Raw genomic sequence first — 72,089 nt, 5'->3', positions numbered from 1 at the left:
TTCTCTTTTTGAGACATTTCAAATACTTTTCTCAGTATTATGAGGTAGATTACATGTACGAATGACTCAACATTTCTAAGGCTGCTTAAGAGTGTTTTCTGGTAAGCCTAGCCACTACATCATAGGTGCATGGTAAATGACAACATGGTTTGTATAGAGGTTAAAAAGGGCCATTCATCTCACTGCCCTCATTGGAAGGCCTAAAATAGTCCAAGATATTTTATTCTGTGGTTTTCACCTATGCCCTTTTCCCTTGTCCCAGGAAGACTTAAGTGGATTTGCTGTAATAACTGTGTTATGCTATGATAGTTGACGTCTGTTTATAAAAAGTAACTTTTACAATTTATAATGGAGGTTATATTACTTAAAGTAGTTTTATTTGAAGAAATAAAAATTCATCACTCAATTTTCAATACTAGGGCTTGAGATTACTGTTGTATTTTTAAATTCAAACCATTAGATGAATATAATTATAGGAATATGATAACATTGTAGGAATTTGGGGAAGTTTTAAACATTACCCATAATTTCATCTAACCATTATGATCATTTGTACATATTTCCTGTCAGTCATTTCCTAAATGCATGCTGCTTATTCCTATAACTGAAACTAATACCAGTATCACTGGATGGTAAGTTCTTTGAGAATGGGGCCCCTTTCTGATGATTCTGTGTATACCCATAGTTTAACACAGAGCCCAGTAGAGGCAGGTGCTAGAAAAATTATTGCTAAAAGAATGGATTAATAAGCAGATCTGCTGAGGATCTAAAACTTAATTAAGTACAACCAATGCTGGATTGATTATTTTGTTGATTCACAAGAAGAGGCCAAAGTCCCAACCCTCAGCAAAGATCAGCCATTCTATGACCTCCTCTTCTGCTCAGATCTCTAGGGGCAGCACGGGAGAGGAAGGGGACAGTCAAATGGTGATGTGTTACTCTCCTGCTTTGCTCAAAAACAATAGCAGTAATTTCTCTTACTTCTCCATTCCTTGTCTGCAGATCACCTGGCCCTAGAATGGCCTTATATCTCTGAGATACAGACTGACACTAATGAGTTGCTGATCCTAAAATAAAAGTGGAAATCAGGTTTGGAGTTTGATGTAAAAGCCGGAGAGGCACAGGTTTGTTGCTCATTTAGATTACAAATGTCATCGAAAATAGAAACCAAAAAGGTTAGGTAATTTCTAAATTAATCACTCTTAGAATAATTACCATGTCACAGCATCTGTGTGCTTTGGTAGAATTTGAATAACACTTTTTTGCTCAGAATAATGTTCTATTCTTGTCACCAAATAATACTTGACGTCTGTGCTCTTGTACTCCCTAACTGCAGGAAGGGTGTTGCCCTGAACAGCTGACACACCCTCGGCAATGAGGCTTAGTTTTGCTGGAACTTTTCAGGTACTAAAAAAAATCCCTTTCTCTACTCCCCATTCATTCACAGGCATGAGACTGGAGCTTTATTATTTTTTCTAAATCTAAATTGACTGAGTCAGGCTTGTAGTAGTCACCACTAAGAACAGACCACAGTAGCATGGAGAATATTACTTGAATCTTCTTTCCATCGGAAACTGGCTGTGAAAAGAGTAGGCCCATTAATCATAATTTGAAAAAGCAAGTTACAAAGGCTTGCTTTGTAACTTGTAAAGCCTCCTTTGATGAAGGCTTTACAAGCTGTCATTGCAGTAAGCAGAACTGAAACACTTTTTTTTTTCGTTGAGCAAATACACCTGGTCATTTTGGACATTTCCATTTTGATAGCTTAATGGGTGGGAGAAAATTCTTGGGCTTAAAAAATAACTTTTCAGCATTTCATGTTTCTAAGACTCAGACTGAATTTAAGGAATGTTAATCTGTCTCCTTTTATACCACAAACCTACAGAATTTACACAGAGTTTTGTCAAAAGTGACATGAACTGGTTGTCACTGTCTGGCAGATAGCTCCTCACTATGACACAAAATTGCCTTTATTTGAAGGCCACACATGACATAAGTAAACAATGGCAGTGTTTTGTATATTTTTTCTGTTACTTTAATGTATTTCAATTTCAATTATGTGGGTACAAAACATGAGTTGTATTTTTAAACTCTGTTACTTGATGATGACTACTCTTTTTCTTTCTGTATTAAAAAGAAACTCTTTTAACTGTGGTCACCATTCAGTGCAATGTATTGTATATTTCAAAATTGCTAAAAGAATAGCTTTCTAACATCCTCACCACAAAAAAATTGATAAGTTGATGAGGTGATGGATATGTTAATTAGCTTGATTGACTCTTTCTACAATGTATTCATAGATCAAACAATCACATTGTACCCCATAAATATACACAATTTTTGTCAATTAAAAATAAATAAGAAACTATTCTAGCTTAAGAGCCTTATGTATTCTAAAAATGAACAATCAAAATGCAGAGACTGCTATTGGTCCCCTAATATGTGTTCTCTTCTTCCACAGTGATAGAACCCCTGATTTTTTTTTTTTTTTTTTTGTCGAGACAGAGTCTCGCTCTGTCGCCCAGGCTGGAGTGCAGTGGCGCTGTCTCGGTTCACTGCAAGCTCCACCTCCTGGGTTCACGCCATTCTCCTGCCTCAGCCTCATGAGTAGCTGGGACTACAGGTGCCCGCCACCAGGCCCGGCTAATTTTTTGTATTTTTGGTAGGGATGGGGTTTCACCGTGTTAGCCAGGATGGTCTCGATCTCCTGACCTCGTGATCTGCCCGCCTCGGCCTCCCAAAGTGCTGGGATTACAGGCGTGAGCCACTGTGCCCGGCCGAACCCCTGAGTTTTAAGCTAGGCATGTAGCTGTTCAGAAAAAAAAAAAAAAGCAGCTGTTTTCCAATTTCCCTTGCAAAGTACTAATGGAAGTATATGGCAACTTCTCTGTCCTGTTGCCTCCAATATGGACATGCAAGCAGGAGCTCTGGCTGCCATCTCGGACCATGAAGACAAGGGTAACAGTGCAGATGAGTGGACAGAAATGTAATAAGCTTGTCTACCTCTGCAGCTTTGTATGAAAGATAAACTGTCTTGTTTAAATGACTGTTCTTTTGTGTCTATGTTTCTCAAAATGAAAAATAATCTTAATGTATACAATCACGAATAATGGAAAAGATAGATTTTATCTGACATGAAGAAACCAACATACTGTAGCAGACACCTATTGGCTTATCTGCCAACACTCTTTTTCAGAATTAACTGACTCTGTACTAGTGTCTAGGTGGTTATAGTGGGAGTTTCCAAACTCAAGAACATGACCCCATTTTTGGTTAAAGGATAATCTTGACCCTGGCTGGGCCAGTCAAAATCTTTCCCCAGGTACTTGAAAATAAGATGGAGAAAAAGAGAGCTTAGTTTTTTTGAGCCGTAAGACTGTAATAGTAAATATCTGAGCTATTGGTAGCTGTATTTTCCACCATATGTTGGGAGAAGTAGCAGAAACCAGGTTGTGATATAAAAAAAAAAAATGAATCAGAGTCGAAGAGAGAAGCAAAGATTTAGAGACAGAAGAGAGAAACAATTCCTAGTTTCCTCCATAGTCCTCCAGTGCCTGGTTGTGTGGGAACTGTTGCTCACTTAACTTAACAATCACTCTTCATTTCTTTTTTGAGGCAGAGTCTCGCTCTGTCACCCAGGCTGGAGTGCAATGGCATGATCTCGGCTCACTGCAACCTCTGCCTCCCAGGTTCAAGCCACTCTCCTTCCTCAGCCTCCCAAGTAGCTAAGATTACAAGTGTGTACCACCATACCCAGCTAATTTTTGTATTTTTAGTAGAGACAGGGTTTCACCATGTTGGCCAGGCTGGTCTCAAACTCCTGGCCTCAAGTGATCTGCCTGTCTCAGCCTCCCAAAGTGCTGGGATTCCAGGTGTGAGCCACCATGCCCGGCCCACTCTTCATTTCTTAATGTTGATGTTTTTCTGGATCCATCCATCCTTAGAGAGGGTTGCAGACTGGTCCAAGACACTATGTGCATGGCAATGCCCTGGCAACTGTATTGATCCAGTGATGGACATGTGACCTAAATTGGCCCAATCATCTGATTGAAGATTTGTATTCCATTCCTAAGGGAGAAATTAGTCTTCTGCTGGACCTGAACAAGGAAGTACATAGTTCTGATTGCCATTGTCAGCTCTCTTGCCATCATGAGCGTGACCATGCTTGTTTGAGGGCAACACTGAAGATGGCAGCAAGAATTCTAAAAAGCCTGGACCTCTGATGGCAGTTTTGAGTCCACCTTGGCACTCAAGCCAATATATTAGATAGTAAATGACCCACTATAGAAGCCAGGGGTCGCCAAACTTTATCTGTAAGGGCCAGAGAGTAAATATTTTAAGATTGCTGGCCGTAAGGTCTTTGTCACAACTAGTCAAGTCCTCTGTTTTGCTCTAAAGCAGTACTAGACAATACATATATGAATGGATGTGAATGTGTCCCAGTAAAACAAGTAGCTAATCTACAGGCTATCATTTGCCAACCTGTGTTATAAGCCAGTTTAAGTCTGAGTTTTCATGACTTGTTGCCAAAACTAGCAGATACGATACACTGGTTCTTGCTCATTTTCGGGGTCCGGCTGCATCTAGCTCTTAGAGTATATGAGAAACTCCAGTGTTCACGGCTGCTGGGCAAGATATTTAACAAAGAGTAGAGCATAAACACCAACCAACCATAAACATGCAGGATAACCATGCTGGGGTGAATCAGCTAAATATCACTCTGCTGTTATCCCTCCAACAAGTCCTCTTTGTTAGTTAAACTAGTCAGAGTTTATTTCTGTTATTTTTAAACAAAGGCATCCTTCCCTGTTCTTTTTAGATTTTCTTTTTGGGTACTACTTTAATCATTTCAATTATTTTTTTGGTTAAAATGCTGATCAGTTTTATATCTTTCTTCTTTTGGGTTCTCCATTTCTTTAGTTCAGTAATTTCAGGGCCAGGATGGCATTACTGATTCTTTTTAAAAACGGGTATCTGGGCCAGGTGTGGTGGCTCACACCTATGATCCCAGAACTCTGGGAGGCTGAGGTGGGAAGATGACTTAAGGCCAGGAGTTTGAGACCAGCCTGAACAACACAGTGAAACCCCATCTCTACAAAAAAAAAATTTTTTTAATTACCTAGGCATGATGGTACACACCTGTAGTCCCAGCTTTTCAGGAGGCTGACACAGGAGGATCACTTGAGCACAGGAGTTGGAGGCTACAGTGAGCCATGATTGTGTCACTGCACTCCAGCCTGGGCAACAGAGTGAGACCCTGTCTCAACAACAACAATAACAAAATGGGTATGTGAAAACTTTTCCTGATAATGAATCTCTGCAGACCTTATGATCAAAAACACAAGCTACCACTTGACAGGATGAGGTGTGACCATAACATACCAGAAAGATTTTAGCACACATGCCACAGTTCAGACATCCAATGTGTTTTGTGAAATGAAGTCACAACTGGGACTCATATCCCAGTAATGCTGCCATTTCTCAAAATATCTTTAGAATTCCTCCAATCTCCTCACTTTATTTTAACATCTGATATTGATAAAGATATATCACATCGTCATCAGGCTTGGCTCTGGATAGAGTCCTACCATTTCAAAAAAAAAAAAAAAAATCTCTCTCTTTTTTTTTTTTTTGCGACGGAGTTTCATTCTTGTTGCCCAGGCTGCAGTGCAATGGTGCGATCTCGGCTCACTGCAACCTTCGCCTCCTGAGTTCAAGCGAGTCTCCTGCCTCAGCCTCCTGAGTAGCTGGGATTACAGGCATGTGCCACCACACCCAGCTAATTTTGTATTTTTAGTAGAGATGGGTTTCTCCATGTTTGTCAGGCTGGTCTCGAACTCCCTACCTCAGGTGATCCACCCACCTCGGCCTCCCAAAGTGCTGGAATTATAGGCGTGAGCCACCGCACCCAGCCTAAAAAATAGATCTATCTTAATATTTATAAATCATTGAATATTTTCCCTTCCTTCCTTTCTCACATAATTCCTAGGCACCTAGCTATGCCAGTCACCCTTCAAGATGCTGGCAAGATAAAGTCCTTATCATCAATGTGTTCATATTTTAATACGGGAGAAAATAACAAAATAAGTTATAATATAACCTAAATTTGTCCAGGCTTCACCAGTCTATGAGTGCAAATATGGTCCTCATAAGAAAAATAACCCAGATTTCACAGGCTTTGGCCCACTTACGTATATAGGAACTTAGCTTCCTGCCAGCCTTTTCACAGAGACTCCCACACTGACCCCTGAGCCTTCTCCGGTTCAGCTCTCCCATGTTCATAGCTGCTGCTTTCAAGCCTCAAGGATTCCAGGTATCTGGTACTTCTTCCTCATCTTTTTTTTTTTTTACTTTTAAAACTTTTATTAAACGATGGAAGAAAAACTACTACTTATTATACTAGTTTAAAGCTTTTCAAAAAATTCTAGAAAACATTTTACAGGGGAGAAATCTCTGCAGTAGGCAGCCTGACCGGCAGCCAGTGTCTCTCGAATAGCTTATCGTAGAGAATGCTTACTGTTTTCTAAACTGATCTGCTGTAAAAAGGAAGAGGCTAGTTTAACCCAGTGAGCAAATGTGGAGCCAAAAGACAGGAAGAAAATAGGCACAGCAGAGTAACTGAGACATTTTCTTCTGAAGCTCAGCCAGCTGCCCCCTCTTTTGGAGTGAGGGGTTAAAAGAACATAAATACTCTGCTACAGATGGTGGCCCCTGGTCATCACACAGCAGCAACACACCCCATGAGGGCAGAAGTTTTGTCCATTTTCTTCATGTCTTCATCACACCTAGAAGAGTGCCCGACACTTACTAGCTGCTCAATACATATGTGAACGTTGAATGAACAAATGTCAAAATAGGGTTAGTCCTTCAATCCACATTTCACTGTGACCCAGTTATCTTCTACGCAGAAATGGGGAGAATGACTCTCCCCTTGCTCATTGCAACATTTTGTTTTCTGCGTCCCAATGCAAAGTATCTGGGCCCCTCTTCTTCCAAAATCCTTGATGATCATAGCCCTTTTCAAATTCTGCCTCAACTCCTTTTTGTAAGAACAGTTTTGGTCTTTGAGTAACTGCTGGGAAACAGACATACTTGAACCCCAAGTATGGCCTAGGCTCAAACTTAATCTCCTGACTTAATTACCAGTTAGCATGATAAGAGCTATACTAGATGCACATACAGGGACATGGGAAAGGAATAAAGAAACTGCAGACAGCAGGAAATCAGAGGGAGGAGGACAGATGGTGTAGAAAGATGATGGATGAAACTCTGCCTGCTTCGTGTTTTTGCTTTGTACTTGCTCCCACCCCCCAATTTTTACTTCATAATCTGATTGGAACTTCCTCTTCCTCATTTTATAATTTCCTCTTTCCAAGTACATGATAGGTGCTAATTTTGTTTGTTGACTGGCTAACAAAGAGAATTAAGACCTTAGTGGAGTCCCATTGCCTTTCCCCTAATATTTGCTTTTCCATATTGATTGCTCTTTGGTTGAACTGGGATATGAAATACTGGATAATGAGAACACAATAAATCCTCAGTTGTTCAAATCAATCACTACTAATGGACGGCACACAATATCCCAAGCATTGTGCTAGATGGAAAGTCACACAGATTAATAAGGGTGCAGCTCTAAAGAAGCAAACAGTGTAGCAAAAGTGATGAAGCATGCCAAGCAGCTAGACTGTAAGGTAGAAAGAGTCCTGTGGTGTACTAGAAGATCACATAACTTGCTATAAGAACACAGAGAACACAGAGGAAGCAAAGAGAAGTCTAGTTTGTAGGCTCTGGGAAGGTTCCATAGACAGCTAGGAAGAATAAACAAGATTTTAACCAGTGGAGATGTGTGAGGGAAGCATGCAGACAGTGGAAGCCCCATGAACAAATTCCATCTACAAAGGGACATATAGATGCTTCCAGTGGTTTCTCTCATCCTTTATCAGTTATGTGGCAGTCTCTTATGACATAACCAGTAGAATAGTTATGGCATGTTTTTTAGAGTTTGCATTGAAGGACAGGGTTTCATTGAACAATGCTGCTGGCAGTATTTTAAAAGAAAGATTAAAGTGTCACACTGCATGTGACTCTGTCTGTCTAATTCTGCATACAAAGCAGATGGCTGTTAAATGTTTGTTCCATCCCTGGTATTGTTTGCCTTGTAAATGCTAAAGAGAGCTGAAATCGAGAATTCTACCACAGTAAAGGAATTTTTTTGCCTATAATTTGTTTATAACATATTCTGGGCTAACAGGCAAGCTCTCTGCTCCCTGGGGCTATGCTGTAAGTGCACACACATTCCGGAATGATTAGCCTTTTCCTCGCTGATGCTAAGAGCCCCAAAATCAATACATACAATCATTTATCACTGACAGATTAGCAATTTCTATTGATTTCTTCTGAAATGGGAATTTGCACCCTCCACGGAGCTTTATTCTTTTAATAAGCAACTAGGCAATCAGTTGTAATTTCAGGTTTTGAAATGCTTTGGCAACAGTTTTTATGAAACACACAGAAGAAAAACAAGAAGGGGCCCTGGATAGTTTCAAAGTCTTGCGAAGATGTACAGAAGCGAATTTCGATTGCCTGCCTGTGCCAACAGTGTACCTCTGTCCCCTGAAGCAGATGCTCTGTCCTTTGCCATGAATCTAAGGACTACTGTTAATTTGCAAACTTCCAAAGTCTGGTGGGCTTCTTGTCTTTCTTCCCTTTCTAAAAACCATTGTCAACCTGGGATACAATCTTAGGCTGTACATCTTCAGAGACCAGCAGGCAGTAGTGTTTGGAGGATCCACTTTTAAGCAGGCTTAAACTAGTGCTTTTCAAACTCTCCTGGGGAGCCCCTTAAAATGTGGATTCTGATTCTGGGGTGGGGTCTCAGATTTTACATTTTCAACAGGCTCCCAGGTGCTACCTGTGGCAGGACTTTAAACTCTTTTCCCTGACAGAATTCCTCTTCAAGGTAGAAAGGACAGGTGTGAGACAAGGGCAGAGTGCTAGGCACTCAAAGGCCACTTGATGACACAGAGCCCTGAACAAATGTCCCACAAACACCAGCAATAGAACCAAAAAGGAGAGTCTGAGCTCTTCACTGATAAAGCTTGTTCATTTTTATGTGTATCTCTGAGGCAGTACGTGAATGGGATAATAGAAGAAGGGAAAGAAAATCAATCATTCATTCCTCTGTTCTGTACATTTGAATCCCCTACTCCATACCAGGCATTTTAGGTGCAGGAAATGTAAAATATAGTAAAACTGGTATAGAAAAGTCTATTTTGGAAATGCAGATACTGGAAGCATTCCCCTTAACCTTTCTCTTTTGGTCAGGAAACTTACTCCAAGACACCCTACACACAAGGAATCCAGCCGTTCAGCATTCCCAGCAGAACAACATTATCTATCATTGTTCTTTGTGTTCAGAGATATTCTGGCAAAGATGTTACTATTCCTGTGTGTGAGTTTGGCAGAAAGCCCTAAGATGTGACCTAATTTCCAAATAGCTTGTCCTTCTGGTTAGCTGTTATTAGTAAAACCTGCTGTAGTTTATGACTCTACCTTATAGACTTCGGGAAAATCATCAGGAAGGCAATGGAGATTTCCCACCTGAATTAGCTTGTGTTAACTAGATAATCTTTTTAGAATAGTAGCTTCTGCCCATAATTTAAAGAAACGATGTAGAAACCAATGCATTATCTTTTCTTTCTGGGAGAAGGGCTCTTAAAAGCCTGGAAGTGGAAGATCATTAGGTAATGTGTTGTTAGCTCAAGAAGAGCACATTGTGGTATACTTATAGTCATACTGTCCAGTGGGGAGAATGTTTATGTATGGACCTGTCTTATCATCCCTTCTACCCTGAGTGGATCTTGAAAGTTAAATTATAACATTGCATTATGCATAAAGGAGAAGGATGCTTTACAGAAAAGACATTTACCAAGCTCTTGAGGGACTATTGTGTGCTGATCAATGACAGATGGTGTTCAGCTTTCACAATGTAGGAGTGCTAAAGGATGTGGGGTCACAGAAAAGCCGTGGAAAATCCTAGAGTAAAATATGGTGCAAGTTGTTGTCAGTCTGGCACAAGAAGAGGAGGTACCGAGAAAATTGTACCAAACACCAAGAGAGGAAAGGAAACTGAAATGAAAAATGATAGTACTTCAATTTCTGAAAAACAGGCCTGCCCCTAATTTAGCTATGAGATGTTGGGTAAGTTACCAATGTCTCTGGGCCTTGCTCTACTAGTACAACAGAGGAGAGAGAAATTCTAGATGATTTTCAACTCCCCTCCTGCTCTGTAACTCTGGTTCGCTATGTGCTAAATGCACCTTGAAATAAACACTTCCTTTGTGTGTGTGTGTTGGGCGGTGGAATCCTCATTTTACAGAAGAGGAAACTAAGGTTCAGAGGGCTTAGGAACCCAGGCCAAGCTTACACAGCTATTAGGAGGCAGAGCTAGAACTTGAGCCCAGACAACCTGACACCATAGATAATGCTTTTAAGCTTTATGTTGCCTTTATATGTCTAAGACTTTTATGGGTAAAGAAGGAAGGAATATTTTGTAACTTTCTTAGAAAATCAATTGTCAGGGGATCTCTTAAAAAATTTGTTACATACCTTCTTTTAGAATTCTTGACATTGGGCCGGGTGCGGTGGCTCACACCTGTAATCCTAGCACTTTGGAGGCCAAGGCAGGTGGATCACTTGAGGTTGGGAGTCCGAGACCAGCCTGGCCAACATGGTGAAACCCTGTCTCTACAAAAAATACAAAAATTAGTTGGGCGTGGTGGCGAGCACCTGCAATCCCAGCTACTCGGGAGGCTGAGGCAGGAGAACTGCTTGAACCAAGGAGGCAGAGGTAGTAGTGAGTTCAGATCACACCACTGCACTCCCAGCCTGGGTGACAGAGTGAGACTCGGTCTCAAAAAAAAAAAAAAAAAAAAGAATTCTTGACATATTGGAGAGTGGAGTTTGATTTGAATAAAGAAAGATGTTGTAACTGACATCATAATTTAAGGTCCAAGAATTTAAGACATGAGATGAGAAGCACATACTTTTCTCCTGCCTTACTCAGCTCAATTAGTTGCAGGTGCTGATACATTTACTTTTCAGGTTTTTGTCTGGCCAGTTGAGCCCACTATGTTCAGGCCGGGCTGCCGAAAAGTAGCTGCACAAGTGATGGCTAGTGACAACTAGAATTCATGTTCCTGTCTCCTAAACTTGAGATCCCTGGAGTCTAGGGAAACACTGGGCTGCAAATGGCAGCTTCTCCACATCCTCATCCAACAGTCTCCCATGCCCATATGATGAGGTTCTGGCAGAGTTTCCTGGTTTGACAGACATTCCTCCTGAAACTGAATTCTTTATTAAACACCATCCTGCCTGGCTGGGGCTATGATACCTCTCAGCCCTCGGAGGCAGTGTGTTAAAGGGCAGTTGGGGAGCGCCAACTTCATCATTTTTGCATATCTGTATACCACTTGTATATACTGTTATTTACTTATATTTGTCTTTAAACGGACTCACTTTTGAAATTAAATACCTTAATTTTTTAAAGAAAATGTCAAGTTTTATAGTTAGTAAGTTTTGTATCTAGGTCTGTGATTCATGTTAATTTTCTAAATGGTGAGAAGGATTCAATTTTGTTTTTGCATACTGATATCCAATTATTCCTACACTATTTATCGAAAAGACTATCTTTTCTTCACTGAATTGTCTTTGCACCTTCTTCCCTCTCTTTGGGAGTTAAATTGGAATTTTTGTTCTTCTTAATTGTTAGCTAGGGAGCCAAAATATGAGCTGCCATCCACCTGTCTTCAACCAGGACTCCTTCCAGGAGTACCTCCTGCTGCCCACCCATTAGTTCGAAATCTAAGTTTGCTAATACCTTTGAACATTGTAATTTAGTCTCTTATTGGCTTCTCTTTGGCCACTCTGCTTACTAATGAAAATCCTCCCTTTTCTTGAGAGTTTATAAGTACTCTGGCACTATCTCTGCCAATTCCTCACATTCTCTCCTTTTCTACCAACCTGCCTGTGATGCCCCAAAAGTTAAAACTTACAAAATAAGTTTGAAATTTTATAAGGGGTGGAATAGGGTAGCAAAAGGTTTGAATTTTTGTGGAGGAGAAAGCAACGTCATTAATTATTGGCATGTCACAAATGAGATTCACTATTTAAGGGCTCCTGTGGCCAATATGTTATTTCCGCCATAAGATTCCTGTTTTGGAGTAGCCATGTATATACTGTCACACATATATGTACATATACAGACATAAACACACAAACATACACAGATACCTGGAAATATTTTGTGCTTAACGATGACTTTCCTTCTAGTTAATTTACAGATGTATTTTGTAGACCTGCTATAGGGGGCAAAATTTTAAGTTATAGGATCTTAGAGACACTAAGGGATCATCTGGGTTGGATAGGTTGTCAACTCTGATAAATTGGTGGGGATGGCTTGGAGCATTGTATTGAAAAGGATTGCTAGGCTGAGTTTAGCTCAGCAGGGAAGACAGCTGTCATTGATTAGTCATAGACTCCCATTGCTGGGGGTGGTGGCATGTATATGGTGTATGACTAACTCTAAGACTAGGCCACTCTTTTCCAATGCCATAATCTCTTCTACACTTTTCTTGACAGCTGAATTCTACTCATTGTAGGAATTCTTTCAGTAATTGTGAGCTTACTATTTTTCAGGAATGCTCATTGCTACGTTGAACAGCTCTTCTACATGTTCGAGTCTAAAATCTATCTCACAGCAACGTCTGATCATGTCTCCTAATTCTACCATTTAGAGCCATACAAACCCATTTTATACCTATTCTACATCATAGCTCTTCAAATATCAGAAGACAGCCATTTTGTAACCTCTTCTAGATAAAAACCACCATTTCTTTCAATTATTTCTCAGATATTGTGGTTCCTGGGTCTTACATCATCCTGGATGTTATTTAATTTTTCCTTGCTCCCTTTCAGGTGTGCTACCCAAAAGGGGGCAGAGAATTTCAGATAGGATCTGACCAAGTAAAATTAATTGGGACTCTTTACTATTGGCTTCCATGTACTAATATTAATAAGCTTCAGTCTGCACCTGACACATGTTACTTTGTTATTTCATATTGAGCTTTTCATAAATTAAAAAATTCTTTCTATATGAACTATTTGATTCAGCTCTTCTCTTTCCTGAGTTTATGTTTGTATTTGTACCTTTTGAACTGTATCTTAATAATGATTGCCCTTTCTTGAGTACCTATGAGTACCTATGTATTTTCTTTAATATCTATGAAGTAAATATTCTATTCTCATTTTGCAGTTGTGACAACTGAGATTCAGAGATGTCCAATCTACTCACATAAATAGTAAGTTGCAGAGCCTGGAATCAAACCCAGTTCCTTCTGGCTCTAAAGTCTATTCTCTTTTGGCTACTGATATGGTTTAGGATCTGTGTCTCCACCCAAATCTCATGTTGAATTGTAATCCCTAATGTTGGACGTGGAGCCTCATGGGAGGTGGTTGGATCATGGAGGTGGATTTCTCATGAATGATTTAGCACCATCCCCTTCGTGCTATTCTCCTGATAGAGTTCTCATGAGGTCTGGGTGTTTAAAAGTGTGTAGCACCTCCCTCTCGCCTTCCTCTTGCTCTGGTTATGTAAGATGTTGGCTCCCCCTTTGCCTTCCACTATGATTGTAAACTTTCCAAGGCCTCCTCAGGAGCAGATGCCACTATGGACAGCTTGCGGAACCATGAGCCAATTAAACCTCTTTTCTTATAAATTACCCAGTCTCAGGTATTTCTTTACAGCAATGCAAGAATGGACTAATATAGCAACCAGATACTCAATTTAGCAATTCTGAATACTGAGTCCATTATAGAAAAAAAGAAAAGGTTGGGGGACATAGGTCATCCTTTTGTCAATATGTTCGTTGTTTTTGGGATTGTGATGAAGTCAAGCATTTTGTTTTTTAAAAATAAATAAAAAGGAAATACAGTTTGGCTTGACTAGTTCTGGTGAACTCTTACTGGTTCTTAGGAGTCACCTTTCTAAAGTGCTCACTAGCTGCTTGCTTAACTATTCAATCTAGAACTTTGCTGGGGATTGATGGCAAATGTGTCTGTCTATAATTGCTAGAATCCAAGTTTATGGGGACACTTGTTTATGTCCTTTGTCTGATCCTCGTCCTATTTCCCATAAGATCCCGTGGGCTGTTCGCAGTGGTTCTACCCTCATATCTGCATGTTTGTTCAGTTCTCCATTATGGAAGTGGGGTGGGGGAGGGGTTTGCCTTCATTTAAGGTAGCTAAATGCTTTCACAATATATTCCTGTTTATTCTTTGGTTTCCTCCCAATGTTATTTCTTCCATTTCCAATTTGTAGGTAAAAAGCATTAAGCCTCTCTCTTAATGGAGGGATTAATGGAATAGAGGCACTCAATAAAGCTCCAGTAATTTCTGTTAAGTGGATTCTAAAGTAAACACTTTTATGGCCCCAACAACAACAAAAGACAGTGAATCCACTTACTCAAAAGCCCACCTAGTATTATATATAAGTCAGTGAAATGCATTTGGGAACTATCTACTCTTTCAGATGATCTGTGCTGGGAAATCTCTCCATTAATAAAAATAATAGCCAAACTTGAGTGCTAATAAATAGGGTTAATACTTAGTGTCTCAACTAGACCTAAGAGTATATCCATTTTAAAAGTTTTTTTTTTTTAAGTTTCTAGCCCATGACAGACTGACGTATCTAAAAATCATAGATTAGGTAAAGAATGTGTGCAAATTAAAATCCATGCACAGAAACCTACGTGAGAAGAAGGAGCGTTGTCATCGCAGACGTTTAACCGGGTAAGAGTTATGAAGTAAGCACTTAAAACCCAGCTAAAAGCCTACTCTCGGTTGTTTTCATGCTCCCCAGTGCTAGAAAGAGAGCCTGGCTGCGAAACACCAGTAATTGCACGTTGTCTGTGTGAAAGGACATTGAAAGACTCGATAAATTACAAGGAGGGAGGGAGCTAGCTCTCATTGCAAACTTGACCTAGCCTAGATTAGCAACTCGGGATTTGACTTTCCATGTGACCCTTCCTCATTGTAGTCTTCAAAAGCAAGCCCGTACAAAGCCCGGCTCCTTCCTTCCTTCTAACTCCCTATCAGGAAGCTCCCTCGCCCCTCAAATCCCTTCAGGGGCTTTGAAATCCTGGGCTCCCGAGCCCAAGCTGGGCATGAATATTCATCGGGGGCGTGGCCCCGCCAGCCGCGCAGGGCTCCAAGCAGCTGCGACTAGCGGAAAGCGCGCGCCAGCTGCACGCAGGAAAACAGTTCTCATTTTGTGTGCTCGGCTGACTGCACGTCCAGCCTCGGGCCAGCTCGAGACGGCCACATTGTGAGTCTGTGGGAGGGGCTCTACCGAGACGAATGGACTTTTCTGAGGCAGGGCCCAGGAGCTGTAATTCGAGGGGCCTCAGATCTCCCTGCCACCCACCTGCCAGGGCAAGTGAAATTCCACTGAGAAAAAATCAGGCGTATCTATTCTCTTCCAGGAGTTTGTCTCCCTTTTAAGAAACAAATGTCCCTTGTGTGAATGATTGGAGGCTTTTTATCCTCTGGTGGCGCCTCCTTCTTTGCAATTATCTACAATGGAGACTGTTTCTTCTCCCTTCTTAGTGATTACAACTGCTACTTGCATTCTTTTTTTACTTTCAAGATCATGAAGGCATGTTGTCTCTATCTTTCCTCTCCTTCATCCTTTACTTAGTAGTGCCGATAGCACTTTTAACTTATGTCTAGTTAAAAGCCAGACATCCTGGATTCAGATTCTAGCTTGACCACTTATAAGCGCCATGAATGTGGCAAGTTAGCCTTTTTTGCATCTGTTTCTTTATCTGCATAAAGCAATAACAATACCACCTACCTCATGGTTTTTTTCCTGAGAATAAATAATTATATACAGTCATGTGACAGTCATGCATTGCTTAAGATCAGAGAAATGTGTCACTGGGCGATCATGAGTTTGTGTGAACATCATAGTGTGTACTTACACAGACTCAGATGGTGTAGCCTTCTACACACCTAGGATATATGGTATAGCCTATTCCTGCTAGGCTACAAACTCGTGCAGCATGTTATGGTACTGAATACTGCAGGCAATTGTAGCACACTGGTAAGTATTTATGTATCTAAACACATCTAAACATAGAAAAAGTACACAGTAAAAATACAGTATTATACTCTTATGGGACCACAATAGTATATTGACTGAAATATTGTTATACAGCACATGACCTTATAAAACATGTTTGAATAGCGCCTGGCATATAGTAACCATTTAGTACATACTAGTTATTAATGTTATTATTTTGATTGGATAGGCCTGGTTGAAGATGGCTGAGCGTAAAACAGAATGCAAGTCAGCTGGAGCACGTACTACTGGAGGCAGAGCCCCATAAGAAGGGGCCAAGAACCCGCACCCACCAAAATCAAGAAGAAAGGCTGAACCCGGAGAGAAAAGGGAGGTGAGCCTGCGGAGGGAGAAGGGATGCAGCGGAGGGAATTGGGATGCAGCGGAGGGAATTAGGTTGCAGCGGAGGGAATTGGGATGCAGCGGAGGGAATTGGGATGCAGCGGAGGGAATTGGGATGCAGCGGAGGGAATTGGGATGCAGCGGAGGGAATTGGGATGCAGCTGAGAGGGGAGTGCCAGTGGGGAGGTTTTGGGAGCCAAGCCATTAGAGGAAGGATCACACAATGTCCAGAGGTAATGAACACAGAACTTTTTAGTTTGTTTTTAGGTCAGAGTCTCATATCCTGGTCTGCACTCGATGGATTCTTAAAGCAATTGGAACCTCAGGCTGGTCCTGGAGCAAGAGCTGGTCCTTTACTTGGGGCTCTCAGGTTGAGAAGTTTGAGCTCTAGGATTCTCCACTGACCACCTCTCCCTGTCTTTTCTCACTTCCCATCTTTAAACTCCCATTGAACTGGCATGCTATTCTTAGCATGGCACTCAGGCTCTTGACTCCACCCAGTCCTTCTAGTTATATTGGCCATGGTACCTACGTTCTTGTGTCTCCTAGCACTGTCTACCTACCCTCTCTCCACAACACATATTACACCCCCAACCCAACCCATAATTCCCATTGGTTTCCAGGTATGCCAGTCTTCTTAACGGTTTCCTAAACATGTCATAGTAGGGAAAATGCTACATGTTCACTACCTCATTTCACCTTCCTAGGCAGATGAGAAGACATCTCCCAGTTTTTTTTTGCAGCTAGGTTGGGACACTGACCAAATTTTTGACAACAAAAAAGTGAGTGGAGGGATATGGCATTCTGGTTCAGGAAGACTAAGAGGGGGTCTGAGTTCTTCATGCTTATTCTCTTTTGTCCATATGCTAGGATGTGCGAAACTCTAACTCAGTGGGTTGTAAAATGGAAGCAGGCTGGGTCCTGAATTTCTGTTGCAGGAAAGCTGACCAATTGGCATAAGACATATATATATATTTTTTTAAATGAGAAAAAGCCACTGAGATTATGAGGTTTTATTTGTTACCTCAGCCTGTCCTATTCTATCCTAACAGCACACATACCATGCTTTTTCTTATTTTGGCATCTCTATAGTTACATTATGTCACTTGGAATGCCTCCCTGCATTCCTACCCTGCAGCAAATTGCTACTATCCTTGGATTCTCCTCTGTGATCTTATAGCACCACGCTCAGGTTTCTGGCCTGAGTGATTAGATGAATCTTGGCACCAGTAAGGAAAATGAAAGGGAGGAAGAGGTGTACATTTGGCAGAGAGAAAGAACTCTGTGTGTGCACTATGTGTTTGAGAATGGGACATCCAGGGATATGTGGATCTGAAGCTCAAGAGAGAGGTCTGAGCTAGAGATAGGTAGAGGGTTGAGAGTCATGAGCATAGGGGAAGAAGTGGGCAAGATTACCCAGTGAAAGTATGTAAATTAAGATAAGAGAGTGGAAGATGGAAAGGTGAATCTTAGTGGAACACCATCCTTTAAAGGAAGGCAGAAGAAGCAGAGCCCTTATAAATTTCACAGTGTCCCCCTAAGGACATTCAGAATTGAGCGTGAAACCTGGGAAAGCAGAACTAGTTTATTGATCAACATTTACAAATGTGAAACTTAATTTTGAGGAAAACAGGGTATACTGCAATTGAAGCTGTTGAGTAGACCCAAAAATGCCTTTGAAGGTGGAATTGCTCACCTTTGTTACTGAGAAAACTCCTGGGCAAAAGTTTAGTTTTGATCATGTTAAAGGTAAATTAAAAGCTGACCTTGGCTTTTATATTCCTGGCTTTCCTCAACCTGAAGTCTTCTGACTTCTCTGAACCTAAAGGAATGAGAAAGTTGCAAGGATTTGTAACTGGCTATTGGAATTAATTGTGCTCACTAGCCTATATTTTGTTTTGCTTTTTTCTCCATGTGTTTGCTTTTTGGATGTAATTCTTAAATTGTCTAAATGGTCACCTTTTGTTGTTGTTATTCTTTAAATGGTACCTGGACAGCTATGATGGGTCAAGAGAGAGAATTGCTTTATACTACAAGGCTATCAGAAGATCACTGAGGTTGTAGTGAGCCGATATCGCTCCACTGCACTCCAGCCTGGGCGACAGTGAGACTGTTGTGAGGAAGGGAATGTGATAATCCAAGAGAGAGATGACAATGGATTGGAACACAGTGGCAGCAGTGGAGGTAGTGAGAAGTGGTTGGATGCAGGATATATTTTGAAGAGAAAGCCAACAAGATTCGGATGTGAGAAAAGAAAAAAAAGTAAGAGGAGTCCAGAAGGACTCTAAAGGTTTTGAATAGAGTCACCATCGACTGAGAGAGTGCAGACTGGGAGTGGAGCTGGCTTCAAAGGGAAGAACAGAAGTCCAAGTTTGGACTTGTTAAGTTTGATACATGAAGCAGGCAGCTGGATAAAGGTCTGGAGTTCAAACGGGCGTGGTGGCTCACGCTTGTAATCCTAGCACTTTGGGAGGCCGAGGCAGGCAGATCACTTGAGGCCAGGAGTTCGAGACCAGCTGGCTAACATGGCGAAACCCCGTCTCTACTAAAAATACAAAAATTAGCTGGGCGTGGTGGCAGGTGCCTGTAATTCCAGCTACTTGGGAGGCTGAGGCAGGAGAATCACTTGAACATTGGAGGCAGAGGTTGCAGTGAGCCGAGATCGTGCCACTGCACTCCAGCCTGGGTGACAGTGTGGGACTCCATCTCAAAAAAAAAAAAAAAAAAAAAAAAAAAAGAAGTCTGGAGTTCAGGAGAGAAGTCTGAGCTGGAGGTGCACATTTGGCAGCATCTGGTGATATTTAATGCTATGAAACCAGGTGAGATCACCAAGAGGGTGAATAAGGAAGAAAAGGTGCCCGAGGGCTGAGCCCTGGGGCCCTCCAAGATTATGAGGTCAGAGAGAAAAGGCTGGACCAGGGAAGCAGTCTAAGAAGGAATGCCTAGTGAGTAGGAGGAAAATGAAGAAAGGGTTTGTGCTGGAAGCCAAGTAAAGAAACAAATTCAGAGGAAAGGGAGTCATCACTGTGTCGGATGCTACTGACACACACCTCAGATGTGACCTGAGAACTGAGAAATGGACTTAGAAAAGTGTAGGTCAAGCCGGGCAAGGTGGCTCACACCTGGAATCCCAGCCCTTTGGGAGGCCAAGGTGGGCAGAGTGCTTGAGGCCAGGAGTTCAAGACCAGCCTGGCCAACATGGCAAAACCCCATCTCTACAAAAGCATACAAAAATTAGCTGGACGTCTTGGCGTGACAAAAATTAGCTGGACTTCTTGGTGTGCGCCTGTAATCTCAGCTTCTTGGGAGGCTGAGGCAAGAGAATCGCTTGAACCTGGGAAGTGGAGGTGGAAGTGAGCTGAGATTGTACCACTGCACTCCAGCCTGGGCGACAGATTGAGACTCCATCTCAATAATAATAATAATAACAATAACAATAACTGAGGTTCTTATAACACTAATATTATTCAACATCTACAGTCTCAGGGATTCTAGGTCCAGATCGTTGGACTGTCTCTCATTCAGAAGTATAACTCCTTTGAAATAAGTTCCTTGTGAAAAAGGGATGGTTTCTCTTTGATATGGAGATACGGATGTTGTCAACTATTACAGTCTCATATAAAATTCCAATGCACTGTGCTGGTTTAATGTAGTTTTTAGTTGGAAAGTGAGAATCCCCAAATGCATTTTTGGTAGCCAGCTCTGTTGCAAATGATGCCACTGGATGTAGCATTAAGTAACTTAACTCTTAAACTTTGGGCATATTCAAGTGCATAGTACATCTGCCCTTAATCCTGGGAGTCTGTCGTAAAATGCAGTCACAGGGTATATGATATACCACTCTCCAGTATGTGGTGTATTTGCTGAATACTATGTATCAGAAGCTCAGAGAGAGAGAGAAAGAGAGAGAGAGCAGACAAGTTAGAAAGCCCAGCCTCCTCTGTGTCAAGGGCACTGCTCCAGAGTGAAATCTGCTTGTGAGCTACCAAACAGCATTTTTCTCATACTGAAAAAAACTATCCTTGTAATCTGCAGTTTGAATGACCTGTTCCTGTGTTTATTCATTACTTTAGATCATCAAGTCAGTGGAAACTTTACACGACCTCTGACTGATGCTCTGCTGTTCCTAGTGGAATCATTGTCATAACTAGCATTTTGTTTGTGGCTTTGTACCTGAGTGCCCATTTTGGGCCACTCATGATGTTAGGGGCTTATATCACATCTTTACTTTGCACATCAACTCTATGAGACAATCATTATCATTTTCATTTTAGAGGCGAGGAAACTGAGTCTTGAAGAGGTTAAGTTGCTTCAGGTCATGGCTGGTGAGTAATAGAGCTAGATTCAAAGCCAGGACTGCCTGCTTCCAGAGCTCATGCCCTTCCTTGTGCCATCTTAGAGTTCTTCCTATACAACTTCTCACTTGAACTTGGAGTCTCCTATTTCTTGAGCCACCCTGTGAGAGAGTTTGATGAGTTCATTTTAAATGTTCTCATTTGTGATTCGAGAGAACTGAAAATTCTCTGAATTTAGACTTCAAATTCCATTTATCTTAGCATTCCTGCCTCCTCAGCTCCTGGCCTCGTCGTTGGTGGGCCAGTTCATTGGTGGCTGGTGGATGCTTGTGCCTCGACTCCTGTCTTGGCTGTGCTTCTAACACAGAGGGTAACCTGAGGAGGTCACTCAACCAGTTCATGTCTCTCATTCTCCAAATATAGTATTAAGAGGGCTTGCCTGGACTAGCCAATTAGGCACTGTACTGCATGTTGGAACTATGAAGCCTATTAATTCAGTCAATTAACATTTACTGAGTGCCTGCAGTGTGCAGAACCCTGGGGCAAGTGGAGGCATGGTATTCCTGACCTGTGGATGTACTATTCTATATATTTCGTTTATTTTTGCACCTCTGTGTGACTCCACCTAACCCCTAAGAATACTCTTATCCCCACCAACATGTTTCTTTTCTTTTCTTTTCTTTTCTTTTCTTTTTGAGACAGAGTTTCACCTTGTTGCCCAGGCTGGATTGTAATGGCGTGATCTCGGCTCACTGCAACCTCCACCTCCCCGGTTCAAGTGATTCTCCTGCCTCAGCCTCCCAAGTAGCTGGGATTACAGGCATGCAACACCACGCCTGGCTAATTTTGTATTTTTAGTAGAGACAGGGTTTCTTCATGTTGGTCAGGCTGGTCTCGAACTCCCGACCTCAGGTGATCCGCCCGCCTCAGCCTCCCAAAGTGCTGGGATTCCAGGGGTGAACCACAGTGTCCAGCCACATGTTTCTTTAATTTCTCTGTGTGCCAGGATTCACTCCTGAGTACTTTATTATCCTGGCCCACTCTGCTTTGCTTGCAGTGAAACAGCATGGTTTCCTCTTGGCCTTCAGGAAATCCTGTTATAATTCAACCAGTTTTGAAAATGACCTCTTTCTGCTCTACTGAGCTGGTAATGTTTCACTGGGTTAGAGTAGGCCAAGGTCATGTACAGTTCTATACGATTAGCTTAGAGGAGCATACTTTTAAATTTTGATTTCAAACATGTAACCTGACTTAACAGTGGGTCTTCCCACAGTGGGACCATGATAGTGGCAATAGAACTTTCACGTGTTTGGGGCTCTCAGCCAATGCATCCATGAGCCTGAGATAGAGCATTCCTGTGATTCCCAGGTCTGCTCTTCCTTGGTCCTCTGTGCCAACCCATGAAAAAACTGCATGCTATGACCAAATTCAGGATCAAGTTTATCCTGTCTAGAGCCAGCTCTCCGAAGGTGAAATTTTACCTTATTCCTTTGAATCTGTTTTCTTGTATTTTTATTTTGGGATCTTTTAGTAACAAGGCAGCTTCCCGAGATCCTGTTGTGAGCAGTTCTGGAGTCGATGGGTATTTTTACATAGGTGTACATTTGCTTCTATTTGTGTGTGTGTTTGTGACCTACCAGAGGAAAGAGCCTCCATTTGCCTGGAAGCCTGGGATGATTTAATCTCTACTATTTGGGTTGCATTAATTAAGTGGAGTGGATGTTTCAAATACTTAGCTATCTTAGAGATACAAAGGGAAGGTCTTTGAAGAATCTGTACCATAGTGAAAGATACATAAATAGTGTGTGCTGAGAAGAACGAACAGCCCTGGGGGCCAGGAGCAAAACTACTGAAAAGAATTGGTGAAGGATTCATCAGCTTTCTAGGAAAAGGGCAGCATGGGTCTTTATGCTTCATTTTGTCAAGTTTGAGTCATGCCCATTTCATAAAGTATTTGGCCTGTGCTAAGTGTGGTTCAAAATGTGATATCCTTGTTTGATATCACAAGGTGACATGAAGCGGTGGATTAAAGGGAAGAAAACTACCATTTTAGAAAAACAACAGCAATTGAACACCTGAACGTACAAAAAAAAATGAGATTACTATTCATCTCTGGAAACCAAGTTTCATCAGAAATAAGAAAACCGAATACAATTTGAGACAAGTTCTTGGCTGTTGGGCTACTTTCAAGATTCCTTGACTATCAGAGCTCTATAGGGGATCCAAATGTAGCCTTAAGGGTTTTGTCTTGTCTGTTAAATTAATTCACCTGACGGCCGGGCCAGTGGCTCAGGCCTATAATCCCAGCACTTTGGGAGGCCAAGGCGGGCGGATCACCTGAGTCAGGAGTTTGAGACCAGCCTGGCCAACATGGTGAGACCCTGTCTCTACTAAAAATACAAAATTAGCTGGGCGTGGTGGCACGCTTGTAATCCCAGCTACTCGGGAGGCTGGGGCAGGAGAATTGTTTGAATCCGGGAGGTGGAGGTTGCAGTGAGCCGAGATCATGCCTCTACACTCTAGCCTGGGCGACAGAGCAAGACCCTGTCTAAAAAAAAAAGCATGGTGGCTCATGCCTGTAATCCCAGCACTTTGGGAGGCCAAGGCAGGTGGATCACTGGAGGTCAGGAGTTCTAGACCAACCTGGCCAACATGGTGAGACCCCATCTCCACTAAAAATACAGAAGTTAGCCAGGCATGGTGGTGGGTGCCTGTAATCCCAGCTACTTGGGAGGCTGAGGCAGAAGAATCACTTGAACCCGGGAGGTGGAGGTGGCAGTGAGCCAAGATTGTGGCACTGCACTCCAGCCTGGGTGACAGAGCAAGACTCTGTCTCAAAAAAAAAAAAAAAAAAAAAATTAATTTACCTGACAACATGTAGGTATGAAAGATCAAAGCCAGTTGGGAGGGCTGTACAGGCCGGGGACCTATTCATGTTTTCTGAGAGTGGGATCACTTTTTTTTTTTTTTTGAGACAGATTCTTGTTCTGTCACCCAGGCTGGAGTGCAATGGCATGATCTTGGCTCACTGCAACCTCTGCCTCCTGGGTTCAAGCGATTCTCCTGCCTCAGCCTCCCAAGTAGCTGGGACTATAGGCACATGCCACCACGCCCAGCTAATTTTTTGTATTTTTAGTAGAGACAGGGTTTCACCGTGTTAGCCGGGATAGTCTCGATCTTCTGACCTTGTGATCCGCCCACCTTGGCCTCCCAAAGTGCTGAGATTACAGGCGTGAGCCACCGTGCCCAGCCTGGGATCACTTTTTAAAAACAGCTTTTCATGGTGATGACTAACATGACAGAAAGTACGCTATCACAAACAATAATCCTAAACCAAGTTGTTGGATGAGGTTCATTAGCTTTACTTTTTTGACTGTGATTATCTGAGATGCAGTTGACTTTAAGAATGGCCACTACTGAAATTCATCCTGCACAGCAAGATTTTCTTTAGGTTTCCTTTAGAAACATCATGGCTCCCTACCTTTTATTTCTAGCATTAACTTTGGAGGCGCTTTTACTCCTCTAGGAGTGCAGCCAAGCTGACCTTCTCAACCCTGAATCCTGTTATTTATGGAATCAGTGATTCTATTCATTATTAATTCACAGTAGGTCTGGCTTCACACTAATTTTAGAAGCTCTTTCCTCTTGTTACCAGGCAAAACAACAAATGGCCTGGTTTGCCTTTTAGGAGGTAAGAAACCAAAAGTACTCAGATATGACCTTTTAAGATTTGTGCTAATCTCGAAGGCTTGAGATCTTTCTTGGAAACATAGTGAAGAGGTCCATGATTGTTTTCTAAGATTATCACTCAATTGAACATATATTAAAACTCCCTGGAATCAGAAAAAAATACCATGACAAGTATCTTCAATATTGAGTCAAGAATGCTTTTTAGGGCCAAGGTGCTGCCATTTCCAGATGGCACCTTCAGAATTTCTTTCAATTTAGCATTACTAACATTTTGCTGCTTTGATTGAAGCAATGGTAAAGCAACTTGAAGAAATGGTAAAGCAATTCAATGTAAATAAATACAAATGCTGTTAAATGTTCATTTTTTGAAGTTGCTAGCTTTGTGCTCTTTGATTTAAAGGAAGGTTATGATCTCAAACCTGGATGAAATATCCTGTGTGAAGCCAGTTTTTCCCATATACAATTACAAATATTAGGCCCTATAATTTTTTTTTTCTCGAGATGGAGTCTTGCTCTGTCACCCAGGCTTGAATGCAGTGGCGCGATCTCGGCTCACTGCAACCTCCGCCTCGTGAGTTCAAGCAATTCTCCTGCCTCAACCTCCCGAGTAGCTGGGATTACAGGCGCCCACCACCAAACCCAGCTAATTTTTGTATTTTTAGTAGAGACAGAGTTTCACCATGTTGGCCAGGCTGGTCTTAAATTCCTGATCTCCTGATCTGCCCACCTCAGCCTCCTAAAGTGTTGGGATTACAGGCATGAGCCACTGCGCCCAGCCTGGTCCCTGTAATTTAACCCCTTTACTGTATTAAAGCAAATAATTAAGGATGTATGCAAAGATTTAGTTACAAGTTGATACTGGCAAAAATGGGAAGTAAACTAAATGTTCAACTTTAGGAGAATAGTTAAACAAATAATGGCACATGCATACAATAAAATTCTTCTAGCTACTTGAAAAGATGTTGTAGAGGAATATTCAATGACATGATAAGATGACAAGATGTACCGACTAAAAGATGCAGTTTACAAAATAATATAGATAGCATTAGTTTTTAACCCTTTTTGGGTCACATACCTCTTCGAGAATCTGAATAAAAATGCGCATTTACCTTGGGCTTCCTAGCTCCCCATCTTCTCCTTCCTCTGGTTATTGTTTCAGCTTTAGATAGGAGCACATTACTACTATTTTACCTGTTGACCTTTTCCAAGCTTTGTTCTTGGCAGTTTACCTATAAAACTTGAGTTTCTCCCTCGTCTGCAATTGAGGTTAGATAAATCATGAAATACTGAACTTGAAACATTCCCCTAAATTTTATGTAAACAAAAAGGCTTCATGCATAACTTGTGTAAGATTACATCTACTATTCGTTCAGATACTTCTAATGTACTTAATGTTCATTTTTGTGGTCATTCATTCATTCTCGCTGGTAAAACACTCCACACAGAGCCTGGGATGTAGTAAACAAACATGTAAATGTTAGCTAGCTATTATTATTTTCACTCACATGCATTGATTTATCGGTTTACATCTTTATTGGACTGCCACCTTGAGCCTAGCTAGCCAGTGGTGAGTAAGAAAGATATAGTTCTGCTCTCCTATAGCTTCCTTATGTTTATTGGGGGAAGCAGACATCAATCAACCGCTAGAGAAAAAAATAAGGATAGCGCTACGAAGTAGAGATGGAATGCACTGGAAGAGCATATACTGGGGTGCCCAGCCTCTTCTGAGGTGTCAGGGAAGCTGAGACCCTAAGGGTGAAGTAAAATTAGATTTTAAGTTAAGAGTAGAGTGGGTGGGGAGGGAACAGCATCCAAGCAGAGGAAACAGCATGTGAGAAGAGCCCTAAGTCAACATTTGACCTGGATTCCTGTAGGTTTTCATAATTTAGAAAAGTTATACTCTTAGTCATTGGCAGTCAAGAGAGTTGAAAGTGTAAGTCCTCCAACACGGACTTAATTCTGTTTTCAAAGTTTGTCTTCCTTAACTCTGTTTAGAAACTGGAAGATTGGATGTCCGTTACAATTGTGGCGAGCTTCCCGACAGCTCCTAGGCAATATTGTCGGATGTATCGTGGGAAGTAAGCCAGCAAGGTTTCAACTGCAGATCTCAAATGTGAACACCTGGCTCTGAGTCCTAAATTGCCCTGGAAATTTTAACAACATTATCTCAAAATTGTATTTGAAAAAAATAAAAGCAAAAATGGTTCTCCTTGCCCCCATTGTGTGTACAGATGATCTGACTTGCTTCCTTTGAAGCCTATTTGAACATACAAATAGACACAAGCTCACCAGGAATTACAGGTATGGTAGATAGCTTTGTAGGTGCATGTGATTGCAATGGACCCTCTTATCAAGTTTCAGTGATATCAAATTTTACAGCAGGCTGGAGTCTATGAAACCAGACTTTCTGGAAGCAAAAGTTCAGTGTAAGTTCAGAGGCAATGGATGTGACAGAACCACTTTGCAAACATGAAAGATCGAAAGAAAAATTATTTCCCTGTATTTAAGCATTACTAGCCTTTCAAAAATACTTTGCATTTTTCTCCCTCTTCCTACATAACATCATATAAGATAATATTACAAACAAATGCTCAGACAGATGCTGAATTATTTATAAGAACAGGCTACTAATGTGGATTGGAGAAAAGAAATAACAAAGCAAGAAATAATAATGTCATTGAGACTATAGAGTAAAAGGACATAAGCAAATGTGAGTGAACAATGTTTCTAGAGATTTTTACCCCCAGGAAAGTTGTGTGCTGTTACTTGATTCATGTAGATTCTCACTTGAGAATGGAATCAACACCTGAAGAATTAGCTGTACTGTATTATTTAACATTTTATTTATAACCTTTCAGCAATTTTCATAATCAGCATTATCCAGTCAGAGATGTCTTCCGAATCAGGTCCCAGGCTCTGACAGCCATGTTTTTTTTAAGAGAGATGATTTGTAGTACCTCTCCAAATTGTTTCACAATTTGGAATCTTCCGGTCCTTGCCTATTCACTATTGTAATTTTACAGCAGACTACGTCAGCAATAGCAATTAGAAGACTTAGAAGCTCTATTCTAGCGCTGTTTCCAAAAGAAGTATCTAAAGGCTCTGTTTCTAAGGACTTTATTGTTCTGGATTTTTTTTTTGGGTGTGCATGGCCAAGATAGTATTTAAATTTTGGCTATGAACCAACAGGAATCTCTATGGCTATCACTGGGATTGGGGTACAGGAAAGCCAAAACTCTTAAGAGGGATATTTCTCTTTTATAAAGTTATTCCATGATAGGTATGTGCTTCTTAAGCCTTCCTGATGAACCACATCTAATAAGTTCTCTAAATTTTCAAGTATAAAAATCTAATTTCCTTATCATTTAGCAAACCATACTTAAATGATAGCTTAAAAATTAAAATGTAGACAATTTTTTTTGTTTGAGAAAGAAAACCTTTTGTGAATCTTAAATAAATGTTTTTCCAGTTTCTAGTCATTAAATTTCTTAGGAATGATTTTCAACCAGGATGCTGTATTTCAATTAAAACAAACTGGGGTAAATGCAGTTAGATATCCTGGAACAGAAAGAGGACATTAGCGGAAAAACTAGTGATATCCAAAGTCTGTGGTTTAGTTATTAGAAATGCACCAGTGTTAATTTCTTAGTTTTGACAAATGTACCAAGGTTAAGTAAGATGTTAATATTAAGAGAAACTGAGTGAAGGGTTTACAGGAACTCTCTGTACAAATTATTTTATAATTTTTCTATAAATTTAAAATTATTCCAAAGTAAAACATTCATTAAAATGTAAAGCAAATCGGGACATAGATTTCAGGCACCAGAATTGAACTAATTATTACAGTTGATCATTAAGTTTAGTGCCAATCTTAGAAATTAAGATAATGAGGGGTGTGAATAGATTGTATGGTTCTTATAAGAAAAAATAATAGATTCATTACCTTCACTTGAAGTTATAAAATTTTCCAGGTTAAAATTTTAGAAGGAATTTACTGCATAGATGCTTATATAAGAAATCACGAGTAACTGAAAGGGTGATATGTTCAATTACTATTTAATTAAAAAACAAATGTTTTTTTAAAAAAACTTTTAAGTTCAGGGGTACATGTGCAAGATGTGCAGTTTTGTTACATAGGTAAACTTGCGTCATGGGGGTTTGTTGTACAGGTTATTTCATCACCCAGGTATAAAGCCTAGTATCCATTAGTTATTTTTCCTGATCCTCCCCTTCCTCCTACCCACTACCCTCCAGTAGGTCCCAGTGTGTGTTGTTCTCCTGTATGTGTCTATGTATTCTCATCATTTAGCTCCCAATTATAAGTGAGAACATGTGGTATTTAGTTTTCTGTTACTGCGTTAGTTTGCTAAGGATAATAGCCACCAGTTCCATCCATCTCCCTGCCAAGGATATGATCTCATTCTTTTTCATGGCTGCATAGTATTGCATGGTGTATATGTACCACATTTTCTTTATCCAGTCTATCATTGATGGGCATTTAAGTTGATTTCATATCTTTGCTATTGTGAATAGTGCTGCAGTGAACATATGTGTGCATGTGTCTTTATACTATGTAATAGACAATAGAACAATTTAATATACCTTTCAGTATATACTCAGTAATGGGATTGCTGAGTCAAATGGTATTTCTGTCCTTAGGTCTTTGAGGAATTGCCACACTGTCTTCCACAGTGGTTGAACTAATTTACAGTCCCACCAACAGTGTGTTCGTTTTTCTCCACAACCTCACCAGTATCTGTTATTTTTTGACTTTTTAATGATAGTAATTCTAACTGGTGTGAGGTGGTATCTCATTGTGGTTTTGATTTGCATTTCTCTAATGATTAGTGATGTTGAGCTTTTTAAAATATGCTTGTTGGCTGCATGTATGTCTTTTTTTTTGAGAAGTGTCTGTTCATGTCCTTTGCCCACTTTTTAATGAGGTTTTTTTTTCTTGTAAATTTATTTAAGTTCCTTATAGATGCTGGATATTAGGCCTTTGACAGATGCATAGTTTGCAAAAATGTTCTCCCATTCTGTAGGTTGTCTGTTTACTCTGTTGATAGTTTCTTTTGCTGTGCAGAAGCTCTGTAGTTTAATTAGATCCCATTTGTCAATGTTTGCTTTTGTTGAAATTGCTTTTGGCACCTTCATCATGAAATCTTTGCTCATGCCTGTGTCCTGAATGGTATTGCCTAGGTTGTCTTCCAGTGTTCTTATAGTTTTAGGTTTTATATTTAAGTCTTTAATCTATCTTGAGTTAATTTTTGTATATGATGTAAGGAAGGGGTCCAGTTTCAATTTTCTGCATATGGCTAGCCTGTTATCCCAGCAGCATTTATTGAATGGGGAATCCTTTCCTCATTGGTTTTTTTGAGTCAAGTTTATTGAAAATCAGATAGTTGTAGTTGTGTGGTCATATTTCTGGGTTCTGTATTCCGTTCTGTTGGTCTATGTGTCTGTTCTTCTACCAGTACCATGCTGTTTTGGTTACTGTAGCCCTGTAGTAGTTTGAAGTGGGTAGTGTGATGCTTCTAGCTTTGTTCTTTTTGCTTAGAATTACTTTGGCTATTCAGGCTCTTTTTTTGTTCCATATGAATTTTAAAACAGTTTTTTCTACAGTTTAGAACAGTCTTTAAAAATGGTTCTGTGAAGAATGTCAATGGTAGTTTAAAAGAAATAGCATTGAATCTATAAATTGCTTTGGGCAGTATGGCCCTTTTAATGATATTGATTCTTCCTATCCATGAGTATGGAAGGTTTTTCCATTTATTTGTGTCATCTGTAATTTCTTTGAGCAGTGGTTTGTAATTCTCCTTGTGGAGATCTTTCAATTCCCTTGTTAGCTGTATTCCTAGGTATTTTATTCCTTTTATGGCAATCATGAATGAAAGTTTGTTTGTGATTTGGCTCTTGGCTTGACTGTTGTTGGTATATGGGAATGCTAGCAGTTTTTGCACATCGATTTTGTATCCTGAGACTTTGCTGAAGTTGCTTATGAGCTTAAGAAGCTTTTGGGCTGAGACGATGGGGTTTTCTAGATCTAGGATCATGTCATCTGCAAACAGGGATAGTTTGACTTCCTGTCTTCATATTTGAATGCCTTTTTATTTCTTTCTTTTGCTTGATTGCTCTGGCCAGAACTTCCAATACTATGTTGAATAGGAGTGGTGATAGAGGGCATTCTTGTCTTGTGCCAGTTTTCAAGGGGAATGCTTCTGCCTTTTGCCCATTGAGTGTGATGTTGGCTGTGTGTTTGTTATATATGGCTCTTATTATTTTGAGATATGTTCCTTCAATACCTAGTTTATTGAGAGTTTTTAATATGAAGGGATGTTTTATTAAAAACCTTTCTGCATCTATTGAGATAATCGTGTGGTTTTTGTCTTTAGTTCTGTTTGTGTGATGAATCACATTTGTTGATTTGCATATGTTGAACCAACCTTGCCTCCCAAGGATGAAGCCTACTTGATCGTAGTGGATAAGCTTTGAAAACAAATGATGTTAAATAGATTTTTAAAAAATTAATCTTCAAAATGTCAAGTACCTAACTTAAAAAAATACTCACCCATTATTTTGGCAGAGGGGGTTGGGAGAACTAAGACAATATGCCCTAGGTATATTGCTTTTCAATTATCTTAGCTGAGAAGTTAGAAATACAGAAAGTTAGGATTATTGTTTGGAGAACCTAAACGAATGAAACTAATATATCCTTCAGGCTGCGTCTCTTAACTAAAAGGTATCACAGCTTAATCAGGGAGGGGTCATAAACTTAGTGTTGATTCAAGGGGCACTGATAAGCTTTAGGATGGGCAATAAAACTGACAAAGATGTATTAATTTAGGAAACTTACAGGTGGTGGGTCATCCCTCTTCTACCCCAAGATAGGCTTCATGAGTCCTATTAAAATAACTTTATTTTTATCCCAAAATGAATTTTTGAATCTGCTTAAATAATTGAAGCAAGCTAATGATTGTGAGTTCTGCACCAATTTGTATGTAACAGGTGATTTTGGCTGAGAAGTTTTTGTAACTATTGCCAGTCAACTACCCAGACCATGAACAAACAAACAAACAAATAAGCACTTAATGTGTTCTTGTAGAATAAGGACTAAACTTACATCCTGCAAAGGCTCAGTAACTCCTCTGTTGTGGAGAATGCTAGCTGTCTGCCAGAATCAGTGCTCCTATTTCCCAGGCTCCTTTGGAGTTTGGGAGGAATTGATTTGGGCAACTTTCATCCTATTTACTTAAGAGTCATCTCTGGCCCTGGACTGTCCTCTTTCCCTTTCTGGGTAGCTGGAATAGTGCAGCCCTGGGAGATGCATGTTGAAGATAGCAAGAGACACTGTCTGCACCAGCTCTCAAAGGACTATGTGGCTCAGAGCTGTCTGCCAACCCTGAGCCAGTCATCTAAGACCAAAATATGACAGAGGCAACCTTCTGCATTCTCTGAGTTAGTGGGTCTTCCATCACAGCTACTTAGCCCACTTTGTCTAATGTACCTTCAAAAAACAGGGATTCTGGCAAATTGTGCTGGGGAGTATGACTTGGACCTATGATCTCCCATCTTTGACCCTAAATCTCTGCTTTAGGACTCACAAAGTCCAGTGTGTCTTTGGGCACGTGCCTAAGCCTGCAGCACAGATTCCAACTAACCCAGCCACCTGCGTGGAGGCAAAGTCCATCTCACTCCCCAGGTCAGGGCTGAACAGGGCAGGGAAGAGAATGGTTGGCCTCCCTTTGTGAGAGGACCTTGCTGGTTTTGCTACTATATGGATAAATGAAGTACAGGGGTGGACAAGAAGAATTTGAACTAGATAGGCTGGAGCCTGTTCCTCCTATTATGAGACATGTAATCCACCATACATAAGAGTGGGGCTTAGTCAGTGTTAAGCTCCGGCCAACTGGTTCAGCCCTTCCTCCCTTGAGGAGCAACAGCAAGTAGTTAGGGAGAAAACATGGAGATTCCCTCTCCATCATTCCCCAGAAGGGAGGACACAGAAGCTCTATAGAAAAGACCTGGTGTAGGGAAGTATATATTGATTAGGGTGGGAGAAGGGGTAGAGAAAATCTTCCCCTTACTCAAACAAGTCAGCTATCAAATGTGCTCTCCGAGTTGATCTGTTGAATGAGCCTAATTGGTGGCATCCACATCAATATTAGAGAATGTTTGCCAAATATGAGAATTTTGGTTTCACTGTTTGGTAATCCTGGCCTTTTTGAGACACACCCTGTGGGAGAGGACACAGAAGCATTGGATAATAGATGCAAAGGTAATGAATCCCCAGGAAACAGAATCCCAGTCACAACCTGTTCTTTCCTATGTCCTGTGACAGGTTCCTGGGTGACTCACAGGCAGGCCCACCCTAAGATTTGTGGGGTTTGAGAGAAAAGTATCAACAGTTATTCAAATGTTTTCAATCAAGCTAACAAATTATAAAATATGTGCTATTCTTTGAACCATGAATTGGAATATTTAAAAAAAGCAAGAAAATTGCCTCTGAACACTACTGCAAAGCAATCTTTAATGCAATAGTCTATTCCATTCATGATACCTGAGGAAAGGTTGGGCAAGTTGTCTTCTCTTGTGTTTTAGCCACTCAAACCCATAAAACCTCTGCAGCAGTGTTCATCTCTGAAGTCCACAGCAGCAAGATCCACATCTCTGATGGCATTTGGATGTGAGGCAAGAGATGTGGGGAACATTTCCCTGAAGCCTGAACAGAGAAGGTCAGGAGATCTGATGTTTAGGGTCAGGGTCTCAGTTGCAAGAGCTGAAGGACAAAGCTGTCCATGTGTTCTTTAACATTATGTCTTTTTTGTGTTTGTGACATGTGGAGTCCTCCAAAGCATGGTCCCCTCTTGCCTGGGCCTAAGGGCAGTATGTCTTGCACATTCTTCTTGGACGCTTACTTGGAAGATTTCTTGCAGTTGTGAATGGAGCCACTCCTGCTCTGCTGTCTGAGACTGTATATGCTGCTCTGAGAGTGAGCTTTCTTCCTAAGCATTCTTTCATTAGCATCCTGAATGGAGGGTGTTGTCTTTTCTAGTTCCGGATAGCCCTCTTTCTAGGGAACAGGGGACAACAGCCCCAGAGTTAGCTTAGGGGCTATTTGGGCAGCATTATCCTTTGTATTATCTGGAAGCATCCTTCCACACCAACAGTCGGCCAGAGCACCCAGGCAGAATCTAGGCATCCAAGTTCTCGACCGCTTCCCCAACTTCCCTTCAGTCCCACATATTTCTTTTTCATTCTTTTCCTTCAGGACTGACTGAGTCCTCCAGCAAATACACAGGGCTCCTACTCTCCACCCCAGTAGCCAAATGCCTGAACTGGGCCTGCAGATTACCATGGCCCCTTCCCCATCCCCCATTTCCACAGTTTATGCTCAACTACATTGTCTCCAAATAATCAGACAACAGGTACAACTGCTTCATAAAGCTGTTGCAATTCCCTAGTGATAAACTCACATCAGCACCAGGGAAGATGCTTGTCTTTCTATTCCCAATGGCTGGAGGGCATCAATCTAACCCTCCCAATGGTTATGGCAAATACCAAATGCTCCCCAATGGGGCTATGTCCTGATAAGTCTATTTAAGTTGAAAAAAAATTAAGTCAAAAATGCATTTAATGCACGGAACTTACTAAACATCATAGCTTAGCCTATCCTACATTAAAAGTGCTCAGAACACTTACATTAGCCTATAGTTGGGCAAAATCATTTAACACAAAGCCTATAATAGTGCTGAGTATCTCGTGAAATTTATTCAATACTGTACTGAAAATGAAAAACAGAATGGCTGTATGTGCACTCAAAGTATGATTTCTACTGAACGCATATGGCTTTTCCACTATCCCAAATGCCAAAAAAAGGAAATTCCTGCAAGTTGGGGACTGTTTATAATTTACACAGATGTTTAAAAGAATGGGAGGGACTAACATAGGCTCTGCTTTACATCATTTAAAATCGGGATTTCCTTTTGTCAAAAGGTTATTTCTACCTACTCTAGATTTGGGCAAGTACATTTACACAGGATTTATAGGATTTATAGCCCGAAATGTACACCATGATTATTCAGGTGTTTTTTGTTTTTGAACTCAAAGACTAACCTGCAGAAGACCTGCAGATACTGAGACAAAGATGACACTGTCCTTAACCACGACTTTCTTGAAATGCAGTAGAACATGATCATAAGGGCAACCCATCATCCTTGAGCCTAAATGTAGTATTTAATATCATTAGACTGGGGGTTTGTCCTTGAGTATGTTGAGAAGAAAGCTGATGTTCAATTTTGAGGGAAAAATAGAAGACTTCACTCGAAAATTGGTGAGTAGGATGACTCCTTTTCGGAGATGGGGTTGATTGTACTTCAGTTTTTTCCTGAGGAGTCCATACATATGTAATTAATTAGGATAGTTCAGCAAGGATTGATATCCAATTAGAATGCTACATTCCAATTTTGACCATCTCCTGGTTCATTTCTGTATGTATTTTGCTTTTAAAATAATAATTGAGCAAAATAATAATTGAACTTGATATGCTCCAGGCACTATAGTAGGCTCTTTCCCAATGTAATAACTTACTTATTCCTGACCAAAAAACTTCTGTAAGATAGGTTTAATTGTGTTCATTTGACAGGTGATGGAGCTAAAGGTAGAAGAGGGTAGTCACCTGCCAAAAATCTCACAAGTAACAAATCTCAGAGCTGGAATTTGAGCTTGCAGCTCTATGGTCCCAGAACCTTTTGCACTAAGTCATACTGCCTTCTACAGTATTTGCAAATACACAGGTGCCTGGTCTAAACAACTCATGCTAAGGGAGTTCAGGTCTGGGGTGATCAACAGAAGTTTCACTGCAAAGGTAAACTAGGAGGTGAGAGCTAGTCCTGATATTAGGTAACACAGATCCATTTGAATACAGGAAAACATTTGCTTCCCGGAAAGTCTAGCCTGGGTAGAAACTGCCTTGGACTGTGTCAGAATGCCAGGTCCTATGGCATGTTGGTTTCATGTTCATGGGTAAAGTTAGGCTGGAGTTTTGTTTTTAATTCAGGAATCCAAAAAACGTCTTTTTTCTTTTTTTTTTTTTCTGTTTAGGTTTATATTTGCTTCTGGGGCAAAATACTGGAATGAATGTGATGCAGCTGAGAAAGAATAGCAGCTTTAATATAAGCCTGCTTTTTCCTCCCTACCAGGCCAAAAGTTTCAGCAGAACACTCCAGTGCTCTGATTCCATTCAGTTACAGCTCCTCACCATTCAGAAGCCAAAACTCAAGAGACAAGAATTGGTGGGAGCAAAAGCAGGTTTATTTGGAGGGCCAGCAAACTGAGAAGAGGGTAGACTAGTATCCTAAAGCACCATCCTAAGTCAGTACAAATTTTAGGCTCTTTTTATGTTAAGAACATGGGAAAAGGAGGAGGTCAAAATCAAGAGGTAACCAGTGATCACAGACATCTGCATGTCAGTGAGGGTCTGAGAAGGTTGGGAATTTCTTTGTCCTTGGTCAGATCACAATGCTTCTATAAACGTTTAACAAAACATAGTTGTTTACATACTTCTCCTTTAATCCCAGAGTTAGTTTTAAAAACTACATGATTGCTGTTTTTGCATATTATCTCAGTGTTCTAAAATTATCCTAGCCTACTTGCAGGAATGGGTAGAGGCCCCTTCAACAAAAATGGAGTTAGTTTTGTTAGTTCTTTTGCTGTTTCATTGTTACACATTTGCTTTGGGCACACAGCTTTGGTCCCCCTATCCCCTATTTCAACTCTCCTGGGGTTCTCCATGTAACAAAACACCTTACCTGTGAGTTTTATGTCAACAGGGAAACGTTTAGAGAATAGTATGTGTTCTACAACTTTTGGCAACATGAACCTTTGTGAGCAGGACATTAACATTTCCTTTTCCATCATTGTTGAACTAATTTTGTGGTGCAAAATAGAGGGGATGATGATGTCACCTTGGGGATGAGAAGTGGAACTGTGAAGCAAGTTCCTCAGGGCCTCCACACACCTGCCTAGCTCTCCACACAGGGCTCTGCATTCTTGGAAATGATCAGAACTTTCACTGAGGTTTTTTTTTTTTTATGTTTCCTTATATCACCTCCTGATTTTATATGTATTCCATGTTTCTTTATAGCACGTGAATTAATCTTATTGTAGAGAGAGGAGGTGCAATGTAACAGTTAAAAACAGGGACCATTGTGGAAGACAGTGTGGTGATTCCTCAAAGACCTAGAGGCAGAAATACCATTTGACCCAGAAATCCCATTACTGGGTACATACCTAAAGGAATATAAATCCTTCTATTCTATTATAAAGATATGTGCATGCATATGTTTCTTGTAGCACTGTTCACAGTAGCAATGACATGGAGTCAACCTAAATGTCCATCAATGATAGACTGGATAAAGAAAATGTGGTACATATACACCATGGAATACTATGCAGCCATAAAAAGGAATGAGATCATGCCCTTTGCAGGGACATGGATGGAGCTGGAAGCTATTATCTTCAGCAAAAGATTGCAGGAACAGAAAACCAAATACTGGATGTTCTCACGTGTAAGTGGGAGTTGAATGATGAGAACACATGGACACAGGGAGGGGAACAACAGACACTGGGCCCTGCCAGAGACTGAAGGAGGGAGAGCAACAGGAAGAATAGCTAATGCATGCTGGGCTTTACCTAGGTAGTTAGATGATCTGTGCAACAAACCACCATGGCACACGTTTACTTATATAACAAACCTGCACATCCTACACATGTGCCCCTGAACTTAAAATAAAAGCTGGAAATTAGAAAAAAAAATGCAGGGATTATGGAGGCAACCAGATCATTTCTGTCATTTTCTAGTTGTACGACCTTGGGTAAGTTACTCAATTTCTCTGTAAATAGTCTATAAAATGGGGAGGTAATTCCTCCCATCCAGGTTTGCTAAGAGGCTTAAATGTAAAACTGTATGCCAGCCCTTAGCAAAATGCGTACTACATTGTAAATGCTCAAAAAGCGGTAGTGATTATTGTTATTGGTTTGTCTTTCATGTTTCTAGTTTCTTGGTGAGAGAGTCATGACTATTTTTTTTTCTTCAACAGCAAGACTGATGACAATGTCTGTGTCTACACCAGCATTTCCTAATTGCCGATATAGGCCATGGAAGCAAAATGTTCTTGCCTTTGGTTTTCCCCTCCCTGCCTTGTTTCTGGGTGGTCTTTCCCCTCTCCCACCTCATCTCTTCTTCCACTCCTTACCCTCCACCACCAGATTCAGGGTAGAGAATATGGGCATGCTGTTACCAGTGTTCAGCATAATTTTAATGGAAAAATGCTATTCTTCATAATCCCACAATACTACGCTGCTTCTGTTAACAAAAAACTATTTATTGTATAGACCAGAAAACATCTGGTGACTGAATTTTCTCTATTTTTTTCAATCAGTCATGCAATATACACTTAATACAACTCTGAGACTCCTTGATAACAAACTAGCAAAAATGAGGATAAAACACTTTACAGACTAAAAATTCCATTTAAATCTTTGTTTTTGATCCAAGCACATACAGGGGTAGGAATGCTGAATGTTCAAAAGAGTTGTTTCTATCCCCAAGAGAAGTGGCCTGGAAGGGAGGGAGAGGTCATCATCAATGAGGTGTCATTGGCAGTCACGCTGACATGGTCTCAGCCATACTTGCTGATTCCCTTGGAAGGGTGGCTCCACTCGGGGCACTGCTCAGGGTCTGGGTCAGCTCACCCCCACTCTCTATTCCTGCTGTGGCTGTCTGCACAGCCACGCCATCAGCCCAGCCATTCCTCTTCCCTTCTCAGAGAATTCATGCTTTCCTGGCACTTAGAAGCAGTGGTAGTTCTGGAAAAGGAAACCAAAGTGAGATAGAGAGGGTAGAGCCCAGTGTGGGAGTCACTGCATGAGTAAGTCTGGGTTCAAGTCTGGGCTCTAATGCGTCCTGGCTGGGAGCCTCTGAGTAAATAATTTAGCTTCTTGAGCCCTATTATCTGTAAAACAGTGCTTCCTTTATTCATCATTAGATATTGAGTGAGTACTTACTGCATGCCAGCACTGTTCTAGGTGCTCACTGGTGCTAGGGATGGGGGTTAGGGGCTATGGGTATAGAGAGTCCAGTTTTAAAATAAGTCAGAGAAGAATTCACTGAGAAGGTGACATCTGAGTAGACACTTGAATGAAGTGAGGGTCTCTGGGGGAAGAATGTTCTGCAAGAGGTAGCTAGTGCAAAGGCCCTGTGGTACAAAGGAGCCTGATGTGCTAGAAGCCCAGTGAGGGCACCAGTGTGGCTAGAGCAGTTGAGAGAAGCAGACAATAGCAGCAGATGGGTCAGCTCCCTAGCCAAGGTGTGTGAAGCCGTGTAGTCCTGGGAAGGATTGGGCTTTTACATTGAGATAGGATGGGAAGTCATTGGAGGGTTGTGAGCCAAGGACTTATGTTTTGCAAGGGTCACTCTGGTTGCTGTGTTGAGAATAGACCATAGGCAAGCCTACCCAGGAAGCAGGGAAACGGGTTAGGAGGCTATTGCCTCTGCGTGACAGGTGGTGGAGTGGACCAGGGTGTAGCTGTGGAGGTGGTGAGAAAAGGCTGAATTCTGGAGATAGCTTGAAGGAAGAATGAATAGCATTTCTGATGGAGTGGATGTGGGTGTGAGAGAAAGAAAATAGGAGAACTCAGAGGTTTTTGGCCTGAACAATTGGAAGAATTGTGTAGCTATTAACTGAGATGGGAAAGCCGGGGGAGGAAGGGATGGGAGATAGATGGAGAACTTGATGATAATAATAATTTTGCCCTGCCTCCCTCACAGGACTAAATGTGATGATTTATGTGTAATTTACCCCGCAAATATGCTCTGTGGTTACTGGTATTCAAAGGGCCCTCTCCTTCCTATGCAGAAGCAGTCTGTTCCCTGGACATGCTCCTCTCTCTCAGTCCTCAGGTGGTGCCAGTTGGTGGGGGAGAATGTTCCTGGCATGTGGACTTGAATCTGGCAGGTATCATCTGAGCTATGTTTAGGTGGATATTTTGGGATAGGTCCTCACAAATGTGACTCAAGTATGACTTAACAGTTAATATCTTTATTTCTCCCTAACAGAATATTGTTTCTAATTTTTCTTTTATATAGCAACTGATGTTGCCATGCAGATCCCTTGGTTGCTATGAGATGGTAACATCACTCTGCCCCACCATTGGCCAGTGCCTCCTCAGCTGCGGTGCCTCCCAGGCTGTGTGGTTCTCACGCGGACCACTGACACAGAGCTGTTACTATGGTGAACTTTACAATTTCCTTTGATTGGTGGATTTCAGAAATAGGCCATCAGCGGAATTCATTATATTCAGCTAAGTAAAAATGAAAAATAAATACTATAGCTTTCCCCTCATCACTAACATGAAGGAAACGTGACCCTTCATGACATAATAAATCGCTGTTCGGTAACTTAGGATCCTTCAGGGGACTGAAGCGGGATGATTCTCCTATGCCAAATTTGGGTGGGAAAGATATTCCCTGTAGCTTTGAGTCCACTCTTCAGAGTTAAGGGCAGTGGGCCAACCAGAGTTGGAACTTCAGAGTTGGGAGGAGGTGTGGGATGGGGCATGCATTGAAATGTAAACTCTATTGTCTCTGAAGTGATGGGTGATGCTGGGGGCCTGAGTGTGGAGGGCAGTTTTACATCTCAGGACAATGTTTTCTCAGATGCTCTTCCAGAAAGGAAAGCCAGGAGTACTCCTGGCTGGAGGCGGCATGCCTGAGGTCAGAGTCAAAGTAGGGTTTGTGCTGTCTGAATCCTTTCTCCCACTCTCCCCAGCCTGGCTCAGCTTCTCAGCTTCTCAGGTGGATTGGTGAGTCCTGGCCAATTATGCTTCAGCTCATCTCTACTCTCGGCAAATAGGAAAAGGGAGTGAAGGACTGAGTTTTAACCCTTCTAATTTCGTAACCTGACTCTCTATAAGAAAAAGTAGGAGAAAGACTGAAGAACCCGAGAGAACAGGTGAATTATTTTAAGTGCATCAGATCTACCTTTCTAACAAGTCTTGTTTGGAGTGATGGGGGTGTGGGTGGGGGAGGGGAGGGGAAGGCCCAGGCTAAAGGGAGGGAGAGAGTCAGGGAACCACAAAAACAAAGCAGGTAACAGATTGGAAGCCCTAGGGCTAGTGTTTGACACCCAGACTACATCAGTTTTAAAACCTCTTTGCTCTATATAATAAAGCTGTTTTTAGTAATAATCACAACATGAAATGAAAATAATGATGGCCAGAAATGTTCTTTTATGAAATTTTGTGTCGTATCAATAAAAACTAAAAATACAGTAAATGCTACAATCCAAAAAAGGAAAGAAAGTTATAGTATAATATTTTTAGTTTCATTAGTGTATTTTTTGAATAAAGGGATGAAAACTTATACCTACATATTGGTCTTTCATGTCAGGCCTCTGAGCCCAAGCCAAGCCATCGCATCCCCTGTGACTTGCACGTATATATGCCCAGATGGCCTGAAGTAACTGAAGAATCACAAAAGAAGTGAATATGCCTTGCCCCACCTTGACTGATGACATTCCACCACAAAAGAAGTGTAAATGGCCGGTCCTTGCCTTAACTGATGACATTACCTTGTGAAAGTCCTTTTCCTGGCTCATCCTGGCTCAAAAAGCACCCCCACTGAGCACCTTGCGACTCCCACTCCTGCCCACTGAGCACCTTGTGACCCCCACTCCTGTCCGCCAGAGAACAAACCCCCTTTGACTGTAATTTTCCTTTGCCTACCCAAATCCTATAAAACGGCTCCACCCTTATCTCCTTTTGCTGACTCTCTTTTCGGACTCAGCCCGCCTGCACCCAGGTGATTAAAAGGTTTATTGCTCACACAAAGCCTGTTTGGTGGTCTCTTCACACGGATGCACATGAAATTTGGTGCCGTGACTCGGATCGGGGGACCTCCCTTGGGAGATCAATCCCCTGTCCTCCTGCTCTTTGCTCCCTGAGAAAGATCCACCTATGACCTCAGGTCCTCAGACCGACCAGCCCAAGAAACATCTCACCAATTTCAAATCCAGTAAGCGGCCTCTTTTTACTCTCTTCTCCAACGTCCCTCACTATCCCTCAACCTCTTTCTCCTTTCAATCTTGGTGCCACACTTCAATCTCTCCCTTCTCTTAATTTCAATTCCTTTCATTTTCTGGTAGAGACAAAAGAGACATGTTTTATCCATGAACCCAAAACTCCGGCGCCGGTCACGGAAGGCAGCCTTCCCTTGGTGTTTAATCATTGCAGGGACGCCTCTCTGATTATACACTCACGTTTCAAGGGTGTCAGACCACGCAGGGACGCCTGCCTTGGTCCTTCACCCTTAGCGGCAAGTCCCGCTTTCCTGGGGCAGGGGCAAGTACCCCTCAACCCCTTCTTCACCCTCAGCGGCAAGTCCCGCTTTCCTGGGGCAGGGGCAAGTACCCCTCAACCCCTTCTTCACCCTCAGCGGCAAGTCCTGCTTTCCTGGGGCAGGGGTAAGTACCCTCAGCCCCTTCTCCTTCACCCTTAGCGACAAGTCCCACTTTCCTAGGGGGCAAGAACCCCCCAACCGCTTATTTCCGCGCCCCAACCTCTTATCTCTGTGCCCCAATCCCTTATTTCCGCACCCTGACCTCTTATCTCTGTGCCCCAATCCCTTATTTCCGTCCCCCAACCCCTTCTCTGCTTTTCTGGAGGGCAAGAACCCCCCACCCCTTCTCCATGTCTCTACTCTTTTCTCTGGGCTTGCCTCCTTCTCTATGGGTAAGCTTCCACCTTCCATTCCTCCTTCTTCTCCCTTAGCCTGTGTTCTCAAAAACTTAAAACCTCTTCAATTCACACATGACCTAAAACCTAAATGCCTTATTTTCTTTTGCAATGCCGCTTGACTCCAATACAAACTCGACAGTAGTTCCAAATAGCCAGAAAATGGCACTTTGAATTTTTCCATCCTGCAAAATCTAAATAATTCTTGTCGTAAAATAGGCAAACGGTCTGAGATGCCTGACGTCCAGGCATTCTTTTACACCTCAGTCCCTTCCTAGTCTCTGTGCCCAGTGCAACTCATCCCAAATCTTCCTTCTTTCCCTCCCGCCTGTCCTCTCAGTCCCAACCCCAAGCATCGCTGAGTCTTTCTAATCTTCCTTTTCTACAGACCCATCTGACCTCTCCCTTCCTCCCCAGGTTGTTCCTCGCCAGGCCGAGCTAGGTCCCAATTCTTCCTCAGCCTCCACTCCTCCACCCTATAATCTTTTTATCACCTCCCCTCCTCACACCTGGTCTGACTTACAGTTTCGTTTCGTGACTAGCCCTCCCCCACCTGCCCAGCAATTTACTCTTAAAAAGGTGGCTGGAGCCAAAGGCATAGTCAAGATTAATGCTCCTTTTTCTTTATCCCAAATCAGATAGCGTTTAGGCTCTTTTTCATCAAATATAAAAATCCAGCCCAGTTCATGACTTGTTTGGCAGCAACCCTGAGACACTTTACAGCCCTAGACCCTAAAAGGTCAAAAGGCCATCTTATTCTCAAAATACATTTTATTACCCAATCTGCTTCTGACATTAGAACTCCAAAAATTAAATTCCAGCCCTCAAACCCCACAACAGGATTTAATTAACCTCGCCTTCAAGGTGTACCATAATAGAAAAAAGTTGCAATTCCTTGCCTCCACTGTGAGACAAACCCCAGCCACATCTCCAGCATACAAGAACTTCCAAACGCCTGAACCGCAGCTGCCAGGGGTTCCTCCAGAACCTCCTCCCCCATGAGCTTGCTACATGTGCCAGAAATCTGGCCACTGGGCCAAGGAATGCCCGCAGCCTGGGATTCCTCCTAAGCCGTGTCCCATCTGTGTGGGACCCCACTGAAAATCGGACTGTTCAACTCACCTGGCAGCCACTCCCAGAGCCCCTGGAACTCTGGCCCAAGGCTCTCTGACTGACTCCTTCCCAGATCTTCTCGGCTTAGCGGCTGAAGACTGACACTGCCCGATCGCCTCGGAAGCCCCCTAGACCATCACGGACGCCGAGCTTCGGGTAACTTTCACAGTGGAAGGTAAGCCCGTCCCCTTCTTAATCAATACGGAGGCTACTCACTCCACATTACCCTCTTTTCAAGGGCCTGTTTCCCTTGCCTCCATAACTGTTGTGGGTATTGACGGCCAGGCTTCTAAACCTCTTAAAACTCCCCAACTCTGGTGCCAACTTAGACAATACTCTTTTAAGCACTCCTTTTTAGTTATCCCCACCTGCCCAGTTCCCTTATTAGGCTGAGACACTTTAACTAAATTATCTGCTTCCCTGACTATTCCTGGACTACAGCTATATCTCACTGCTGCCCTTCTTCCCAATCCAAAGCCTCCTTTGCGTCCTCCTCTTCTATCCCCCCACCTTAACCCACAAGTATAAGATACCTCTACTCCCTCCTTGGCGACCAATCATGCACCCCTTACTATCTCATTTAAACCTAATCACCCTTACCCCACTCAACGCCAGTATCCCATCCCGCAGCACGCTTTAAAAAGATTAAAGCCTGTTATCACTCGCCTGCTACAGCATGGCCTTTTAAACCCTATAAACTCTCCTTACGATTCCCCCATTTTACCTGTCCTAAAACCAGACAAGCCTTTCAAGTTAGTTCAGGATCTGCGCCTTATCAACCAAATTGTTTTGCCTATACACCCTGTGGTGCCAAACCCATATACTCTCCTATCCTCAATACCTGCCTCTACAACCCATTATTCTGTTCAGATCTCAAACCTGCTTTCTTTACTATTGCTTTGCACCCTTAATCCCAGCCTCTCTTCGCTTTCACTTGGACTGACCCTGACACCCATCAAGCTCAGCAAATTACCTAGGCTGTACTGCCGCAAAGCTTCACAGACAGCCCCCATTACTTCAATCAAGCCCAGATTTCTTCCTCATCTGTTACCTATCTCGGCATAATTCTCATAAAAACACACGTGCTCTCCCTGCCAATCGTGTCCAACTGATCTCTCAAACCCAAGCACCTTCTACAAAACAACTCCTTTCCTTCCTAGGCATGCCTTTCTGTCCAAACAGCTTGACCTTACTGTTTTAGCCTAGCCCTCAAGTCTGTGTGCAGTGGCTGCCGCTGCTTTAATACTTTTAGAGGCCCTCAAAATAAGTAGAGGCCTTTCCTACAGGGTGTGAGAAGGTCACCGCAGTCATTTCTTCCATTCTGTCAGACATAATTCCTCAGTTTAGCCTTCCCACCTCAGTACAGTCTGATAACAGACGAGCCTTTATTAGTCAAATCAGCCAAGCAGTTTTTCAGGCTCTTATTCAGTGAAACCTTTATATCCCTTATGGTCCTCCATCTTCAAGAAAAGTAGAATGGACTGAAGTTCTTTTAAAAACACACCTCACCAAGCTCAGCCACCAACTTAAAAAGGACTGGATAATACTTTTACCACTTTCCCTTCTCAGAATTCAGGCCTGTCCTCAGAATGCTACAGGGTACAGCCCATTTAAGGTCCTGTATAGACGCTCCTTTTTATTAGGCCCCAGTCTCATTCCAGACACCAGACCAACTTAGACTGTGCCTCAAAAAAAAAAAAAAAAACAAAAAAAAAACTTGTCATCCCTACTATTTTCTGTCTAGTTCATACTCGTATTCACCGTTCTCAACTACTCATACATGCCCTGCTCTTGTTTACACTGCCAGTTTACACTGTTTTTCCAAGCCATCACAGCTGATATCTCCTGGTGCTATCCCCAAACTGCCACTCTTAACTCTTGAAGTAAATAAATAATCTTTGCTGGCAGGACTATGCTGAATCTCCTTAAGCACTCTCTAATCAGACATCCTGAGTCGTCCCAATTCTTAGACCTTTTATACCTGTTTTTCTCCTTCTGTTATTCCATTTAGTTTTTCAATTCATACAAAACCGTGTCCAGGCCATCACCAATCATTCTATATGACAAACTTTTCTTCTAACATCCCCACAACATCACCCCTTCAAGACCCACCCCACAAGACCTCCCTTCAGCTTAATCTCTCCCACTCTAGGTTCCCACGCCGCCCCTAATCCCGCTTGAAGCAGCCCTGAGAAACATCGCCCATTCTCTCTCCATACCACCCGCCAAAAAATTTTCGCCGCCCCAACACTTCAACACTATTTTGTTTTATTTTTCTTATTAATATAAGAAGGCAGGAATGTCAGGCCTCTGAGCCCAAGCCAAGCCATCGCATCCCCTGTGACTTGGACGTATATACGCCCAGATGGCCTGAAGTAACTGAAGAATCACAAAAGAAGTGAATATGCCTTGCCCCACCTTGACTGATGACATTCCACCACAAAAGAAGTGTAAACGGCCGATCCTTGCCTTAACTGATGACATTACCTTGTGAAAGTCCTTCTCCTGGCTCATCCTGGCTCAAAAAGCACCCCCACTGAGCACCTTGCGACCCCCACTCCTGCCCACTGAGCACCTCGAGACCCCCCACTCCTGCCCGCTAGAGAACAAATCCCCTTTGACTGTAATTTTCCTTTATCTACCCAAATCCTATCAAACGGCCCCACCCTTATCTCCCTTTGCTGACTCTCTTTTCGGACTCAGCCCACCTGCACCCAGGTGATTAAAAGGTTTATTGCTCACACAAAGCCTGTTTGGTGGTCTCTTCACACGGACGCGCATGAAATTTCACAGTCATGAATAGTGATGTTTTGGTTTCTGTTTTTGTGATTAACTTCTGCAAATTTGTCAATGACTTTGTCAGAGTTATTTTTCTTCCCATATTCATGAAGTTTCTATCTATCTTTGATCAAGGAACATTTTTCATTAATTTTAATTTTGAAAGCTTACTTTCACATGAAGGAACAGATTAAAAAAGTAAGAAAAAGCCTTAAACATAAGGATACATTTGGCAGAAATACGTAAAATCTCATTTCACAATAAATTCCAGAAAATTTAAACACAATAAAAAACTCCGGCAGTCACATAGAATGACAGAATTGAAGTAACTCAAGTTCTGTTTGTCTTTACAATCGCTGAGCTATCATTGTTTATTTCAATCAATTATTTGAAAACAGGAATATGTAGTACAGTACCAGGGAGGCTGAGACATGAATTGTGCCCAAAGCAAGCTTTGTTTTGTACTTACTCTCAAAATAAATGCATGGAGTTAATTCTCTGAATCAACTCCCATGTAGAATACAATGTTTACTAAGGAAGGCACAATTTTAAAAAGTGCTGAGTTGAAGCATACATTTATATTCCTAAAATTCAACTGCAACTTCAGCGATTGTGTAGAACTTAGACCAACAAAACATTTTTTTTGGTGGTGGGGAGAGCAGTTTATCACTGATATTGTTTAGAATTGCTTGCAGTGGTGATAATAAAAAGCACGCTGGCTTTCAGTGGGTTTTATTATTGTTTTTAAGTCCCTTCCAGGCCATGGACCCCTTGATTGCCTGCCCTAGGGGGTGGACCCATCTTCTTGCCCTGCCCTTGGGACCACACTGCAGTGGAATTAGCTTAAATCATTAGCTTAAATGCCTCCTTTGTCATAAAAACATTGGTGATTCCTGCAGTTTTGTGCACTATTTGTGCTAGCTCTTGTGTAGCCTAACATTTCCGCCTGAATGTTTGCCATTTTGTTCTATTCTGTAACATTGTTTTTGACCTCTAATTTCATTTTGCAATGATCTCAGCACTGGGTTTATCTTTACGAATGAAATGGTGAGAAACGCTTTGCTGAATCTTCACAACTGGTTCAATCACATGGGACAGTGGAATCAGAGACATGAGGTTGCGGGAACAATTATGGGGTTAGAATGGATAAGGGAAAGAGAAAGAAAAAATAGCAGAAGCCATGACTTGCTCTTGTAGTTTTGCTTTGTATGACACTCTTTTTCTTCTGTCACTGCATCAGACAGATATGTTTAGATACACTATGTATTAATAAATGGTTTCCTGGGTAGGGTTAAAAAGCTCCGGTGCCTGAAATTCTACCTGAAATTCTGGTATCTGAAGTTCTGTATATTCCTTTAGGTTAAATATTGTTTTCTATCCATGGGCCTTTGTAAAGTAACTACCTCTGGGAGAAGTAACACATCAAATCTTTAACACTTTAGTATAAATGAGCATATGAGATTGCTTCCTCTATTATCTGATCAGCAGGCTGGGAACCCTTGGTATGCAGTCATGGAGACACCTCTAAACTCAGCCTTGAATGTATATCTTTGCTTTAAGAAATTCCAACTCCTACTTGGAGGAAAACAACAGAAAAAGACCCCCTCTGTTGATGATAGGTCTGAAGGAACTTCTTATGTAAAGGATAGCCATATTTTAATTTTATTTCTTTCCCAAGAACAAGAACCTTCTCCTGACCTGCAACACAGCCCCTCACTTTGTCCGTAGAGTGCTGGAGGCTTCGTGCTATCATTTGTGTCTCATTTTTATTCTATTCACATATGTCTAGGGAGTGGGTCCTTTGAGATTTCTTCTTGGCTCTGCTTCAGGCTCCATAATAGCAATGGATCCACATTTCTTAATACAGTGAGGGCAGGTGGCAGCAAGCCAAAGCTGCCTCCGGGTGTGTGTGTGCAGGAGTGGTGTTTTCAGCATGCATTGAAAAATCAGGAGCCAGCCAGGACAAAAGCCCAGAGTGACAGTGTGGCCCTCAGAAGGATGCCTGCACCAAGTTAAAAAAAAAATCATTTTTTTCTATTGAATTCAGTTAAGATTCTGTGCCAGGTTTTGTTCCTAGGAGCATCGTGTATGGGTGCGTGTGTGTGCCCACGTGCACACGGCTAGTTGCTCACACAGCTGCTACCTGATAAATCACAGAGGCAGGTTGTAGAAGTTGAACCTGGAGAGTGTTCAGAAGGTGGCTGAGGGTGTGTTCACACAAGGCTATCAAGGGCAAATGAAGTGGCCCTGACCTTGTTAGTAATTTGTCTCCTCTCAAGGCTTTCAAATATATTTGTGTCATTATATACCCTCAGGACATTCATTAATTGCCTATCTGGATGATTCTGTTAATAACATGTATTTATTCCAAACACAAGTTGTTAATAGGAAATACTAAAACAAATGTGAATGTGGAATGTTTTTCGTTATTCTAGAGTATGGAACCACATATATGAATGTGGTACCACATGCATTCATACTCCATTTCACAAGCCATTGTCCCTCAGTACATGTAATAGTGTTTTCCTAGGAATGTGTGTCTAATTTAAATAGTTTTAAATAAAATCATACTTTTTTTTTTTTTAGACAGGGTCTTGCTCTGTTGCCCCGGCTGGAGTGTACTGGTATGATCTTGATGCACTGCAACCTCTGCCTCTGGGGCTCAAGTGAGCCTCCCACCTCAGCCTCCCAAGTAGCTGTGACTACAGGTGTGTGCCACCATGCCCGGATAATTTTTTTTTTTTTTTTTTCGAGACAGAGTCTCCCTCTGTCGCCCAGGCTGGAGTGCGGCGGCGCGATCTCGGATCACTGCAAGCTCTGCCTCCCGGGTTCACGCCATTCTCCTGCCTCAGCCTCCTGAGGAGCTGGGACTACAGGCTCCTGCCATTACTCCCGGCTAATTTTTTTGTATTTTTAGTAGAGACGGGGTTTCACCGTGTTAGCCAGGATGGTCTCCATCTCCTGACCTCGTGATCCGCCCGCCTCGGCCTCCCAAAGTGCTAGGATTATAGGCGTGAGCCACCGCGCCCGGCCGATGCCTGGATAATTTTTATATTTTATGTAGAAACAAGGTTTTGCCATGTTGCCCAGGCTGGTCTTGAACTCCTGAGCTTAAGCCATCTGCCTGCCTTGGCATCCCGAAGTGCCGGGATTACAGGAGTGAGCCCCTGCACCTGGGCAATAATCATACTTTAATCTCTCTAAAAATTTAGAGTTCCGGTTGCAAAACTTTCCTTTCTGCAAAGAATGAGTTAAGAATGAGAGGGTCATTGGCCGAGTCATTTTCCCTCTGTGGGCTTAGTAGTCTCATCTATAAAAGAGGGTGAGTGTAATGAAAGATTTCTAAGATCCCTTTTCAGCTTTATCATTCTGGGTTCTAAAAACTGTTTTGTAGTGTGAATAATCACTTCATAATGTGTCCATCATCTTTTAAAATCTGAGATTTTTACTCTTGGCTGCCTTAAGAGGGGTTCAACTGAATTGGGACTAGCAGGTTGTCTGAATTCATTACTCATCTCCTTTATTCTTTTGGGATGAAGTGGAACAAGTGTTAAGTGATAAAGCTATAAAAGCACACACAGATCAACAGGAAGACAGAGACAGGAAGAGAAGTGGAGACGCGTCAGCATTTTCCCGAGACAGCTTGAGCTCGGAAAGCAGAAGTGGAAGTCCCTGTTGTTGGCTCACAGCTTTAGTGCACTGACCTGTCGGCCACAAGCCTTTCCTGGAACCTGGTGGGTTTCAAATGCAAGTGGCTGTGCTGCGGGTGTCTGTGCAGGAGAGGAGTCTGTGAACTGTATGAGTTACAGGAGGTTAATCCACACGGTCAATGCTGGGGCAAGGCCCTCCCATCTTCACCCTGTGAAATTGTCCCCAAACCAAAACATTCATTGAATGAGTTTTTTCTTAGTATTTCTATTGTGGGAAATTAAAAGCCCTTTCCTTGCTGATGGCAAAAATTAAGTAATTTTGTGGCATCAGTGGCTTCCGGTAGTGTAAACCTACTTTTGGAGCAAAGGTCTATTGGCTAAGAATATTTATTAATATATTTTGAAGAGAATTGACACAGGATCAAAGGCTGTTTTATGTATAATCATTTCAAAAACCATAAACCTGTTATTAATTGTTTTAATAACTCAATAAACATACCTTGGCTATATTTTACCTACATAATTTTGGCTGAATTGATGGGAGTCAATACTACAAAGGTACCTGGAGTGGGGTATACTCCTGAAAATCCTGTCAAATTTCAGCGTTCTCTAGATACCTCATTATTTATCAAAAGTTCATAATTAGGGATCTAAAGCCACCATATGATATTGTCACAAAAGTGGTAACTAAACCCCACATCCAGTAACAAGATAATTAAAACCTAAATCTGAATATGGGAGAAAATAGAGTTTAAAGGGAAGTGTGTAGAAGAGGTGCTAGGAAGTTATTGAAGGCAAATTCAACTTGCTCAACAGTTCTCCTGTGGACCACGGTGGTAGCCATCAGAGTGGGACTGGAAAGACATGGCACACCATATAAATGTTAGCAGGGCGCTTTGTAAATTGAATATATTTAGTGTCTATTGAACGTTTAGTCTGAGGGTCCATTTCTACCCGCCTGCCTTGAGGTCTTGGTCTCAGTGCTGCTCGGTCGTGACACATGACAGAGGTGTGGCTGAGATCAGCTAGGACCCCAGCTAACTCTCCTGCTTTTCCCAGCTGCACTCTCAGTAGACCTTCTTTTCTAGTCTCCCAGGCTTAATTGGAGCTGTTGTTTTGCTCTTGGATCCATTCTTCCTTCAAATCTATGAAAAAGCTACTTGAAAGAAGATTGTGAGCTCTTGCTGCTCTTGATCCCTGAGCAGGAAAGGTGACTCGAATATGATTAATGAGCTCAGCTGGACTTTGCCCCCTGACCTAAGTGATGATGTGGGCTCCCGAGAACATTTAGAGGACGAGCAGGAAGAGCTCCAGCATGCTGTGATGTCAGATGCCATCCTGGAAAGGTCTGGGCCTGGAAGAGGCACTCTATCCCAGCAGGATCCCCCGTCAGAGTGTGACAGAAACATGCGGAAGGGGACAGCTACCCACCCACTCACCAATAATAATTCCACCCCTCTGCTAGCTATATGTCCCCTCTGATTCAAGGATGTTCCTGTTAAACATGGTAGCACCTAAATTAATGGGGAAAATGGCTTGAATGGGATACAGAAAGGAGCTTAGCCAAGAGGGAGAACCAGGCGGGAGGGAGATGGCCTGAACTGCAACCAGCCGCAGTTCTCAAGCTCAGAAGGGCTGTCATCACCACCCAAACCATGCTGAGGTTAGATGGTGGCTGTGACCTTCTTGGTAAACTGTGTAGTGTTTATTGTATGGATTCAGTTCTTCTCAGTAAGCTTTTCTTTCTTTTAAGAAACATCCCTTCTTGGAGAGGAGAGGTCTTTGAACTGAGTGGGCACTTGACGCTTGTATTGGCTGTGCCTGGAGATGGTGGCTTGTCTGGGATGAAGGGCTTGAGCAGGGGCTGGATCTAGCCTGCTTGGCTTGCTGAGCTGCACCTGGCTCAGGACTGGGTCAGCTATGGGAAGGAGCATCTTTGCGGAACTGGTCTGCCTTCTTCTAGTTTGCAGAAAGGTCTCTTAAGGTGCTAGTGGTATGTGACCACCATCCCAGGAGGGTCCAGGAGCAATGTGCAGTGCATCCTGGTACCAGCAAGGTAGCTCATGCACATACCTGAATGGAGCCCGTTCCTGTTTTAGGTTGCTGCTTACCACTCTTGTACCTAAAGAGAAACAAAACCTTGGCCTTCAAGAATTGGGTGAATGACTGTGCTGGCCTACTCTGCTCTTGATGAGACCTGAGACTCCCTCCCGCATGGACTTAGGGAATAAACCCTCTACCCAGAGACAACTCAGAAGACCTGAGTTTTTGCTCTGACTCCATCTCCAAGAGCAGTTTTATCTAGGGTGAGCCTTTTAACCCAAACTTTAGATCCTTCATTTCCTTACCTGTAAATGGGGATGAAAATTTTCACATTCAGGGATCGTCCTGAGGATTAAACAAAAGAACGCTCTGGCGAACATTTCTGTGAGCTGTAATATCCTGAACAAATGCAAACGTTAGAAGCGATTATTACTTCCTATGCATGCTTAGCCTCTGATTCACCTCGGGATGGGAAACCAGATGTTCTTGTTTTCTTTGTGCAGTGGCTACTTCAAAGTCTTGCTAAGTCTACTTAATAATGCTGGTGTGGAGTGAGCCCCAGCATTCTGGAAACAAGGCTGCACCGTGCTCTCTGTTGCTATTTTGTTGTGAGAGACTTCTTTAGAGATAAATAACACTACTCATGGGGATTTCAGAGAGAATATCTATGTGCTATAAAAAAAAGTTTTACTTTGTGAAGTTCAATATAATATCTTTGTGAAATTTATGAATAAGACTAAACATTTGGGTGAGACTGAGACAAATGGCAATCTCCTGGGTTGTGTGTTTTTGACCCCACAAGTGCTGCCATCTTTAGCACTTTCAAACTCCTTTCAGACCAACCTCTCTTTTGAGTCTTTCTCCACGTCCTAATAACCCTCTCGATTTTATTAAAATACTCCATAGGTAGATCTGAAACTTGGGTGATGGGCAGGTGAAGTATAGATAGCTATTAAGCTTAAGAAATTCCCCAACCCCAAAATACCTCTAAAGTATTCCATTGCTAATGACCAAAATTCTGTTATTAGCCATTAATTCCTTTAGATTAAGAAAATTATCTCCCTATTAAAATTTAAGTCATCCCTGGAGGAGTAACTTTTAAAAGTGCTATACTTTCATGTGAAGGGCTTTATTCAGGGGATGGGGAACTTTTTCTGTTAAGGATCAGAAAGTAAATATTTTAGGCATATGGTCCATAAAGTTTCTGTTGCAACTGCTCAGCCCTGTCTTTGTAGGATGAAAGGCAGCCATAGATGGTACACAGACAAATAAGCACGGCTGTGTTTCTATAAAATTTTATTTAAAACAGCAGGAGGTGGGCTGCTTGTGGCCTCTTGACTCAACTGAATCCTCTCAAAGTGGGCAACCAGCTGAGAGCCAGACAAGGAGGAGGAGAGAAGGAGCATCTTGCATCTAGTGTACCAGAAGGGGAAGTGACCAGTAGGGTGTGAAGATGTGGAGCAAAGAGCCACGGTGGACCCTCAAAGCCAAGTTTCATAAGAGCTAGTCCTGTTTAGCCATTTAGGCATTTTTTTCTGAGTGGAGAATATTTGACTCAATATGTTTACTACATATATTTCTACACTTTTTAATTTCATGGTGGTGAGGTGACACTTTTTTTCATTCATTTTCATTTGATTTAGTGTATCATTCTTATTTAGTATATCAATTACGTAGTTACAGGAAAAGGCAGCTGCCATTCTACCATCTAGCATCTTACAGTACTACTCATATTGTAGAAGTTGCTAAACATTAAAGGGAAATACTTTTGAATACAAGTAAATTTCAGGCTGTATTATGCTCTCCCCTTCCTCTGTTTGTTTGAACACTCTGACAGTTGAATTACATTGCAGACAGTCTGTGAAGTGAATGGTGGTCTGATTTCCTAGGATCAGTGCATAAAAGAAGTTTTTTCTTTTTTGTCCAGACAGCATTTTATTTCAGGATCAATGGTAGCTGATGCATGGTGCTTATTCTTAGTCGTGACATGTTCTTGAAGTAAAAAGAGAATTATTTGTAAGCCTTTGAAGGCCCATTCAGGTGTTGGGCACGCGCTGCAGAGCTGGGCTGTGGACCCAGCCCGTGGAGGGAGTGAGCATGCATGGTGTCTCAGGAGCGGGGTAGATTTGAGCTAAGACCTTACTTTCTCTCACCCAGACCTTCCTGTGGCAGTCAGCACAACATGGAAGACAATAAATTTAGAATTAGGAATGAAGCCTGCAGCTGCAGGCCAGGCAAGCTGGAATAATAACTACAGCCCAAGAAAATGAAAACTGACCACTAGGGTGGGGAGAGGAAGGGCAGTGGGCTTGTTGAATTGATGCTTTCCTTTTTCTCTGAGACATGCTGGCTTCTTTCCCCCTTTGGGAATAGGCTCAATGTCTTGGAGACAGTCTAATTACTTTTTATACATTCATAAAGAAGTTTATTTTTGGTAAAGACACTCAAACTAGAATATACTTGATTGGTTTACACTGAAAAAGTAATTTGGGACTCATCACTCAAATTGCATTAAAAATGCTGAAATGCATTCCAGTCATTATCTAGTCTAGCCTACTTCTTACTGTATCAGAGAGATGGAATAACATCCAAATTACTAGTCCTGCATATATTTTATGTTCCTAAATCTGAACTAGTAAGAGAAAAACTCTCCTTGTTAAAGGGAATGTTAACATTCACTAGGAGGTTTGTACATGGACTCCTCCCCTCCATCTGCAGAGTATTGTCAAGGATCTGAATACAGAAAGGACATAACACCCTTGTCATCTGTGCTAGGCATAGCCAGACCTAGAGGAAAGGGCAGTATTGCATCTGCATCAGTAAGGAGGCTACCAGCGAAGCAGAGGGAAGCGGAACATAGGGAAGCAGAACCAGCAGGACACACACACACACACCCCCACCCAAGTCAGTTCTTGCTATTCGTGATAGCAGTGTTCTATAAAGCTGTCACAAACATTGAAATAGCAAATGCTGAGCCATTGCTCCTAGGGGATCTACAGGGTTAGGTTCCTATGAACCTCTGGTGACAACATTTTCATCAACTGATCAAGATATTACCTTGTTTTATGTGTGTTTCTGTTTAAAGACACCTTATTTAATATATACTGTTGATGCATTAACATTGAACTCATGGCCAAAACATTACCACCCATGCCTGAATGAAGCTTATCTAACACACGTATTTTCACTGTGAGGCACATCACAGTCTTCTGGTGCTTAGAAACACCAGACAACACCTCAGCACTACACTCAAGGGTCATTTTAAACAATGAAATCACCAACAAAAAGCACAAGAATGTGAAAATCATGGCACTAAATGAACTGTGAGAAGGACAGTTGTTTACAGTATGAGAGCTGAAACATGAAAGTGCTGCCTCAATTGACTTCAGCTGAAAAATTTGTGCATTGGGTGACTTAAACTTTTCACTGCTTTGAGCATGTCTGTGAATGATTGCAGAAGCACTGCAAGTATTGGTTTTGGGGTTACAAATGAATTTTAGAAAGTAGGCAAATTTCCAAATACATAATCCATCGATAATGAGGATCAACTCTACATTACAAAAGTTTTTCAAGAATTGGCTTGTGTGATTGTGGGGACTGACAAGTCTGAAATCTATAGGTCAGGCCTGAGGGCTGGAAACTCTCCCACAGGAGCTGGAGCTGCAATTGACAGGTGGAGTTTCTTCTCCTTGGAGAAACCTCAGTTTTTCTCTGAAAACTTTCAACTGATTACATGAGGCCCATAGAAATGATCAAGAATAATTCCTTTACTCAAAGTCAGCTGATTGTGGATGTTGATCACATCTACAAAATGCCTTCGCAGCAATACCTAGACTAGTGTTTATTGAACAACTGGGTACTATAGTCTAGCTCATTTGACGCATAAAACTAACCATCACAGTACCCAGTTTAGAGCTCCTGGAAAGCAGCCGTGGAAGAAATCTTCCCTCTATATTTTCCTAGATTACTATGAGAGAGCAGTAGCCCCTCAACCCTGTCTGCTGGCCTGGGTCGCAGTGTTTGTTCAGCATACTCTGAGGCTCACTCTGTAGAGGGACCTTACTCAAAGCACTGACCATAGTGTGGGTGATGAGAGATCCTTTTTTTCAAAGCATTAAAAAGGGGTAGAGACTTAAGCCTCTTCCCTGGACTCACCAAATATGACCTTTCTTTTGCCCATTGTTTTGGGCTGTTTTTTGCTGTGAGTCTCTTCCAGTAGCCAGTTGCTCAGCTTCTGCCCTGGAATTAACAAGAGGACTTTGACTGCTCCCCTGATCAGTGGGGGCTGATGTGTCTTCTCAGCAGTGTTATTGGGCAGTAGCAGTGTTATTGGCCAGGCTGTAGAGTACGAGGCTTCCTCCTTCCTCTTGGGACCATGATGTTTAGGAGAAAAAGAAGGAGACACCTTAACCTATACTCTATCCCCTTGATATTCAAAGTGTGGTGTATAAGCCAGCAGCAGCAGCATGACCTAAGAATGTGTTAGAGATGTAGAGCCCCAGACCAACTGAATTAGAATCTGCATTTTCTGTGAGACTCATATTCACACAAAAGTTTGAAAACATACTCTAGGTAGCTATCTGGAGACTTCTGGTCCTTTAGCCCTCATTGTTTAGGTCCTGAGCTCTGACCCATTTTTCCACCTATTTTGAATTGGATATCCCAGAATAACCCTGCTCCCCCTGGCACGGGTGGATGAACACCCCATCCTGCTTCTCGCAACTGGCAGCCCTTGAATATCCCTACCTGCCAGAGTGGCCTGCATTTTTCCTTCCCTTGTTTGGGCATGACATCCTATATCCAGGCCCTCCCCAGGAACACTACTTCTGCCCCATCCCACTCTGTGTTCCTGCCAGCCCTCCACCCCCTAGAATTCCTTTTGGATTCTGCATGCCAGAATATGTAGGGAAGAGTGCCTGGAATTTCCTCCTCAGAACTGACTTAAATGGATTCAAACACTGGTGAGCACAGTTCAGAGAGGAAGTAGGATTAGCTGAGAGATTCAAGGAACAAGGGGTCAGTTTCTGAGTATCCCACTTCTGAGGTGAACATAAGACTCCATTTAAGCTTCCACTGCCTCAATTCTAAGTTGATGGGAAAGCTACCTTTGAACATTTCTGTGAAACTCATTAAACCAGTTTGAAATCTTAAAGGCTCTCCATACATTTGCTTTTGAGGCCAGTTTAACAAGGAATCCATGGCCAGCAAAGAGTTATGCTGCTGACTTTACTAGAAGTCTAATCGTCCCTTTTGTTTTTATTAAACGTGGAATCCATTAACCTGTCATTATGGGATATCCCCATGCTATGGAGGCAAATGGTTAATTGAGTGGCACACCTTTAATAGTATAGTCTGTAATTATAAAAGCTATTTTTAAAACCCCACATATGAACATTACCAAAGAAGGAGGAATTCTCACCATGAAAACCAGCTTTCGGCTTGGACAGCAATTACTCATATTTCCTTTCCCTGGCATCAGGAAGACAGGAGTAGACAATGGATTGGTTCCAAAAATAATCTCAAGCTTTTCCCACTTACAGTATGTCAATTGCCAGGCTTGTCTCCCATGTCTCCAGAAGTGGAAAAACATATACATAGTCACAAACTGCACAATCAACTCCAGCCTGCAATTTGCTGAGGGTCATTTTCTTGACTGGTCTGAATTACCACGTGGTTAATTTGATTGTCATTGCATCCAGCTGGACTAAGTGCATGTCGATAGATGTGCAAGGTTACTTGAGCAAAGTAAATTAATTATACAAGTGAATTAACTTAAACATGCTTGGAACACCCTGAGCTACTGTACTACTCCAGGGGCGCCATTGGTGTCCTTGTAAGTGGAGTTCGTGTGCAGTTCACAACCCGTACATAGCAGCCTGGGAGTGCTCTTTCCTTGACTGTGTGTGGTTGATGACTTGCCATCAGTCTGTTTCAGCCTAAGTATTACCTCCTCAAAAAGGCATCCTTGACCATTTCGTCCTCACTCCTCAGTCATTAGGTTTATTTTTCCCATGGTACTTACAGTCTGAAATGATCTTGTTTAGTCTCTGCCTCTCTACACCCAACTGGAAGTTTCTGGAGGGGAGGGATGCTGGCTGTCTTGTTAGGAACCTATTTGACACACAGTAAGTACTTAATAGGTATTTGTTGAATGGGCAAATTAGATACTCGGTATGTGCTTTTGAAATCCCTAAGAAGTGGCAAATTACATTAGAAGTATTTTATCCTATCACCAAAATGCTAAGGTAAATTTTCTTCTGGAAATTTTTACTATACTTGTATAGTTTTATTTCTGTCCCATGTTTTACTTTGTCTTATCTTGTCTTCTCCCTACCCCCTGTGATCTTGATTAAGGTACAGATAATGACCTTAAACATCCTTAAAATAACAGAACCAACTGGTATTTGAGTACCTACTGGATATCATGATGAAAACCATGGGCCTTACATGAATGATGAGCTAAGACATAAACATGAAACACTGACAATTTTAAATTATTCAAGCTATCTCTGTGTTCTTCGGGGTTGAGGTGGAAGAGGACTGTCTTTCTTGACTTTCCATTCTTTGCTCAACATGCTTAAAATAAAAAAGACATACCTTTAAAATATATCTTTTTCAGTACAATAAAAATGTTAACACCAATTTGCAGAAAGAAGAGCTGTCACAAGGAAATACATGAATAGCTGCCACATTAATTGTACATTTGACCCTTGAACTACATGGGTTTGCACTTCAAGGTCCACTTAAATGCAGATTTTCTTCTGCCTCTTAAGCTCCTGAGACAGGAAGCCCAACCCCTCCTCTTCCTCCTCCTCAGGCTATAAAGATATGAAGACAATGAGAATAAAGACTTTTATGAGGATACACTTTCACTTAATGAATAGTAAATATATTTTCTCTTCCTTATGATTTTCTTAATAACGTTTTCTTTTCTATAGCTTGCTTTATTGTAAGAATACAGTAGATAATACATACAACATAAAATAGATATTAATTGATTGTTTATGTTATTGGTAAGGCTTCCAGTCAACAGTAGACTATAAGTAGTTAAGTTTTGGGGGACTCCAAAGTTATATGTAGATTTTAGACTGCAAGGGAGTTTGGTATCCCTAACCCCATGTTATTTAAGGGTCAACTGTACAACCATGCCTCCTACAGAGGCTTGTGAGTTTATTTAGCCTGAGATAGAGATTTTACGAAGGTTGGCACTGAGTCTCAGGATCTAAAAGGGTATATAGTCGAATTGGCTATTTGAACCTAAACTGTTTCCACCAATGGGATTAGAATATTTCTGAGCACATCTGACGAGCCAGCTGGGCTATCAGATGTCCATTTGCATAAGTCAATTGTCAAGAGTTCTCTATGGCACAGGGACAGTAGAATGGAAAGAAAAGTATGGGGCCTGTTGAGGCCCCTGCCAGTCAAGGGCCTCTGATCTGAGCCTATGGAAGAGGATAGATGCCAAAGGAGTGGCTTTCAGGAAGTATCTTAGTTACAGGGCTGTGAGTGGTGTTTCTTGGCATCCCTAGCACCTGCGCCTTGAGGACTCCAGGGGCCGCAATGCTGGCACCTTAAGGGTGCAGCCTTGGGGTCATCAGGAAAGAGGACATTATGATATTCATGGAAGGCTTGAGCAGGAGTGGCTGCCTCAGCTGGAAGCATAACAGGGGGAGGAGGGTAAGAGTGGCTGGAACAGGAGAGGAAGAACATGGCAGGAGACACATTTGTGGGGTATTGTGAGGACACATCAAACATCCCCCAGGGTGAAATTTCTGGCTATGACTTTGAGGGGCCCAGAGGTTCTGCATCACTCAGGTGTGGCCAGATGCAATGTGGGGAGCTGCTATTGCTGTGATTCATAGGTCAGTGGAGCTAGGCAAACTCAGATTATAGGATCGGTATGGAGATATTTGAAGAGAAGAGTTGGTCACATAACATGGTGGAAAGATGTGAGCAAAAGGTTGGCAGTAAGAACTTGCATATGGCATTCCAGAGACAGGGTCTTGTTGAGGGTGATGGGACATCAAGCTGTAAAGATGGACTGTAGCCAGAAGCAGAAGGCCCTTGCTATCATCTGAATGTTTGTGTCCCCCTAGGATTCATATATTGAAATCCTAACCCCCAAGGCAATGGTATTAGGAAATGGGGCCTTTAGGGAAGTGATTAGGTCACAAGGGTGGAGCCCTCATGAATGGGATTAGTGCCCTCATAAAACAGACCCAAAGAAGCTCCTTTGCCCCTTTCACCATGTGAGATTACAACTAGAAGATGAATCCTCACCAGACACAGGATTTACCTTCATGTTGGACTTCCCAGCCTCTAGAACTATGAAAAATAAATTCCCATTGTTTATAAGCTACCTAGTTTCTGGAATCTTGTTATAGCAGCCTGAACTGACAAAGACAGCCCTGAATGGCCAAGGTGAGGAGGTTGCCACTGGAGGCTGATCAGAGGAGAATGATGCAGGGAAAGCAAGAGTCAGGGAATTTACCTGGACCAGGTGTTTAGCAGTAGTTTTGAAATTTGCTTTAGCAGTAGAAACATTTGGTCAAATGAAATCTAATGAAGACACTGCACAGGTATGAAGTAGATCAGACAGGAGTGGTAGAAGGAAGTGTAAAGCAGTGGATAAAGATGGGGCTGGGTGCAGTGGCTTACACCTGTAATCCCAGCACTTTGGGAGGCCAAGGTGGGTGGATCACAAGGTCAGGAGATGGAGACCATCCTGGCCAACATAGTGAAATCCCGTCTCTACTAAAAATACAAAAATTAGCTGGGCATGGTGGCATGTGCCTGTAATCCCAGCTACTTGGGAGGCTGAGGCAGGAGAATCACTTGAATCAGGGAGTCGGAGGTTGCAGTGAGCCGAAATGGCACCACTGCACTCCAGCCTGGTGACAGAGTGAGACTCTGCCCCCCCCCAAAAAAAAAGATGGGGCCCAGGGTTCAGGGTGATGCCCCACTGGTTGCTTTGCAGTGGTGGGATGGTCTGTAAGTTTAAACTTTTTTCAAACCTGTTTTTTTCTAATTTACTATAACAAATTGTTATTTATTTTGTGATTTAAAAATCCAAAGCTATTTTTAAAACTAAAACAATCCATTGCTTCGTTTTTAGAATCAGTTCATAGGCTGTTCTCAGAAAAACTTGTCACATTCTTACTCTGGACCTCACATTTCTTTCCAGCACATCTTGCATGCTCTTTAGTAATTGTAGTTCAATTCACAGAGGCACCCCCTGCCCCATGTTACCTCCCTAATCAGTCTGTAAACTGACTAAGGTCAGCTTGTCTTACTCCATGGCTCCTTCCTATTCATTAATAGGTATTCAATTAATGCCTGCTAGCTGAAGAAAGATCCCTCTGCTGAACTGGGGGGAAGCAGGGTTAGGAAACTTGTAGGTAGCCATTAAAACCCTGTTTGGAATGTGGCCTACACCTTGGGAACTTTTGCGTATATCTGTTGACTTGTTTTTTTGTTGTTGTTTTTGGAGACAGAGTCTCGCTCTGTCGCCCAGGCTGGAGTGCAGTGGCGCGATCTTGGCTCACTGCAACCTCTACCTCCCAGGTGCAAGCAATTCTCCTGCCTCAGCTTCCTGAGTAGCTGGGACTACAGGCGCATGCCACCACGCCCGGCTAATGTTTTTGTATTTTTAGTAGAGACGGGGTTTCACTGTGTTGCCCAGGCTGGTTTCAAACTTCTGAGCTCAGGCAATCCGCCCGCCTTGGCCTCCCAAGGTGCTAGGATTACAGACGTGAGCCACCAAGCCCGGCCGACTTGTTTTTAAATCAATTACCAAATTCCCACTGCTATCTAAAATGACACAGCCACTGCTATCTATTGGGTCCTAGCCCAAAAGACTGCACCCAAGAGACTCTGCCACTCACACAGGAGAATGTAATCTTTTACTAATTAGGTTAGGATGCAGAAAAAAGTGTGGGAGCCTGGATGCTAATATAGCTTAGACTTGAGGAAATGCCAGGGTGATGGGTAACTTGCTCCATGTGTTACTTGCAGGCTTCAGACCTGCCAGATGTGCATCTCATAGGCATTTCAAATCACACCATCACCTGCCCCTGCAAAGCTGTTTTGCTCTCTTACCCTCTCTCCTGCCCTGCTGTCTCTCTCTCTCTCTCTCACACACACACACCCCTTAGTGTTGTGCTTTCTTTTGTTAACTCTTTTAATCAGACTTTGATTTTCTAGATCTGTATGTTTCAATTAAATCCTAGTCTCTTTTGGACATTGAACTTGCAGAAGTTTTTTCCTGTATCTTCAGTTCTTGGTTCTTCTGATAAGTGCCTAAGGAGAAACAAATAAACAAACATGAACAAAGAGATAAACAGCAAAAACCACTCCCGGAGGCCTTCACATGGAACCCATTCATTATGTAACAACAAAAGGCCCCAAACAACTGCAGACCAGCATGACATATCGATGACTTATTCTTTTTAATATTAATGACAGTCTGAAGGAAGTTGTGGTGACAAGTCAGGGATTAATACTGCTATCTCTTTATGAATATCTGATCTATTAACACCACTGGGCTTAATGGGATTCATGAGTCTCAGTCACTGTTATGTCATTGCCCATATTGTGCAATCAGAGATCAGTTTTGCAATGGCTGATAAAAACAAAGGCCCAGAACCAAGGAGTTCCAGCAGAGAGGAAGGAAATGAAGCTTCCTGCTGGCTGAAGCTGCTCACCCAAAAGAAAGGGAATTAGATAAAGTGAAAGGTATTTCTCAGAGATGGGCCCAAAGCTGCTTCTGTTTCCTTGTGGCTTCAGGCTGGCTCTAGCTAGGAGGACACCATGACCCAGAGTAACTAAAGGGAATTATTGGCATCCTCCCACGAGCTCCTACCAGGCCAGTGCCAGAAACACTCATCTACTCCCTTATGGAAGATCACTGAGTCATGAGATCTGTGGTTTGTCTGATTCTCCACTTCCGGAAGCCAGCCAAGGCTAACCGACCTGGGATTCTGAGAGACTGTCCAGGTGAGCTCGGGTGCTTCAGTAGCAACTGGCCTTCTGGGTGTGCCCCAGAGCAATTCTGAGTCCAGAGATCGTTTCTGGCACCACCCTCAGCTCTCTCAGGGTTCTGGGAACCCAGTGATCAGAGACTGGCTGGCTGTGAGATGTTCTTTCTCTTACCCTGTGGTGGGCTCCACATTGCAGTCACTTCATGCCTGCTGCTAAAAACCTAGGCCAGGCTTATTACCTTTCATCCAGACCAGAACTGAAAGCAGTTTCCATCTCCTGGGCCAATTCCAACTAATTGGTAGTGGCTGCCCGAGCCCTGTGTAGAGAAAGATTTTGAGTTCAGCAGCAGAGTGTGGTTGTCCATTGGTGATGATTGCCAGAGGCACAGGTGGGTCACTGCAACTTGCATTCTGTGTGTTTACTAATTCTGATCTGGACCCTTACATCAGCCTGCTAAGTGGTGCACTTACCTCTATTTCCTTCCAGAGAAAAAGATTAATCTTCCAGAAGCATTCTTTGATAAGAGCCTTATCAAAAAAAATTTCAACTCCACTCCACTTTAGCAACTCAGACCTGTTCTACATTCGTGATCAATCCATCTCTCTCTCTCTAGCATATATACACACACATATGTAATTATATATACACATACAATTCTATATAATTATATATGTATGTATATGTATACATGTGTGTGTCTTCTGTGACTCTTGCCAGCAACCTCAACCCACTTTCCCCTTCCTTTTGCTATGTCAGTCTTGCAAACCTTTCTCTGTGAATCAGTTTTCTCTGTGAATCATTTTCCCTCTTTCTTCCTACTCAAGGACTCCTGAAGGAGGCTAGAGGAATACACAGTCTTGTGGTTTGGGTTCTACACAACCTGGGGCCTCTGACCTCGGCTGGGTTCTTAGCACAGTGACCCCTCACAGGCCCCTGGTCAGCATCCTTTCCTCCTGTTCTGTTTCTCTCTCATCTTAAACCCTCACTGCTGTGTTGCTGTCCCCTCCCCAACCATGACCACCTTTCTCTTGGCAGACCACCAAGGCTCCTGTCTTAGTCATAGTCTATATTCTATCATAGAATTATAGAATTCTATAGTCATGCAGGTGCATGGCTACACCATGCCTGGCTAATTTTATGTAGTTTTAGTAGAGATGGGTTTTTGCCATGTTGGCAAATTCTATAATTCTATAATAAATTGTAGAATTTATTCTATAATAATAATTTATATTTATTAATTAAATATTTATAATAATTTATTATAATTCTATAATAAATTCTATAATTTATTATAGAATTATGGTGTTCTATAATAAAACACCATAGACTGGGTAGCTTAAAAACAGACATTTATTTCTCACAGTTCTGGAAGCTGGGAAGTTCAAGATCAAGGTGCCAGCAGATTTGATTCCTAGTGAGGACCCATTCCTGCTTGCAGATGGCCTTCTTCTCACTGTGTCCTCACCTGGCAGAGCAAGAGAGGGCTCTGGTTTCTTCTTCTTATAAGGGCACCAATCTCCTTATGAGGGCTCCACCCTGATGACCTCCCAAAGGCTCCACCTCGCAATGTCTCACACTGTGGATTAATTAAGGCTTCAGCATAAGAATTTTGGTAGTTGGGCTGGTGTTCACAAACATTCAATCTATAGCAGCTTCTATTTCACAAACTCCCTGAATTCTCATCCTCAGAGCTGCAGGCTCTTCTGCAGCCACCTCACCTTCCAAGCCCTCTCCTGTATTTTCAAAGAAAAGCTGAATGCTCACCAGTCCAGAGCCCTCACTGGTGCTCTAGCTCCAGTCTCTCATGAGCCTTTGCTGTCTCCATTATTCCTTTTTTCTTCTTCTCTCCATTTCTGGACCCTCCCTTGCAGTATGGGAACATGGTCAGTAATCTTCCTTTAAAATAAAATGCTCTCTTCTCCTTCACAGCTGAGCTCCTGCAGTTGATTCCCTCGTGATCCCGTCCACTTACCTGCCTTCTCTGTCCATTTTGCAACAGGCAATATCACTTTTCCTAGCTTTCTTAACACCAGGCCTTCTGGATTCTCCTCTTTGCCCTTTGATTAGTCCTCTTCTACCTCTATCCTTTATTTTAAAATTTTTTTTGAGATGGAGTCTTGCTCTGTTGCCCAGGCTGGAGTTCAATGATGCAATCTCAACTCACTGCAGCCTCCATCTCCCAGGTTCAAGTGTTCCTCCTGCCTCAGCCTCCTGAGTAGCTGTGGCTACAGGCGCATGGCTACACCATGCCTGGCTAATTTTATGTAGTTTCAGTAGAGATGGGGTTTTGCCATGTTGGCCAGGCTGGTCTCAAACTCCTGACCTCAGATGATCCGCCTGCCTCAGCTTCCCAAAGTGCTGGGATTACAGGCATGAGCCACTGCGCCAGGCCAACCTCTACCCTTTAAATGATGGAGTGGCCTAGAGATTTGAAACTGGGTCTATTCCAATGCCAAAGGCTGATTCCGTAAACATGTTGGTATGCCCCAGTCCTTTCCAAGCTGTTTCCTTGTGAGGCGTGAAGGTAGGCTCTGGAAGGTGGGCTGCTGGCACACCTGGGGATGAGGAGGATAGAGAAACAAAATGATTACCAACAGGGGGAAAAGTATGAAAAACATTCACATTCCACAGATTCCTCATCTGCTCTGCTGCTCCTGTGGCATCCCCCTTTAGCCCTGTCTAAAGAATGCAAAAAATGTAAATTTCCTGTTTGAATAAGATGTCTGTATTTTAACTGCAAGTATTGTCATGAAGAGGGCACCCAAATGCTTGCTTACAATGAGGGCAGCAGTCAGAACTCACCTGCCTGCCCAGCTTAGGGACCTGGCCCATCCAAGAGACCACCAGGACTTTGCTCCAAAGAGGGTCTGAGGAGAAGAAAGGCTTTTCTCCAAGTCCTGGACTCGGGTTAGAAATCCTCACACAAAGGGGAAGAAAAAATGAAAGACTGCTCTTCAACTCCTTTATGAGATGGAAAAGGCACCCCGAGTGGGAGGGGTTGGGCTCAGGGTCTCCAAAAGGGTTTGAGAATTGACCCTGGACCCTTTCCAGTTGGTTTGGTTGGGACTGGTCTTGGGTTTATCAGAAAGAGCTGTAGATCTGAAAGGGTCTGCAGGGGAGGCCTGCCTCAGCACGGGGCCAGAAAACTCAGACCCCAGGCAGGAACAGCCCGAGCAGCCTCTCATGGACTCTGGTGAAAGCTGGCATTCTGGGAAGCCAGGTAGTGCCTGAAATCAAATACCTCTTTGTAACCTGGGCCCTCGATTTCTTTCCCTATGGCCTGAGAGGCTAGGAAATAAGTTGCCCTTGGAAACCGAAGCCCAGAGGTAAACAACTGAGAAGCTCACCAACCAGTTGGAGAAGTTTCACTTCCTCTGCAGAATGTGGGTTTTGGAATAATAATGCTCTGCTTTATAAATTGCATTCCAGTTTTGAGAGCCCAGTGACTGTAACCATTCATTTCCATAGACAATTAGTCTCTCACAGTCCTTCTCCAGCCAGGGAGGCTCTGGTGTCTGGCCCACACCAGCTCTGAGGTGATCATGGACAAGGCTGTGCCACCATGAGGCGTGACCCAGTATGTGAAAATATAATCAGACCTACCATTTGAGAAACCAGGGTGATAATTTCCTAAAGTGCTTAGTCACCTTTAGCCACTGATTGCTTCCTCTGTGATTGGGCCCAGTGTGAATCTAAGATCTATTGGTTACATGAACTTGGCATCTGGTTGATGCTCCGTGTACCTCATAATTTCCTTTCCCTCCCTTCCCCTTCCTTCCTCCCTTCCTTCCTTCTTTCTTTCTTCCTTTCTTTTTCTTTCTTTCTTTCTTTCTTTCTTTCTTTCTTTCTTTCTTTCTTTCTTTCTCTTTCTTTCCTTTTTCCTTCCTTCCTTCCTTCTTTCTTTCGCTCCCTCCCCCCCTTTTTTTCTTCCTTTTACCCTTTCTTTCTTTCTGAAAAAGCCTCGGGAAATAAGATTTCACCTGTTTTTATGGATCAGCAGTAGCGGCTCACCTTGCAGTTTTCACAGCATGAATACTGAGGAGTTTTCTTTTTCCACACTTGGTGTTACAGATTCTTCCAATATTTAGCCTGTGGGAAGAATCCTCACTTTCCGGCACTTCTCAGCCTCCAGTGGAGTTACAGAGTACAAAAAGAAATGGAAAGACAGGTGTCTGGGAGAGTCTCCCACCAAAAATGAATCTAACCCAATTCCAGATGCTTGACTCCATTTGGAATGGGACTTTCTTATTGTTTTTCCCTTTGTCTTTGAGATTGGTTTTCATTACTCATTGCTTCCCTAAGTGGATGAAAACTGAAAACATTTTAATTGGGGACAGTAATATTCCAACAATTAGGAATTTAACTGATGTTTTTGGAAATTCAACGTACTGGCAAGAAAAAAATATTTTGCTCAAATTTTTCATATGTTGATCCAGGAAAGCAGAGAAAGCCATTTGTGTTCCAAATAAAAGATGCTCAACTATGGTCAAATAGTGAACTATTACCCGGTTCTATTCTTTTACTTCCTATAGAATATGGGGACCATTGCAGGTGTCACCACGAAGCTGATACTTATTATTACAAACATAGCCCTATGGCACTCTTACTTTCCTCATTAACTCTTGTTGAGTGCTTTGAGATAGAAAAATTATTCATTCTTTTCAACAGTAGAGCCTCCAAAAAGAATGATTTTAAGGAGTTACTCATGTCCATTATTAACAGCAGAGCCAGAATATATGTGATGCATTACCACACACTCTTCATTAGTGAATATAAAGACATCAAATAGGATTTAATTTGCCTGCTACAAAGTTAGGGAAACAAATTAAAATCTCCACTTTATTTGAAACATCTAATTAATTTATCAGCTACTTGCCTCATCACTTGAACACAAGTAAATAAAATTGCCTCTTATAGAAACTATGTGGTTTTTGTCACGTTACTTTGTATATTATTTTCAAAAAAATTATCCTAGCCAATAGATTTGCAGTTCTTTGTTACTTTGTATGTTATTTTCAAAAAATTATCTTAGCCAATAGATTTGCAGTTCTTTTTTCAGTTTTTTATTGTTGTTTTTGAAACTTGGAATGTACAACTGAGAATTAAAGTGTGCTTCAAATTGTACAGGTCATTTACCTTAAAAACCAGACACTATCTGTGTCCACTTTAAAAATTGCTCACTATCTGCCTGGATCTAAGGATTCAGTCCTGACTGAACTTTTTATCTCAACTCAGCTCTATATTATTGCATAGAATCTAGATTTCATGTCCCAAATTCCAGAAAGGGACAGTGTAGGGGAGGAAAACAACTTGATGTATATCCACTGCCCTAAATGGTCAAAGGCAAACTCACATTGATATAATCATCTCGTGAATGTTTAAAATCTGCCTGGTTCAATTATTTCCAATTCCTGGAACATTCACAAATGCAAAATTAAAAAAAAAAGTCTTATCCTTCCCAGAGGGCTTTTAGCCTTTTTTATATATGTGTATATATATATAATATATATAATTACATATGTATAATTATAATATGTTATATATTATATATAATATACAACATTATATATATATGGCTAAAAGCCCTCTGGGAACTGTAGAGGACTCCAGTCATAGCCAAAATATTTGGGGAATGTGGGGATATATAATTATACATATATGATTATATATATTATATATATATAGAGAGAGAGATTATTTTGAAGAATTGGCTCACACGATTGTGCAGACTAGCAAGTTCAAAATCTGTAGGGCAGGCTGGAGACCCAGGGAAATCTTGATGTTGCAGCCTTGATTCCAAAGGCAGAGTCAGGAAGCAGATTCTTTCCTTCTCAGAGGATCTCAGTCTTTTCTCTTACTGCCTTCAACCATTTGAATGAGGCCACCATCCAAGACGATTATGAAGGGTCATCTGCTTTACTCAAAGTCTACTTATTTAAATGTTTATCACATCTAAAAAAAATACCTTCACAGCAATATCTAAACTGATTTTTGATCAGATATCTGGGCACCATGGCCTGGCCAGGTTGACACATAAAATTTACCATCACACCCAGTAATTAAACTCCATAAGGGTGAGATTGGTGGGGGGTGTTGTTTGTTTGTTTGTTGGTTTTACTGTTGTATGTCCACAATTGCACTTAAGTCTGGCACATACGTGGAGTTATCTTGTTGGTGTCTCTACCCACAGTGAGGCCCTCTTTGCCTTGGTCTAGGTTTTTTATGTTCTCATCAACAGCTTTCTTTCATGCCTGATTTTGTTCTTACGATCCATTTCTCAAGATTATTTCTCATGCATTGTATAGGTTTACAAAAGCTTCACTCTCCCCCAACTCCACCATCCAAATAACCTACAGGCCTAACTAGTAAAGTGCTTTGGGAAGAGTTCACATGCTTTTTGTATCATCATTACACCTACCGTGGGACTCACTAAACATTTATTGGTGAATTAACTTGTTGACTCCTCCTTTTATCTTATCCTTGCGTTTCCTTTATGTAAAGCCAGATTAAGACCGTTAGGGGCCCTAAAGCCCCACGTAATTTAAAATAAAATAATTACTCAATCTTAAGTTTGAGAAACTCTTCTAAGTTAGTTTTCTCCAATGATGACTGTTTCGATGCTTTGTTTGAGATATCAAACTCTTTCTAAAATTTATTTCTTGCAGGGGAGAGGGAGAGGTTGGTGTTTGCTTTGCTGGTGGCTGAATCCCAGGCTTATTCTGTGTTGTGTGTGATCTCATAGTGCCTTCCCTCCGTGGTGGCAGGGGGTCATGGGAAAGCTGGGTAGCAGCTTAGCCCACCTGCTTATGGTAGCCACAGCCTTGACATTCCTAGGAGGCCAGCCAGGCAGTTGCCATGTCCTTGCCATGCTCCCAAACAGCCCAGATGGCCAGTTGCACAGCCTGTGCCTCTTCACAAGTGGTGGGAAACTTCTTCTAATTGCAACTTTGGAACCACAGCTGCACAAGTGCAGCTCACATCCTCACATCTCTTCTATACAAAGTGCAATATTATTTGTATAGCAGTCAACATAGCTAAGAGATTAAGGAGTAGATCAAGTAGCAGCTGGGACCCTCTGTATCCATGGGTTCCTCATCAATAGATTCAATCCACCAAGGATAGAAAATATTTGGAAAAAAAGGAAATTCCACAAAGTTCCCAAAAGCAAAACTTAAATTTGCCATGCACTGAGTACTACATTGAACCCACATGAATGAAGTGTTGTGTAGGCATTGTATTAGGTGTTATAAGTAATCTAGAGATAATTTAAAATATACAGGAGGATGTGTGTAGGTTACATGCAAATACTGCACCATTATATATAAGAGACTTCAGTGTCTTGGGACTTTGGTATTCAAGGGGGGATCCTGGAACCAACTGCCTATGGATACTGAGGGACCATTATACTTTAATCTAACAAGCCCTAGAAGCAAAAATGGGGATTGAAGAAGTAGCTAATAAAAGAAAAGGCAGTAGTTACTGGGATTTATTTACAATCACAATCGACTCTTTTCAAGGTCCACTTTGCCTTGAATGCTTTAAGTTCTAAGGGGCAATATTAAGTTTATTTGGGTTACAAGAACATTATGTAACCAGGTGACAAGGATCAGGCAATTCTGGTTTCAGGTTTTGCCCAGTCTCCCCTACCCTGCTTGCCGGATAAGTGAAATGTACAGATAAGACTGGTCTTATATTCTTATGTCAAGAACACAAGAAAATATGTAGGAATGAATCAGTCATAAGTATTCCGTGAGTTCTTAAGGAAATAGAAGTTCTGATCAGATGATTAGTAGCTTTATTACTTCTCCTCCAAGGAAATGAGTTGAACTAATTTTTAAATTAGTGGATAATAGGCTGGCCTCCTAGGAATGTCAAGGCTATGGCTACCATAAGCAGGTGGGCTAAGCTGCTACCTAGCTTTCCCATGACCCCTTGCCACCACGGAGGGAAGGCACTATGAGATCACACACAACGCAGAATAAGCCTGGGATTCAGCCACCAGCAAAGCAAATGCCAACCTCTCCCTCTCCCCTGCAAGAAATAAATTTTAGAAAGAGTTTGATATCTCAAACAAAGCAGCGAAATAGTCATCATTGGAGAAAACTAACTTACAAGAGTTTCTTAAAGTTATGATTGAGTAATTATTTTATTTTAAATTAGGGGCTTTAGGGCCCCTAAAGGACTTAATCTGGCTTTACATATACATAAAATTCTCTGGAGAACTCTAACTAATAGAGTGGGAGAGGTGGGCATTGAACAAATGGGGTGGGATAATACAGTATTTCTGAATGTTTACTGATGTCCTAGTTTCCTGTTATTTCTCCCCTTTGCCCATCCCTCAGGCCAAGCTGCTTGGCACTCGGTGCCCATTGCTTTAAGGTTGATGTAACAGAAAGAAATGAATCTTCCTAGCTCTGGTCCCTAAAAGGCTAAAAGCCCCCTGGGAACTGTATAGGACTCCAGTCATAGCCAAAATATTTGGGGGATGTGGGGATTGAGGAGAGCAGGGTCTCCCCTGGACTAGAAAATATCCCCCAGGCCTGTGGAAGGAGAGGTAGAGGGGACAGGAGGAGACCAGAGATGTCATCTGTCCTGAGGTCCAGTGGGGAGTGGGGTTGGGAAATAGCTGTGCAGTGGGTCTGAACAAACTGTTCTTACACAGCCAGGCAGAGTCCTGGCTCCCAAGTGAGACATGAAAGCCGCAAGGGGATTGCCCACCATTTGTGAAGGGGCACAGACACCAGGAACTCATCTCAGTGGTGATCTCTGTGCCTCAATGACCTACAATTATGAGAATAAAAGATGTCTCATTGGACACCCTTGTGGACAGGTGACGGAAGACTGACAGGCCTTCACCAACCTAATGACCTGGCACAACTTAACTGTCGAGGAACGCCAGAGAAGGAAAGAAACTCCAAGTTGGCTGAGATACGTTTCTACCACTCCATAGAATGGGAACTCAATGCTTTAGAGAAAAATATAGGCCTTAGTCACCTAAATTGTGACGAGTAGCCTGCAAGAGAGGGAAGGCTTTGAGGAACTGAAAGATGGCCATAAGAGTTTAATCCAGTGAGCGAGGGGAAGGCAGCCCAGGTGAGGTTGGAAGGACAGGCAGGGGCCAGATCACACAGGACTATGTAGTGCGGGCCAGGGGATTTGTATTTAAGTGACATGGGAAGCTGTTTCAGAATTTTTAAGCAGTTCCTGTTCTTTAAAGTTCACATTAATTCT

At 42.1% G+C, this 72,089-nt stretch overlaps 1 long non-coding RNA gene across 2 annotated transcripts; it reads left to right on the top strand.

Annotated features, from left to right (window-relative positions):
• Nucleotides 1–15,252: 15,252 nt before the first annotated feature.
• On the top strand, nt 15,253–46,161 carry LOC100980851 (uncharacterized). 2 transcript variants are annotated; one of them, XR_158383.5, is made up of 4 exons: nt 15,253–15,382; nt 16,368–16,511; nt 39,650–40,514; nt 40,952–46,161. It is a non-coding gene; the product is annotated as an uncharacterized LOC100980851 (long non-coding RNA). The 2 variants fall into 2 exon arrangements; XR_004669852.3 differs by lacking the exon at nt 15,253–15,382 and adding an exon at nt 15,430–16,159.
• Nucleotides 46,162–72,089: the final 25,928 nt, after the last annotated feature.

Source organism: Pan paniscus, chromosome 12 (assembly GCF_029289425.2).
Source record: "Pan paniscus chromosome 12, NHGRI_mPanPan1-v2.0_pri, whole genome shotgun sequence".
In the NCBI taxonomy this organism is placed as follows: domain Eukaryota; kingdom Metazoa; phylum Chordata; class Mammalia; order Primates; family Hominidae; genus Pan; species Pan paniscus.
This window is presented reverse-complemented; position numbering and strand designations above follow the sequence as displayed.